Source organism: Bubalus bubalis, chromosome 20 (genome assembly GCF_019923935.1).
Source record: "Bubalus bubalis isolate 160015118507 breed Murrah chromosome 20, NDDB_SH_1, whole genome shotgun sequence".
Classification (NCBI taxonomy): domain Eukaryota; kingdom Metazoa; phylum Chordata; class Mammalia; order Artiodactyla; family Bovidae; genus Bubalus; species Bubalus bubalis.
In genome coordinates, this window is record NC_059176.1 from 24,406,930 (window position 1) to 24,474,192 (window position 67,263).

Sequence of the window (67,263 nt, forward strand, 5' to 3'; positions counted from 1 at the left end):
CTAGTCAAAGCTATGGTTTTTCCAGTAGTCATGTATGGTTGTTAGAGTTGGACTATAAACAAAGCTGAAGAATTGATGCTTTTGAACTGTGGTGTTGGAGAAGACTCTTGAGAGTCCCTTGGACTCCAAGGAGATCCAACCAGACGATCTTGAAGGAAATCAGTCCTAAATAGTCACTGGAAAGACTGATGCTGAAGCTGAAACTCCAGTAATTAGGCCACCTGATGCGAAGAACCGATTCACTGGAAAAGACCCTGATGCTGAGAAAGATTGAAGGTGGGAGAAGGGGACAACAGAGGATGAGATGGTTGGATAGCATCACCGATGTGATGGACATGAGTTTGAGGAGGCTCCGGGAGCTGGTGATGGACAGGGAAACCTGGAGTGCTGTAGTCCATGGGGTCACAAACAGTTGGACATGACTGAGTGACAGAACTGAAATGAACTTCTCAAGTGCACATAGAACATTCTCCAGGATAGACCACATCTTGGGTCACAAATCTAACATCAGTAAATTTAAGAAAACCGAAATCATATCAAGCATCTTCTCTGCCCCACAATGAGACTAGATATCAATTACAAGAAAAAAACTGTAAGAAACACAAACACATGGAGATTAAACAACACATTTCTAAATAACCAAGATTACTGAAGAAAGCAAAAGGGAAATCAAAAAATTTCTAGAAACAAATGATAATGAAAACATGACAACTCAAAACCTATGGAATGCAGCAAAAGCTGTTTTAAGAAGGAAGTTTATAGCAATACAATCCTACCTTAAGAAACAAGAAAAACATCGAATAGATGACCTAACTTTACACATAAAACAACTGGAAAAAGAAGAACAAAAAAACCCCCAAAATTAGTATAAGCAAAGAAATCATAAAGATCCAAGCAGAAATAAATGAAAAAGAAATGAAAGAAAAAATAGTAAAGATTAATAAAACTAAAAGCTGGTTCTATGAGAAGATAAACAAAATTGACAAACCTTTAGCCAGACTCATCAAGAAAAAAAGAGAAGAATCAAATCAACAAAATTAGAAATGAAAAAGGAGTGGTTACAACAGACAATGCAGAAATACAAAGGATTATAACAGACTATTATGAACAATTATATGGCAATAAAATGGATAACCTGGAAGAAATGGACAGATTCTTAGAAAAGTTCAATCTTCCAAGACTGAACCAGGAAGAAATAGAAATTATGAACAATCCATTACAAGCACTGAAATTGAAGCTGTGATCAAAAATCTCCCAAAAAACAAAAGCCCAGAACCAGATGGCTTCACAGGAGAATTCTATCAAACATTTAGAGAAGAGCTAATGCCTATCCTTCTAAAATTCTTTCAAAAAATTACAGAGGAAGGAACACTTCCAAACTTATTCTGCGAGGCCACCATCACCCTCATACCAAAATCACACAAAGACAACACGAAAAAAAGAAAACTACAGGCCAATATCACTGATGAACATAGATGCAAAAATCCTCAACAGAATTTTAGCAAACAGAATTCAGCAACACATCAAAAAGCTCATATACCATGATCAAGTTGGGTTTATTCCAGGGATGCATGCAAGGATTCTTCAATATACAAAAATCAATGTGAAAAAAATAAAAAATAAATAAATAAAAGGTCAATTAGCATTAAAAAAAAATCAATGTGATATACCATATTAACAAATTGAAAGATAAAAACCATATGATAATCTCAACAGATGCAAAAAAGCCTTTGATAAAACTCATCACCCATTTATGATTCAGTCAGCTCAGTTCAGTTGCTTGGTCATGTCTGACTCTTTGCAACCCCATGGACTGCAGCACACCAGGCCTCTCTGTGCATCACCAACTCCTGGAACCTACTCAAATTCATGTCCATTGAGTTGGTGATGCCATCCAACCATCTCATCCTCTGTCATCCCCTTCTCCTCCTACCTTCAATCTTTCCCAGCATCAGGGTATTTTCAAATGAGTCAGTTCTTTGCATCAGGTGGCCAAAGTATTGCAGTTTCAGCTTCAACATCAGTCCTTCCAATGAATATTTAGGACTGATCTCCTTTAGGATGGACTGGTTGGATCTCCTTGCAGTCCAAGGGACTCTCAAGAATCTTCTTCAACACCACAGTTCAAAAGCATCAATTATGATTAAAACTCTTCAAAGACGGGCATAGAAGGAACCTACCTCAACAGAGTAAAGGCCATATATGATAAGCCTACAGCAAACTTTATTCTCAATGGTGAAAAACTGAAACCATTCCCCCTGAGATCAGGAACAAGACAAGGGTGCCCACTTTCACCACTATTATTCAACATAGTTCTAGAAGTCCTAGCTACAGCAATCAGAGAATAAAAAGAAATAAAAGGAATCCAGATCAGAAAAGAAGAAGTAAAGCTCTCACTGTTTGCAGATGACAAGATGCTGGACACAGAAAACCCTAAAGATAGTATCAGAAAACTACTAAAGCTAATCAGTGAATTTAGCAAAGTTGCAGGATACAAAATCAATACACAGAAATCACTTGCATTTCTACATACTAACAATGAAAAATCAGAAATAGAAATTCAGGAATCACCCTCATTCACCATTACAACAAAAAAATTAAATATCTAGGAATAAATTTACCTAAGGAGATGAAAGAACTGTACACAGAAAATTATAAGACACTAATGAAAGAAATCAAAGATGACATAAACAGATGGAGAGATATTCCATGTTCTTGGGTAGTTAGAGTCAACATTGTGAAAATGACTATACTACCAAATGCAATCTACAGATTTAATGTGATCTGTATCAAATTACCAGTAGCACTTTTCACAGAACTAGAACAAAAAAATTCACAATTCATATGGAAACACAAAAGACCCCAAATAGCCAAAACAGTCTTGAGAAAGAAGAATGGAGCTGGAGGAATCAACATTCCTGACTTCAGATTAAACCACAAAGCTACAGTCATCAAGACAGTATGGTACTGGCACAAAAACAGAAACAGACCAATGGAACAAGATAGAAAACCCAGAAAGAAACCCATGCACCTATGGGTACCTTATTTTTGACAAAGGAGGCAAGAATATACAATGGGGCAAAGACAGCCACTTCAATAAATGGTGCTGGGAAAACTGGACAGCTACATGCAAAAGAGTGAAATTAGAACACTTCCTAACACCATACACAAAGATAAACTCAAAATGGATTAAAGACCTAAATGTAAGATGAGAAACTATAAAACTTATAGAGAAAAACATAGGCAGAACACTTAAAGACACAAATCAAAGCAAGATCCTCTATGACCCACCTCCTAGAATAACAGAAATAAAAACAAAAGTAAACAAGTGGGACCTAATTAAACTTAAAAGCTTTTGCACAGCAAAGGAAACTATAAGCAAGGTGAAAAGACAACCCTCAAAATGGAAGAAAATAATAGCAAATGAAATAACGGACAAAGGATTAATTTCCAAAATATACAAGCAGCTCATACAACTCAATACCACAAAAACAAACAACCTAATCACAAAGTGGGAAAACACCTAAATAGACATTTTTCCAAAGACATACAGAGGTCTAACAAACACATGAAAAGATGCTCAACATAGCTCATTATTAGAGAAATGCAAATCAAAACCACAATGAGATATTACTTCACATGGGTGAGAATGGCCCTCATCAAAAAGGCTACAAACAATAAATGCTGGAGAGGGTGTGGAGAAAAGGGAACACTCTTGCACTGTTGGTGGGAATGTAAATTGATATAGCCACTATGAAGACGGTATGGAGATTTCTTAAAAAAACTAGGAGTAAAACCAGAATAAAACCAACATATGACCCAGCAATCCCACTCCTAGGCATATACCCTGAGGAAACCAAAATTGAAACAGACACATGTATCCCACTGTTCATTGCAGCACTATTTACAATAGCTAGAACATGGAACAACCTAGATGTCCATTGACAGATGAATGGAAAAAGAAGTTGTGGTACATATACACAATGGAATATTACTCAGCCATAAAAAGGAATGCATTTGAGGCAGCTCTAATGAGGGGATGAACCTAGAACCTAATATACAGAGTAAACTGAGTCAGAAAGAGATAGATAATGCACACATAATGTATTCTAATGCACATATACGGAATTAGAAAAATAGTACTGAAGAACTTATTTACAGGGCAACAGTGGAGAAACAGACATAGAGAACAGACATATGGACCTGGGAAGAGGGTGAGATGTATGGAAAGAGTAACATGGAAACTTACATTACCATATGTAAAATAGAGAGCCAACGGGAATTGCTGTATGGCTCAGGAAACTCAAACAGGCTCTATATCAACCTAGAGGGGTGGGGTGGGGAGGGAGATGGGAGGGAGGGTCAAAAGGGAGGGGATATATGTATACCTATGGCTGATTCATGTTGAGGTTTGACAGAAAACAACAAAATTCTGTAAAGTAATTATCCTTCAATAACAAATAAATTAATTTAAAAAAAGTTCCCGGCACATGGCAGGCATTCAAATTACAAGCATTATTATTGTTGGCTGTCATGAGCCAGGGATCACACTGGGCCAATAAACAGGGCAAAGTGGCAAAGTACACAGTATAGAAAGAACTTGGAGGGGGGCTGTGCACCTGGCCTTCACAGTGAGATCCCAGTAGGCAGCGCACCAAGAAAAACCAAATCAAAAGCTAAAAACAGAGTTGCCATGATTCAGAAATCCCGCTCTTGGGCATATATCCAGACAAAATTGTAATTAAAAAAGATACATGCACCTCTATGTTATGTTCATAGCAGCAGTATTTTACAATAGCTAAGATATAAAAAGACATTGTACAGGAAACAGGAATCAAGACCATCCCCAAGAAAAAGAAATGCAAAAAAGCAAAATGGCTGTCTGAGGAGGCCTTACAAATAGCTATGAAAAGAAGGGAAGCAAAAAGCAAAGGAGAAAAGGAAAGATAAGCCCACTTGAATGCAGAGTTCTAAAGAATAGCAAGGAGAGATAAGAAAGCCTTCCTCAGCCATCAATGCAAAGAAATAGAGGAAAACAATCGAATGGGAAAGACCAGAGATCTCTTCAAGAAAATTAGAGATACCAAGGGAACATTTCATGCAAAGATGGGCTCGATAAAGGACAGAAATGGTAGGGACCTAACAGAAGCAGATGATATTAAGAATAGGTGGCAAGAATACCCAGAAGAACTGTACAAGAAAGAACTGTATGCAGGTCAGGAAGTAACAGTTAGAACTGGACATGGAACAACAGACTGGTTCCAAATAGGAAAAGGAGTACGTCAAGGCTGTATATTGTCACCCTGCTTATTTAACTTACATGCAGAGTACATCATGAGAAATGCTGGGCTGGAAAAAGCACAAGCTGGAATCAAGAGCGCCAGGAGAAATCTCAATAACCTCAGATATGCAGATGACACCACCCTTATGGCAGAAAGTGAAGAGGAACTAAAGAGCCTCTTGATGAAAGTGAAAGTGGAGAGTGAAAAAGTTGGCTTAAAGCTCAACATTCAGAAAACAAAGATCATGGCATCTGGTCCCATCACTTCATGGGAAATAGATGGGGAAACAGTGGAAACAGTGTCAGACTTTATTTTTTTGGGCTCCAAAATCACTGCAGATGGTGATTGCAGCCATGAAATTAAAAGACGCTTACTCCTTGGAAGGAAAGTTTTGACCAACCTAGATAGCATATTAAAAAGCAGAGACATTACTTTGCCAACAAAGGTCCGTCTAGTCAAGACTATGGTTTTTCCAGTGGTCATGTATGGATGTGAGAGTTGGACTGTGAAGAAAGCTGAGTGCTGAAGAATTGTTGCTTTTGAACTGTGTTGTTGGAGAAGACTTTTGAGAGTCCCTTGGACTGCAAGGAGATCCAACCAGTCCATCCTAAAGGAGATCAGTCCTGGGTGTTGCACTGGAAGGAATGATGTTGAAAATGAAACTCCAATCCTTTGGCCACCTGATGCAAAGAGCTGACTCATTTGAAAAGACCCTGATGCTGGCAAAGATTGAGGGCAGGAGGAGAGGAGGAAGACAGAGGATGAGATGGTTGGATGGTATCACCGACTCATTTGAAAAGACCCTGATGCTGGCAAAGATTGAGGGCAGGAGGAGAGGAGGAACACAGAGGATGAGATGGTTGGATGGTATCACCAACTCGATGGACATGGGTTTGGGTGGACTCTGTGAGTTGGTGATGGACAGGGAGGCCTGGCATGCTGCGGTTCATGGGATCACAAAGAGTCGGACATGAGTGAGCGACTGAACTGAACTGAAGACATAAAAACAACCCACATATTCATCAATAAATGAATGGAAAAAGAAGATGTGGTGTTGGGACTTGCATGGTGATGCAGTGGTTAAGACTCTGCACTTCTAATGCACAGGGCCTGGGTTCAATCTCTGGTGGGGGAACTAAGATCACATATGTCTCAACATGAGTTCAGATGCTGCAACTAAGACCCAGTACAGCCAAGTAAGTAAAAATACACATTAAAAAAAAAAAATATGTGGTGTATGTGTACAATGGATACTAACCATAAAAAGAATGGACATAAGAGATTAACGTACTAAACGAGGTAAGAAAGAGAAAAACAAATACCGTATCATATCACTTATATGTGGAATCTAAAATAAACCATAAATGAACATATATAAAAAACAGAAATAGATTTCCAGGCATAGGAAACAGATTTGCAGTTGCTAAAGGGGAAGCAGCATTGGGGAAACATGGATTCGAAGTTTGGGACTAGCAGATACAAACTATACAAGATGGATAAATGACAAGATCCTAATGTATAGCTCAGGGAACTATATTCAATATCCTTTGATAAATCATAATGGAAAATAATATGAATTAGAATATATATGTGTACTAGAATCACTTTGCTGTAGAAGAGAAATTAACATAACATTGTAAATCAATTATACTTCAATAGAATTTTTTAAAAATCAGATTATAACAATGTGTCCAGCATAATGAGAGGACAGGTGGACTCCCTAAGGTTTCAACAAAACTATCTTTGGATTCCAAGTTTGATTTCACACAGATTTTCCTAGAAGGAAACAATATGCCAAGTAGTTGACTTGAGTCAGGTCTCCTTCTCAGTTATATTTCCCAATGTAAATTATTATTTTTTTTTTCCAATGTAAATTATTAAATCGACACTCAGCTGTCACTTCAATCCACCGTGAGTGAGTTGGTCTAACTTTCCCTGAGTGGTCAACTCAGGGCGTGTTACTAGTTTGACAGACTCACCGTAACAAATACCAGACTGGGTGGCTTAGACAACAGAAATGCATTTTCTCACAGTTCTAGAGGTTAGAAGTCCGAGATCAAAGTGTCAGCACGTTTGGTTTCTCCTGAAGCCTCTCTCCTTGGCTTGCAGGTGGTGGACTCCTGTCTTCATGTGGTCTTTCCTCTGCATGCACACATCTGCTATCCAAATTTTTCTGTGTCCAAATTTCCTCAAAAGAAATTTTGAAAATAAAAAATATAAGGACACTGGTCAGACTGGATGAGGGCCTAATGTAAACACCCTTTTTAACTTAATCACCTGTTCAAAGGCCCCATCTCCAAATACAGTCACATCCTGAGGTAATGGGTATGAGGGCTTTAATGTATGAATTTAGGGGGAGGGGCAGACACAATTCAGCCCACAAAAGGGCATATGGATAAAGTTTAAGTTTGGGGCCTATGAAGGTAAAGGACAAGACTCTGAGCCACAGTGACCAATGACGGAAATGCCTCAATTAATCCCACCTGATGTATCTGGCATCCTTCTGGCAGTTCATCCATGAAGACAACGTAAGGAACATGCGTTTTCCCTAACTCCATTCTGAGCTTGCATGTTCTTTTAAAAATACTTCAGATTTCCTCATCTTTAGCAATTAAAATAGTTTATATTCCAACTCGGCAAGAAACTACATAAATCCTAACTAGTGTATTCATTCATCCTACATCCATTTTCCTTATCTTATAAATTCATTTTAAATCAATTTTAGTGTACTGGACTTAGTGCATCCAAAATCAAAATCAGAAATAACAGAAAACATTCTTGTTCTTCTTTTAAAGTAATTATCAATTATTTAAGATTGAATATGTTTCTGTCCAGGGGTGTCTGAGTACTGAGTAACAATACATATATCAAAACAACTTTTATGTGAAAGTTTGCAATGAAAAGTACTCAGTGGCCAGTGAAGAAGGGACAGAAAGGAGTGTGCATTTACCATTTGCTAACTAATTTTAGTGATGAACCAGATTAGTAATGATTAGATTCATTTAATGGGAAATGCTGGGGAGGGATACTAAACATGAAATCCTGAAGGTTGAGACAGGAAAAGTCCACATACTGATCCTAAGACAGAGGCTGATTGTAAGGTTACCAGCAGCTGCTACATCACATTTTGCAGATTCTAACAATTCCCCTAGACAGCATATTAAAAAGCAGAAACATTACTTTGCCAACAAAGGTCTGTCTAGTCAAGGTTATGGTTTTTCAGTGGTCATGTATGGATATGAGAGTTGGACTATAAAGAAAACTGAGCACCGAAGAATTGATGCTTTTGAACTGTGGAGTTGAAGAAGACTTGAGAGTCCCTTGGACTGCAAGGAGATCCAACCAGTCCATCCTAAAGGAAATCAGTCCTGAATATTCATTGGAAGGACTGATGCTGAAGCTGAAACGCCAATACTTTGGCCACCTGATGTGAAGAACTGACTCATTTGAAAAGACCCTGATGCTGGAAAAGATTGAAGGAAGGAGGAGAAGGGTATGAGAGAGGATGAGATGGCTGGATGGCATCACTGACTCAATGGACATGAGTTTGAGTAAACTCTGGGAGTTGGTGATGGACAGGGAGGCCTGGCGTGCTGCGGTCCACAGGGTCACAAAGAGTCGGACATGACTGAGCAACTGAACTGAACTGAACAGTTCCCCTAAACTATTTGACCAGAAGTCAAATGGCAAACTGACAACAATGAAATCTGTTTTATAGTACTTCAATCACAGACAAGCATATGCTTACCTGAATCAGAATCAATATTATGAATTTGTTTTATTTGATATAAACATTGAAGTTCTGAAAGTAAATGTGCTAAATCATTGTTTTTAAAATAAAGACTTTTACTTAAAATTTCAGAACTTATACAATATATTTTTATTAAAGTAGAACATATGCACATATATTTAAATTAAGTATAACTTCAGTTCAGTTCAGTTGCTCAGTCATGTCCGACTCTTTGTGACCCCATGAATCACGGCACGCCAGGCCTCCCTGTCCATCACCAACTTCCAGAGTTCACTCAAACTCACGCCCATCGAGTCAGTGATGCCATCCAGCCATCTCATCCTCTGTCATCCCCTTTTCCTCCTGCCCCCAATCCCTCCCAGCATCAGAGTCTTTTCCAATGAGTCAGCTCTTCTTAGCTGTCTTAAATATCTGCAACAGAGGTTGAAACAGAGAAGCAGAAACATTTGTTCAATACTCTATATCTATTAAATTGGCTCAAATCCTTCTCAGAAGTAGACAGGTTATAAATAATAAAAGAACTCATGCACAAGTCATTCAAGACACTACGAATGACACTCAAACACATCTTTTTATTATATACTAAATTTAAAAATACAAATCTTATTAAAAATGCTTATGAAACATCGTATACATAAGTACTGTCAAATACTATCAGATTATGACATTATGTACACTTGCTAAGGTTAATTAGAAACAGAACAACATTCATAACTTTGCTGATAATGAATTTCAGAAGTCAATATTTTAATTAACATTTGGCAACTTTGAAGTAGTGATCTGCACAGGAAGATGTCTGCAGAGGTAAAACAGTGAGAAAACAAACGGAAAAATGCAGATATTCCTGCCCTAAGTGTTAATAAGTAGATCTCTTCTTCATCCTCTTAAGTCTCAATATTACAGAAATTAAAGTGCATAAGACCACCAGGAATACCTGATTCGGTTGTACCCTAATACAGACTACAGCCAATTATGCTGCCATACTGAGGGCTTCGATCTCTGTACTGTTCCTGAGGTTTTCGAAGTTAATTTTGAAGGTGACTAGGGGAAGAGAGGCCAATACTTTCTAAATTGCACGAAGTGGCCTTAAAGTGTAGAAACACCAAAGATAAAAATATTAATTTGGGAATAGATTCAAGGAGATCATCCCTGTCTATTTTGCCCTAGAAATAAAATTAGGATATGAACCTAGTTTTACCTCTGGAAAATGCTTACTAAAAATCTGTTTCAAAAGATCAGACATGTACAGCAAGTACCACAATACTGTCAGTTACTGTCCACCCACTTACATACTGTATCATAAATACCAGGCATCAATACCTGCCCTCCAAAGATTCACAAGAAACACAGGAAGAAGCATGTTATTACTTGACACTAATTTTGCTAATCAACATAAAGTATGATCTGTAAAAATAGATCACCACCATATAATCAAGGAAGAGGAGAAGGAAAGCTGCTAGTCTACAAAAGTGCTCCTTTTCGCTTTCAAGCCCAATAGCTTAATTTGGGGTAAAATAAGATTGTAAAGTAAGGCCATCAGTTCTAAATAAGCTGATGAAGCCATCTATACATACTCATGTATATACGTTTAAATTTCAGTTCTGATTTAACATGAATGTGCTATTACAAACCATTTATAGGAAACATTTTATCAGGCTTATTTACAAATATATGATCAGAGAAAAGATCTTGAAAATCAAGAAAACTGCAGATAAATGTAGCCATTGCTAAAACAGTTCACTAAAGGTAAGGCAGATTTACATAAAAACCAAAGGAAAAAGTTTAGTAAGAAACCCCTACCATATACACCTATTGGTCATTGGATCAAAAAGGCAAATAAATGTAATGATCATGACTAAACTTTTATTACTGTCTCTTTTAATAACATATCAACATGAGGTTTACTTAGAGTACTACCTATAAATACACAGTCTCTCATGATTCAATGAGAATATTAAGTTATTGAATACATTTTTTTATTCCCATGGCACATCATACTTGGTAACACTAATAAGGTAGATTTAGATAACACTTAAATCATGATTACGAATGTTTAATTGAGTATTTTCCTTTCTGTAGCTGTGAAATGTAAAGCTTAGATTTGCTTCCATCAGGCCTCTTAAACCAAACTTCATCATGGTTAATTGTTGTAATTACAGCACTAAAAAGAAAAAAAAAAATATGAATGAATGAATGACAATATGCCTCCTCTACTCATTTTAGAGCACTAGCTATAAAACCAAAATAGCTGGACTGTAAGGGTAGACTCAGGTATGTAACTGTCATTTATCAGAATGCTACTAGCAGGGCATGCTGCCAAAAATACCACATTCAGCAACACAATTATCTTTCTTTTCTTAATAGAGTTGGTAAAATTTACTCTTGGAACTATTAAAAGCACATTGTCCATTTCCAACCCACCTCCAAAAGACAAAAAAATGAAGCTAAAACCACTCCTTATATGGTATTACAGCTCCAACTCATATCAATATGATTGTAGGATATGTTCTAAATACAAATCTTAATTCCCAGTGTCAAGCATTTTTGGTACTCATACATATTTTTTTTAACAGTATTAATCTTTATATATTAGGTTGGTGCAAAGGTAATTGCAGTTTTGCATTGTTGAACTTTGCCATTTGATATTGGAATACATTCTTAAATAAATGCGGTTATGTTATACATCATTTTTTAACGTACACTTCTCACTTTATGCTTTTTTGCTAATGACTTATTACTTGCTGTGTATTTTGTATTTATTTTAGACAAGGGAAATGATGTTAGATAAAAAGCAGATTTGGGTAATTTTTCTTATTCAAGTTCAAAATGGGTCGTAAAGCAGCACAGATACCTCACAACATCGATGCACCTGACCCAGGAACTGCTAACAAACCTACAGTGCAGTAGTGGCTCAAGATGTTTTGCAAAAGAGCTGAGAGCTTGAAGATGAGGCATGCAGTGGCCAGTCATCAGACTGACAATGAAATTGAAAGCCATCATCGAAGCTGATCCTATTACAACTACATGAGAAGTTGTTGAAGAACTCAACATTGATCATTGAGTTCAAATTGCCAACATCCGCTGGATCATCGAAAAAGCAAGAGAGTTCCAGAAAAACATCTATTTCTGCTTTATTGACTATGCCAAGCCTTTGAGTGTGTGGATCACAATAAACTGTGGAAAATTCTGAAAGAGATGGGAATACCAGACCACCTGACCTGCCTCTCAAGAAACCTGGATGCAGGTCAGGAAGCAACAGTTAGAACTGGACATGGAACAACAGACTGGTTCCAAATAGGAAAAGGAGTACATCAAGGCTGTATATTGTCACCCTGCTTATTTCACTTATATGCAGAGTACATCATGAGAAACGCTGGACTGGAAGAAGCACAGGCTGGAATCAAGATTGCCGGGAGAAATATCAATAACCTCAGATATGCAGATGACACCACCCTTATGGCAGAAAGTGAAGAGGAACTAAAGAGCCTCTTGATGAAAGTGAAAGAGGAGAGTGAAAAAGCTGGCTTAAAGCTCAACATTCAGAAAACTAAGATCATGGCATCCGGTCCCATCACTTCATGGGAAATAGATGGGGAAACAGTGGAAACAGTGTCAGACTTTATTTTTGGGGGCTCCAAAATCACTGCAGATGGTGATTGCAGCCATGAAATCAAAAGCTGCTTACTCCTTAGAAGGAAAGTTATGACCAATCTAGATAGCATATTAAAAAGCAGAGACATTACTTTGCCAACAAAGGTTCATCTAGTCAAGGCTATGGTTTTTCCAGTGGTCATGTATGGATGTCAGAGTTGGACTATAAAGAAAGCTGAGCACCGAAGAATTGATGCTTTTGAACTGCGGTGTTGGATAAGACTCTTGAAAGCCCCTTGGACTGCAAGGAGATCCAACCAGTGCATCCTAAAGGAGATCAGTCCTGGGTGTTCATTGGAAGGACTGATGTTGAAGCTAAGACTCCAATACTTAGGCCACCTGATGCGAAGAGCTGACTCATTTGAAAAGACCCTGATGCTGGGAAAGATTGAGGGCAGGAGGAGAAGGGGACGACAGAGGATGAGATGGTTGGATGGCATCACTGACTCAATGGACATGAGTTTGGGTGAACTCCGGGAGTTGGTGATAGACACGGCGGCCTGGCATGCTGCCGTCCATGGGGTTGCAAAGAGTCGGACATGACTGAGCAACTGAACTGAACTGATGGTCATTTGGCATTTGAAGCAAACTGGAAAGGTGAAAAAGCTCAGTAAGTGAGTGCCGCATGAGCTGACCGAAAATCACAACACTCGTTGTTTTGAAGTGATGTCTTCTCTTACTCTATGCAACAATGAACCATTTCTCAATTGGATTGTGACATGCAACAGAAAGTGGATTTTATACAACAACCGGTGATGACCAGCTCAGTGGCTGGACCAAGAAGAAGCTTCAAAGCACTTCCCAAGGCCAAATTTACACCAAAAAAAGGTCCCGGTCACTGTTTGGTGGTCTGCTGCCCATCTGATCCACTATAGCTTTCTGAATCCTGACAAAACCATTAGATCTAAGAAGTATGCTCAGGAAATTGATGAGATGCATTGAAAACTGCAAGGCCTGAATCCAGCATGGGTCAACAGAAAGGGTCCAACTCTTCTCCACGAAAACCCCCAAACACACGTCGCACCACCACCATTTCAAAGTTGAACAAATTGGGATACGAAGTTTTGCCTCATCTGCCATATTCACCTAACCTCATGCCAACTGACAACCACTTCTTTAGGCATCTTGACAACTTCTTGCAGGGAAAATGCTTCTACAACCAGCAGGGTGCAGAAAATGTTTTCCAAGAAATAGTTCATCACATCTCGAAGCATAGATTTTTATGCTTCAGAAATAAACTCATTTCTTGTTGGCAAAAATGTGTTGATTGTAATGGTTCCTATTTTGATTAATAAAGATGTGTTTGAACCTCGTAACAGTGATTTAAAATCCACAGTCCAAAAATAAATAAATAAATAAAATAAAATCCACAGTCCAAAACCACAATTATGTTTGCACCAACCTAACAGAAGTCTTTCTAAAACTATGTTTGTATTTAATCCTCTTTTATGCTATTTTATCTTCTTTTTAGTGCTATCCTGGTGGCTCAATAGTAAAGAATCCACCTGCTAATACAGGAGACACAGGTTTGATCTATGGTGCAGGAAGATCCCCTGGAGCCTTCCCCTGGAGAATGAAAGGGCAACTCACTCCAGTATTCTTGCCTGGGAAGTCCCATGGATAGAGGAGTCTGGCCAGCTACAGTCCATGGGGTCGCAAAGAGTCAGACACAACTTTGTGACTGAGCACAAGCATTTCCTTTTTAACCACATTTATGTTACACAGTAGTTATATGTCTCAAAAGCAATAAGATACGGCAAAGAAGCTAGGGGTACTTTATATATATAAAAGTATATATATATATATATACACACCCCGAAGCATATATATATATATATATATATATATATATATGCTTCCCAGGTGGTGTTAGTGGTAAAAAAAAAAAACCCACCTGCCAATATTGGATATCTAAGAGACATGGATTCAATCCCTGGGTCAGGAACATCCCTTGGAGGAGGGCATGGCAACCTACTCCAGTATTTTGCCTGGAGAATCCCATGGACAGAGGAGCCTGGCAGGCTACAGTCCATGGGATCACAAAGAATCTGACACAACTGAAGCAACTAGCATGCATACACACAGATTCTAAGTAGTAGTAGTTATATGACTCAAAAGCAATAAGATAAAGCAAAAAATCCAGGAGTATTATATATATAACCTAGTAATTAATTAGCTCAATGGACTTTTATGAGAAAAGTTTGCTCCTGAAATGAGTATTCAACATTAAATGCAAATACCTTATTTACTATTACTACCTAGAAAAAGTTATTTTCTTACTGTAGAGGATTAAAAAACTCTGAGGATTAAATAATAAACTATAAAGGAACTAAAGAAGTGATGCACATTAATATTTTCCAAAGGCCACACCAAAGAAAACTTAGAAGGCTCTATAAATAATTATACAAACTTTATTTAAGCTCAGACAGGTTGAATCCTTTAAAAGGCAATTTTCAGTTTTCAAGTTATACTTTAATTACCATCACTCTAAATTTTCATTAATTTTCAATTCCTTTCCCATTCTGATGCAACTTTTTTTATACAAAATACTAAAATATACCCCTAAAAGTTAACATTAACACTGGTGTTCAAACATGCTAATCAAATCATACATCACGAAAAGAAATCCATAGGCAATTATTAAGGTATTATGAATGCACTATACAAGCAGCAAAAATTTACTGACAACCTCACAGTACACTCTCATACTGAGCAGCATTGAAACAATAAAGGCTTTTTACCTTGTAGGACATTCATCTTTTTTGTCAATACATATTGTCTGTCCACGTATATACCATTCACCGTCATAGTACAACCTTCCCTCTTCGGATCTAGCACTGTGCAGGTGTTTTTCCAGTTTCACAGGTGCTAAAGGGATCAGTTCAAAAACTGTTATATTAATAAGACATTGTCAGAAGAACAAAAGTGCAGAACACTTAAGCATTAATACCAATCCACCCATATATGTGAAAATACACTAAAAATATTTTTTTAGATAAGAAACCTATATCTAATAAAAACAAAGAGAATTACATTTCCTACATTTTTTATAATTCACTGTTTTTAATAGAGCTATTTAATAAAGCTAAAAAATATATAATAAATTAATTAACTAGACAAGTGCAAGAGAGCAGATATATTATCCACTATTAATGCCAATTTTAAGTAAGATTTAAAATCTGAGTTGTCATATTTCCACTGAAAATTCCCTGATGGCTCAGGTGGTAAAGAATCTGCCTGCAAAGCGGGAGACTCAGGTTCAATCCCTGGGTGGGGAAGATTCCCTGGAGAAGGGAATAGCAACCCAGTATTCTTGCCTGGAGAAATTCCATGGAAAGAGGAGCCTGGAGGGCTACAGTCCATGGGGTGCAAAGAGTCGGACACAACTGAATGACTAACACACACACAAATAATATATAATAAATCAATAACTAGACAAGTGTAAGGAGAAAAGATGATGCATTTTGCTTTACTAGTGCCAATTTTAAATAAGATTTAAAATCTGAGTTATCATATTTCCACTGAAAATTATATTTTTTCATATTGTCTCGCCTGACACTTTTTATTGTCTCAACTGACACTTCAAAAAAGCAAAGTTTAACATATATTCCAAGAATTTCCCAGGCCTTTGATTCTAAAAAGCAAATGTACTCAGTAGAATTTTCATTTTGAAATTCTAGAAATGGTTTGAGATTCATCAGATAAACTCATGCATAAAAAAAAAAAAAAATTCTTTATGGAAGCACACTGTCAAAAGCACACCATGGAATATACCCCTCTGCATCATTCAAATGTCACCACCTCAGAAAGGTCTTCCCCAACCACTCTACCCACTCCCCAGTTAATCTTCACCACAGCTTTATATTTCCTTCATAGCAATTATTACAATTTGTCATTATCTAGTTAGTTATCTATTTACATATACATTATCATTCTGCCTCCCTCAAGGAAGTTCCAGGAGATTCAACTCTTGCACCACTGCATTCACTGACCTCAAAAAGTGCCTGGTATGTAAAAGGTTTTCAGTAAGTATTCACTCATTCATTCATTCAACAAATGTTTTCTGAGCACTGTGACTGAAACAGACAGATTTCTGACCTTTGTGGAGCTTACGATTCTCTCAGGAGACAGGTAAACATGTAAACAATCAAAAAATTACAAATTGTGGTAAGTGCCATGAAGAAAACACAGAATACACATGCTAAAGATAACAGGGGCTGGGGAGGAGACCCACTCAACAGTGTAGCCAGACTCTTAAAGGAATCCATGGCTCAAATCTATATAGTGAAAGAAGGTAGAAACAGAGAAATTATTCTAGACAGTAATGTCCATCACTACTTCAGCAGGATTTTTGATGAATCCTACTGCCAGCATTCTAATCTCTCTCATAGAAAATATAGGTACAGAAGTAATTTTGCGCACAATTCCAGAGGAATTCCTATTCTCAGGCTCTCTGAAGGCCATCCACGGACTCCAGACACCTCCCCTATAGAATTATTGAGCCCATTAAAAAACACTAAATAAATACTTTTAAGATTACTGATCCATTATTAGCAATTGTAATGCAGTTGAAGCACTAAAGAAATACATTCCATTCATAAATCTTGAAACTTTTACATGAGGCAAAGACTCCAGAAGAATTTTTCACAGTTCTGCATATAGTGTTCACTGATGAAATGAAACCAGTGAGGGGGGAGTGGTTTAGTGTGTAGATGACTTAAAAAGTCTCCAAAGAGAAGATCTGAACTCAGACAAAATGACTTACGTTCTGTTTTCACTCTATGTGGACCAAGTGTAGCCATTGCCTTAATTAAAAAAAGAAGAAAGATGTCTGAGTTCAAAATCAAAGTATATTTCAATATCCATTTAATATATAATACTTACAAGCTTAAAAACAAACACAGTGAAATATGATCTGCTTCAATAAGTTGGTAATGTCTAAAACCATGGGAATATAAAAAGAATAAAAATTTCTTCTCGAGGTGTTATCAATATCTAATCTCAAATTCTCAACTAAGAAGCTTCTGAGAACGGAAAATTTTAATAGGAAAACAAGTCTCCACTTTCAAACAAGCACAGAAAATCTTCTAACATTTCAATGTTTAATGACAAAATGCAAAAATGTATAACAAAGGTTCAAATATTCACTCACTCTCATTCATTCAAAAAATACATCTGAATGCCTTCTGTGAGCCAGTACCAGGCTAAGAACTAGGCACAGAATGGTAATCCATTACTATTTTGGGGCAACCTAAATACTTTTGCATACTTTTGCATAAACTGTTAATTACATTATCACAGGAAAAAATATAATCAAACTGCTAACATGCCTCTCATAAAATACTCTTGCAATCCACAGTTATCTGTATTAGTAATGACTGCCTAGAGAGACTGTTGCAAAGTAAAGCATATTTACAACAATATTTTGATGTATTAGTGAAAAATTATATACTCTTAAAAAGTAGACTACAAAAAATATACTTGAATTCCATTGCTCTTTAAGCATACCTTTCTTATTGTTGTCCAGTCTTCAAGAATATCAAGATCTTGTAACATATAAACTATATACGGACGTTGAAAAGTCAAGGTCAGTTTAGCTGTAAGAATTTCAGTTTTAAACTATACTTCCAAATTTCTGTTTTTCAGAGACTGGAACAATGACTTCAGACAGAAACCATCAGCATGCTGAATTCTGACTCCAAATTGCTTTTCAAAAAACTTACTATCAGCATAAGTATGTTCTAGTACTTCAGATGTTATAACCATATTCTCTTAATCCTATGGTGTCTCTGACAGTAAGATACACCAACAACCTAATCACTGTTTTGAGGTGGGCGAGGGGGAAAGCAGGAGCCAAGGGAGGGTACCATCGGGAATGCCAAGATTGAATGTATATATTAATTTAATTTAAAAACATACCAGTTTCAGAGACATTAAAAATGTCAAAAAGTACACATGAGAATTTAGCAATCACGCTATATAATAAACAGCTGCTTCATTTCAAAGCCCTTGTGATCTACAAAGCCATATTAATTTTCAGTGTTGGAATCATGGCTAAATTTCTTATCCACTCTACCTCACTTAATCTAAACTATACCCTTCTGCTTTCAATCATTTTTAAAAAATCATCTGTTCTTGTTATAGGATCATGCAAATAAAGATAAAGTATACTAATAAAAACTACAAAGATATGCACAGTGCAAAAACATATATTAAAACAACTAAAAAAAAAATTTAAAAACCCAGAAAATTTGAAAAAGGATATCTGACACAACAACTGGCTTCTTTTTGTCAGGACTGAAAGGATCCTTCCTCTTTTTTCTTGACTGAAGCTCATCGTTCCACAGCTCTGGCAAGTAAATAAAAATTAAGTATTATCTGATTTATTGAGATCAAAGAAAAAAAAGACTGTAATTTCATAGTTGCAAAACTGCATTGGTGGCTATGTTTATATGCTATAAATATGGGTATATACTGTAATATATATGACTATATATAATTTAATGAGCAGCTATATATTTATGAATTTTCCTCTTCATTAGAGCAAAATTCAATTTGGCACTTTATGCCTAATAACTGATGAACATATATGTCAGGCACTTAAATATTCATCACGTGAATGGTCTCAACTAATCTTCGAAGCTACCTCTCAGGCAGACAGTCTCATGACTTCAATTATACAAAGAGACTGACTTAGAAAAGCTAAAACTGTCACCCATGGTCAGCCAACTAGTCGAACAATGGCAGGAGAGCTCAGCTCGTCTGCTCTGCCTATTCTATACTGGAGAAACAGAATTTATAACAAGTAACACAATACACATGCAAGAACCATAGGATAACCCAGTAAATCTTCCAAGGTGTAGAAAGTCTTTCCCTGAAAAAGCCAATTTCACTTTGGCCTAATCTAATTATTAATAAGTATTTCCTTTTTTAGAGACAAAAACCTGCCTCCTTATAATACCCATCTTTTTGTCCTAGTTTGTGCAGGACCAAGTGAAAAGGCTTCTACTCCTTCTTCCACATGACAATCTTTCAAGACTTAGAGGAAAGAATATATACTGTAGCTGTCTTCCAATACTACTCTTATGTTGTAATAATATTCTTAACTATTCTTACAGTACATTATTATTATGCCTGTTGTTCCGGTCACACTTCTATTTTATTCCTTTTCATGTGCTTCATTTTCTACATCTTTCTGAAGTATGAGTCCAAATAAAAGCAACAATCATGGCAAATTCTTTAGCAGTCTTCCTCCTTGCCCTCTCATTCAGTTCAGTTCCGTTCAGTCGCTCAGTCGTGTCCGACTCTTTGCGAACCCATGAATCGCAGCACGCCAGGCCTCCCTGTCCATCACCAACTCCCAGAGTTCACTCAGACTCACGTCCATCGAGTCAGTGATGCCATCCAGCCATCTCATCCTCTGTCGTCCCCTTCTCCTCCTGCCCCCAGTCCCTCCCAGCATCAGAGTCTTTTCCAATGAGTCAACTCTTCGCATGAGGTGGCCAAAGTACTGGAGTTTCAGCTTCAGCATCATTCCCTCCAAAGAAATCCCAGGGCTGATCTCCTTCAGAATGGACTGGTTGGATCTCCTTGCAGTCCAAGGGACTCTCAAGAGTCTTCTCCAACACCACAGTTCAAAAGCATCAATTCTTCCGTGCTCAGCCTTCTTCACAGTCCAAATCTCACATCTATACGTGACCATAGGAAAAATCATAGCCTTGACTAGACGGACCTTTGTTGACAATGTCTCTGCTTTTGAATATGCTATCTAGGTTGGTCATAACTTTCCTTCCAAGGAGTAAGCGTCTTTTAATTTCATGGCTGCAGTCACCATCTGCAGTGATTTTGGAGCCCAGAAAAATAAAGTCTGACACTGTTGCCACTGTTTCCCCATCTATTTCCCATGAAGTGATGGGACCAGATGCCATGATCTTCGTTTTCTGAATGTTGAGCTTTAAGCCAACTTTTTCACTCTCCACTTTCACTTTCATCAAGAGGCTTTTTAGTTCCTCTTCACTTTCTGCCATAAGGGTGGTGTCATCTGCATATCTGAGGTTTTTGATATTTCCCCCGGCAATCTTGATTCCAGCTTGTGTTTCTTCCAGTCCAGCGTTTCTCATGATGTACTCTGAATAGAAGTTAAATAAGCAGGGTGACAATATACAGCCTTGACGTACTCCTTTTCCTATTTGGAACCAGTCTGTTGTTCCATGTCCAGTTCTAACTGTTGCTTCCTGACCTGCATACAGATTTCTCAAGAGGCAGGTCAGGTGGTCTGGTATTCCCATCTCTTTCAGAATTTTCCACAGTTTATTGTGATCCACACAGTCAAAGGCTTTGGCATAGTCAAGAAAGCAGAAATAGATGTTTTTCTGGAACTCTCTGGCTTTTTCCATGATCCAGCGGATGCTGGCAATTTCATCTCTGGTTCCTCTGCCTTTTCTAAAACCAGCTTGAACATCAGGAAGTTCACGGTTCACATATTGCTGAAGCCTGGCTTGGAGAATTTTGAGCATTACTTTACTAGCATGTGAGATGAGAAGAGTGCAATTGTGCGATAGTTTGAGCATTCTTTGGCATTGCCTTTCTTTGGGATTGGAATGAAAACTGACCTTTTCCAGTCCTGTGGCCACTGCTGAGTTGTCCAAATTAGCTGGCATATTGAGTGCAGCACTTTCACTGCATCATCTTTCAGGATTTGAAATAGCTCAACTGGAACGCCATCACCTCCACTAGCTTTGTTCGTAGTGATGCTTTCTAAGGCCCACTTGACTTCACATTCCAGGATGTCTGGCTCTAGATGAGTGATCATACCATTGTGATTACCTGGGTCGTGAAGATCTACACTTCATTTATATACCATCTGTATAGGAGACTAGATATGAGGAGACACCTCAGTAAACCAAAGGCTTAGTGTCACTTAAACATGACAGTCACAGCATTCCCCTCACCTGAGGTAATATCAATGCTGTGCCGGTCCTCTTCAAGCCTTCGTATCTTCTCCTCTAACTCACTCTGTACTGTATCATATAACAAAAGCTTTTCACTCTGAAAAAAAAAATAGATCACACATAAGTAGGAAGGAAATAATTGTTCCATATTTAACTAACAGTACCAAATAACTCACTGTTAGAAGTATTTTAACATATGGTGCTTTTGTTTAAATTCAACTTAAAAATTTTAATGATGAAATGTCAAATATATGAATGAACTAAAACTAGAAACTATGGAATCTAAGTATACAGAGAATTACATACAATTAAATTGTTTAAGAATATCTAAATCTGTATGTGATAAAGAGGCAAATATTTACTTCATAAAAAACTCATAGTGAGCTCCTGTAGCCCCTTTTAAATACAGGCAGGTCCCCTGTCAGCACAATGGAGAGCCTGTCCTGTAAAATGTATCATTGTAAAACAAACTATTTTTTCTCATATCAGAACAATTCCTCACTAATATGTCAATCATATTAAAAGAGACTAATATATCATCAAGAGAAAAAGTCAAGTATAAATTTTATAATTATTTCAAACAATTCAATTAAAGATAAAATAATATTACAGACTAATTATATCCCAATCTTGGGATATATAATTATATCCCAATTATATAGAAAGACTGAGCCACTGGCTAAGAGACAAGACAATTTACTAGTAAATCAGACTAGAATCCGGGTCCACTTGTTCTATCCCATAGTTTTTATTATAAAATACTGTATCCTTTATTTTAAAAGCCAGAGGATGAGCATCAGTGTGAGAATGAGCAATGTGTGTGTGTGTGTGTGTGTGCACACGCGTGTGCACACGTGTGCACTCAGTAGTGTCCGACTCTTTGTGACCCCATGGACTGTAGTCCATCAGGCTCCTGTGTTCATGGAATTTTCTAGGCAAGAATACTGGCGTGGGTTGCCATTTCCCACTATAATTTTATATGAAAAATAAAATCACATAGACTTATCATATAAAAGGCTGTGACAGATTGCCACCCACCTACCACATGTGTATCTCTAGTAAAGACAATAGCCTACTGGGATATAGCTAGATATGACTGTCTCATAGTAGCTACTGCTGCTGCTGCTGCTGCTAAGTCGCTTCAGTCGTGTCTGACTCTGTGCGACCCCATAGACGGCAGCCCATCAGGCTCCACCGTCCCTGGGATTCTCCAGGCAAGAACACTGGAGTGGGTTGCCATTTCCTTCTCCAATGCATGAAAGTGAAAAGTGAAAGTGAAGTTGTTCAGTCGTGTCCGACTGTTAGCGACCCCATGGACTGCAGCCTACCAGGCTCCTCCATCCATGGGATTTTCCAGGCAAGAGTACTAGAGTGGGATAGTAGCTACTAGAATACAGTTAGTTATGATTTCTTGTGGAAGGCATAAGCCATGCCCATTTTCAGCATTCCCAGTGTCAATCATGAAGTCTTCTCTTTTGGGTTTGAAATTTAGAGTCTACATATGCTTGAAGGTTCTCCCAAGTGGTAGAGAAAAGATGGTTTTTGTAAATTTGAAGCAATCCCGGAGGTAGAGAGAAAGCAAAGCAGAAGAAAGTTAAAACTAGATCCCCTTTGAAAAATTATCTCATTACATGTTACTCTCTATGCTTACTTCCTTTTACTTTCTCCTCTGCTTTTGGTAAAATTTTATTGAATAGTCTAGCATTATCTACATTGTACTACAAGAACTGGGAACTGTTACATAGCAGATAAGAAGGGAGAACAGGCTGCAGCTACAGTCAAGATCGTGTGATGGCTAAGAATAGAGCCAGATTCTCAAACCAAAGAGGACTCTGAAAGCTAAGCAGGAGTGATAAAGCCTTTGCTTTTAAGAATATTTCAATGAAAAAATGTTTTTTAAAAATTACCATTAAAAAAAGAATATGGACTTTTAACTGGTGAATTCTCTTTGTATTCCATTGATATATTTGCCCTAGGCCAAGCAGAAATTCTGAAATAAACCTACCAGTCATTGTTTACAATTGAAAAAAAAAGGTACAATGGGACTGAAATGTTTGAAGTTTTGAAGGCATCTCTAAAAAATATTACAGGTATACTTTAAATTACACAAATAGAATTGCCTTGACTCCCCATTATTCCTTGTTCTTCTCTCCCTTATCCCCAGCCCCTCAACAGCCTTCCATGAGAAGGAAAGAAAGTCATAAATGAAGCAGGTAAAAAGACATCAGAAAAGAAAGAGACATTCAAACTCCCTTGCTTTGGTGCCTGTACAGGCTTCTATACTCAATAGGTAATTTAGCTTTTTTAAAGTATTATTAATTATAACTACATATTTGACTTCAAAATCCCACACCCCTCCAATCTTCACACGTATACTTAGCGAACCTGCTCACGGACCCCTTTCACCAACTGAGACCATACTCCTCATCAGGGACATGTTAGGGAATGCAAGCAAAGTGGCTCCAAGGTTCCACGTTTGCACTGGTCTCCCTCTGGCCTGGGTTCAGAATCAACTGCCTGTTGGCAGTTCCCTGACTAAGGCATCTCACAGTTTTGAACCTGGATAGCATCTTGGGAGATTTTCAAGGACTAGCATTACCAGAGAAAGAACAAAACATATTAAAAGGCTACAGTCTTTTTTTTTTTTTTTAAAGTATGCTGCATTGGAATAAAAAGATAAGCAGAATAGGATTTAAAAGCCAAGAAACAGACTCTGGTTGTGGGAAATGTTACAAAAAAGGTGACTTCAAATTATTTGAAAACCAGATGACAATAAATGACAAGAGAAAAATGAGTTTAACTGTACAGAGAAAAAAAGTTGGCTTAAAACTCAACATTCAGAAAACTAAGATCATGGCATCCAGTCCCATCACTTCATGGCAAATAGATGGTAAAACAATGGAAACAGTGAGAGACTTTACTTTTCAGGGCTCAAAAATCACTGCTGGTAACTGCAGCCATAAAATTAAAGGACACTTGCTCCTTGGAAGAAAAGTTATGACCAACCTAGACAGCTTATTAAAAAGCAGAGACATTACTTTGCCAATAAAGGTCCATCTAGTCAAAGCTATAGTTTTTCCAGTAGTCATGTATGGATGTGAGAGCTGGACCATAAAGAAAAGTGAGCACCGAAGAATTGATGCTTTTGAACTGTGGTGTTGGAGAAGACTCTTGAGAGTCCCTTGGAAATCCAACCAGTCCATCCTACAGGAAATCAGTCCTGAATATTCACTGGAAGGACTGATGTTGAAGCTGAAACTCCAATATTTTGGCCACCTGATGCAAAGAGCTGACTCACTGGAAAAGACCCTGATGCTGGGAAAGATTGAAGGCAGGAGAAGGGGACAATAGAGGATGAGATGGTTGGATGGCATCATGTTGATGGACATGAGTTTGAGCAAGCACTGGGAGTTGGTGATGGACAGGGAACACTGGCACACTGCAGTCCATGGAGTCACATAGAGTCAGACACGACTGAGTGACTGAACTGAACTGATACAGAGAAAAAATTCTATAACATGAGGTTCTTTGCATTATGTTATACAAAACAATTAATGGACTAAACAGTTAAATTTACAAAATGAAATTTAAAGAAAGTAAGGAAAGATAGTGAATGATATTGGGATGAAGAAAGCTTTTCTTTTCTTTTTTTTTTTGAAGAAAGCTTTTCAAAGCATAAAAATCCAAAGGACAAGTTATGTTTTAAAAAACTATTTGTGCACACATAAATTAAAGATACATTAAAAAGCAAACAAAGGTAAGAAGAAAGCAATAAAAAATACCTGCAACATGACAAAGCCTTAAAACCATCAGATGAAATTAAACAAGCATGGATAAATCAGTAAGAAAATCTAAATACTGTCCATGCTGCTGCTACTGCTAAGTCGCTTCAGTCGTGTACGACTCTGTGCGACCCCATAGATGGCAGCTCACCAGGCTCCCCCGTCCCTGGGATTCTCCAGGCAAGAACACTGGGGTGGGTTGCCATTTCCTTCTCTAATGCGTGAAAGTGAAAAGTGAAAGTTAAGTCGCTCAGTCGTGTCCGACTCTTAGCAACCCCATGGACCGCAGCCTACCAGGCTCCTCCGTCCATGGGATTTTCCAGGCAAGAGTACTGGAGTGGGGTGCCATTGCCTTCTCCGAAATACTGTCCATACTCACTACCAAAAACAGCCAAAAGAAGAGACAGAGAGACAAATACAAGTACAAATTAAAATGTACAGTATGTAATACTATTCTTCACTTGGCAAAGTTGTTTTATTCTTTTCAATTATAATAAACAATGCCTACCAGAAAAATAAATGACCCAATCAAAAAATGGGCCAAAGAACTAAATAGACATTTCTCTAAAGAAGACATACAGATGGCTAACAAACACATGAAAAGATGCTCAACATCACTCGTTATCAGAGAAATGCAAATCAAAACCACAATGAGGTACCATCTCACGTCGGTCAGAATGGCTGCTATCAAAATGTCTACAAACAATAAATGCTGGAGAGGGTGTGGAGAAAAGGGAACCCTCTTACACTGTTGGTGGGAATGCAAACTAGTACAGCCACTATGGAGAACAGTGTGGAGATTCCTTAAAAAACTGAAAATAGAACTGCCATATGACCCAGCAATCCCACTGCTGGGCATACACGCTGAGGAAACCAGAACTGAAAGAGACACGTGTACCCCATTGTTCATCACAGCACTGCTTACAATAGCCAGGACATGGAAGCAACCTAGATGTCCATCAGCAGATGAATGGAAAGAAAGGTGTGGTACATATACACAATGGAATATTACTCAGCTGTTAAAATGAACGCATTTGAATCAGTTCTAATGAGGTGGATGAAACTGGAGCCAATTATACAGAGTGAAGTAAGTCAGAAAGAAAAACACCAATACAGTATATTAACACATATATATGGAATTTAGAAAGATGGTAACAATAACCCTATATGTGAGACAGCAAAAGAGACACAGATACACAGAACAGACTTTTGGACTCTGTGGGAGAAGATGAGGGTGGGATGATTTGAGAGAATAGCACTGAAACATGTATATTACCATATGTGAAACAGATCACCAGTCCAAGTTCAATGCATGAAACAGGGCACTCAAAGCCGGTGCACTGGGACAACCCAGAGGGATGGGATGGGGAGGGAGGTGGGTGGGGGGTTCAGGATGTGGGACACAGGTATACCCATAGCTGATTCATGTCAATGTATGGCAAAACCACCACAATACTGTAAAGTAATTAGCCTCCAATTAAAATTAATAAATTAATTTAAAATAAATAAACAATGCCAACTGATACAGAGAATATAAACCAACTCAACAATTTAGAAAGTAACTTACAAATATGTTTTAAGGACTTCACTGACTTCATCCTTTGATCTAGTAATTACGCTGAGGATTCCATCCTAAAGAAATAACAACCTTGGCCAATATTGCATGGAAAAGGATGTCCACAACAGCAATACTTGTAATGCATAAAACCAGGAACAAAGTAAAATCCAATAACAGAGTATTGGCTACAGAAATTATTATACATCCATACCACTACTCTGCAGATAACAAACATTCAGAATTCAAAAAGTAGGGGAAAATTCAAAAAGCTACAGTAAAATGACAAATGAATCCAGATCATAAACTCTCTCTTGCCGAAGACATAATGAAGAAAACAGAAAACAAGTACAAAATAAATCAACAAACACAGTTATCAAACAAAGGAAGGAGCACAATGCCATGCCATAACCCCTGAACATGATAACTAAACTAAGACAGAACCCCAAGATCTGCATTATGTACACTATACACACGCAGGCACTCTGTAAAGAAAGAAGTTGAGAGGGGCAAATATTCGAAAAGTCTGAGTCATACTTCCAAATCTACAAAGAAATGAAGAAGGGTCTGGATAGGGGAAAATACATGGGAAGCCTTAAAGAGAGAAAGGCTCACCAGTGAGAAGAAAACTTCTAGAGCTCAGCAGCTGACAAGCTCTGCACACAGGCAGATTATATTGACTCACTCCTAGATACGAATGATGGCCAAAGGTGGCTAGTTATTTGTGAAAAGCATCAAAATGAAATACAGAGAGACAAATGAACAGAAAAGAAGTATAAAGAAACAGGAACAAGTCAAGATACAGAAAAAAAAGTTTAAAACAACTGCATTTAATACCCATAAAGGGATGAGATTACACCCATGAGAAAAGAATAGGAGTTGGAAAAAATATAAAAAATGGGTAATCAGAGGACATAAGGGCTCTTGGAAATTAAATACAGAATGGAAATAAAACATTTAGTAAAAGGATTGGAAAAGAAAGTTGAATACACTCTTAAAAAGAATAAAATAAGAATGAAGGGAAGAGATGGAGGGAAGTACAATAAAAATATAATATATAAGATCTAAATACTATGTAATAATATAATATATATATGAAATATAAGAAAATTCAAAGATCAATCTTGGGGCTTCAGCAGCTAACCAAGAAGAGTTCCAAAATGAGAAAACAGAAAATAATGGAGAAGAAATAATATAAGAAACTTCTCAGAGCAAAAGATATGTTTCCTGATATAAATGTTCCTCTGAGTATTCACATGAATGAAAAGAGAAGCACATATCACCTTGCTGTTCCATAGCATCAAGGATAAAGAAAACATCTTACAGCTATTTAGGAAGAAAACAGGTCATGTACAGAGGATCAGGATTCACAATGGTAACAGGCTTCTCAAAGCAATACTAGAGGCTAGAAGACAATGGAAAAATGCCTTCAAAATTCTGAGGAAACATCATTACTTACATCTAGAATTCCATACTCTGAAGGGTGAGTTAAAAGATGGTTCCAGACATGAAAGATGTAAGGGTTTTAAAACATGTCCAATAAATCTTTGACATGCCTCCCTTCAAAAGGTAGACCCTAATTCCTGTCTCCCTGAAAGTGGGCAGGACTTAATGACTCATCTGTAAGGAACAGAATGTGGCAGAAATCTAGGTTATTAAAAACACTGTCACTTCTGTCTTGCTCTTGTAAACCATTCACTCCCGGAGAAGCTAGTCACAAGGTCATGGGGGCCCTCAGTAAGCCTGTGGAGAGGCCTATGGGAATAAGGCTTCCAACCAACAACCAGCAACAACCTGCCAGTCTTTAAGTCAGTCACCGTAGAAGCAGTTCCTGCAGTCCCAGTCAAGCCTTCAAAGAGCTGCTTCCCTGGCTGACCTCTTTACTGCAATTTCATGTGATTCCCTGAGCCAGAACCACCCAGCTAATTTGCTCCCAAGTTCCCGACCATAAAGACTGAAAAATAAAATGCTGATTACTGTTTCAAGTGACTAAATTTTGGAGTAATTTATTATAAAGCAATAGATAACCAATACAAGAAGTCTCAAACAACTAACTTCTATACACTTTTTCCCAAGAAGCTACTCAACAAAACTGAAAAAAGAAAACAAGACTAGCAGGGAAAGAAGTAAAGGGAATTACTTTACTTGTGAAGAGATACCCATGAAGACAGAGATGCAGCTGGCATAGAAAGTATCTGAAGGATGGAGCAGAAAGGAACGGGGTCCAAGGATGGAAGACTTGCTCCCAGGATGGAGAACTCCAGAAGGAAATGGGTCTCATGGATTACCTGACGCATCTGACCATGTGGAAAATGGCACTGGGGGTTTTCATAAATCTGCTCGAGTCTCTGGGGAGAACTGATAAACAAGAGAAAACTAACAAACAATAAATGAAGCAATTAATTCCAAGGTTAAAAAAACACAGTTGTACAAGAAGGGACGTTTAAGCAAAGCATAACTCTGGGATCAGTAAAAAATAATTATTGTTACAACAAAAACAAAAATTATGACATAACAATATCAGAAGAATAAGATAAGGGGAACTATTATGGAATCCTCAGCTTTCAAAAGGTACTATCCAAAACTGGTATTATTTAGAAATGAGGCTGAACTCCAGAAGCAGTAGATAAAAGATTTACATAGACAATTGCTGCTTGCATGTAGAACACAGAGATGGGAGAGAGACTGCTGTTTTGCATTACAAGCCTGTGCTTTCAGAAATATGTACACACATTACCCAGTAAAAGCAGATTTTTAAGAGTATTTAGGGAGGGGGAAACTGGTTGAAGGCCATCCAAAGGTACAAACTTCCAGTTATAAAATAAACAAGTACAACATGATTAATTAACACCACTGTGTGTTATATACAAAAGTTGTTAAGAGTAAATCCTAAAAGTTTTCATCACAAGGAAAAATTTATTTTTCTATTTTTTAATTTTGTATCTATATGAGATGATGGCTGCCCATTAAACTTATGATATCATGATGCTTATAAATTAAATCACTATGATGCACACTTTAAACTTACACAGTGCTATATGTCAATTACATCTTCATAAAACTAGAAGAAAAAATTTTTTTTATTTTTTTATTGACGGATAATTGCTTTACAGAATTTTACTGTTTTCTGTCAAACCTCAACATGAGTCAGCCACAGGTATACATATATCCCCTCCCTTTTGAACCTCCCTCCCATCTCCCTCCCCACCCCATCCCTCTAGGTTAATACAGAGCCGCTGTTTGAGTTTCCTGAGCCATACAGCAAAATCCTGTTGGCTATCTATTTTACATATAGTAATGTAAGTTTCCATGTTATTCTTTCCATACATCTCACCCTCTCCTGCCCTCTCCCAATGTCCATAAGTCCATTCTCTATGTCTGTTTCTCCACTGCTGCTCTGTAAATAAATTCTTCAGTACTATTTTTCTACATTCCATATGTGCATTAGAATCCGATATTTATCTTCCTCTCTCTGACTCACTTCACTCTATATAATAGGTTCTTGGTTCATCCACCTCATCAGAAGTGACTCACATGCATTCCTTTTTATGGCTGAGTAATATTCCATTGTGTGTATGTACCACAACTTCTTTTTCCATTCATCTGTCAATGGACGTCTAGGTTGTTTCCATGTTCTAGCTATTACAAATGTACTGCTATAAACAATGGGATACATGTGTCTATTTCAGTTTTGGATATGCCTAGGAGTGGGATTGCTGGGTCATATGTTGGTTTTATTCCTAGTTTTTTAAGGAATGTCCATACCGTCTTCCATAGTGGCTGTATCAATTTACATTCCCACCAACAGTGCAAGAGCATTTCCTTTTCTCCACACCCTCTCCAGCATTTATTGTCTGTAGACTATTTGATAGCAGCCATTCTGACCAGTGTGAGGTGGTACCTTATTGCAGTTTTGATTTGCATTTCTCTAATAATAAGCCTTTGACTGTGTGGATCACAATAAACTGTGGAAAATTCTTCAAGAGATGGGAATACCAGACCACCTGATCTGCCTCTTGAGAAATTTGTATGCAGGTCAGGAAGCAACAGTTAGAACTGGACATGGAACAACAGACTGGTTCCAAAAGGGAAAAGGAGTACGTCAAGGCTGTATATTGTCACCCTGCTTATTTAACTTCTATGCAGAGTACATCATGAGAAACGCTGGGCTGGATGAAGCACAAGCTGGAATCAAGATTGCCGGGAGAAATATCAATAACCTCAGATATGCAGATGACACCACCCTTATGGCAGAAAGTGAAGAGGAACTAAAAAGCCTCTTGATGAAAGTGAAAGTGGAGAGTGAAAAAGTTGTCTTAAAGCTCAACATTCAGAAAACGAAGATCATGGCATCTGGTCCCATCACTTCATGGCAAGTAGATGGGGAAACAGTGGCAACAGTGTCAGACTTTATTTTTCTGGGCTCCAAAATCACTGCAGATGGTGACTGCAGCCATGAAATTAAAAGATGCTTACTCCTTGGAAGAAAAGTTATGACCAACCTACATAGCATATTGAAAAGCAGAGACATTACACTGCCAACAAAGGTCCGTCCAGTCAAGGCTATAGTTTTTCCAGTGGTCATGTATAGATGTGAGAGTTGGACTGTGAAGAAAGCTGAGCGCCGAAGAATTGATGCTTTTGAACTGTGGTGTTGGAGAAGACTCTGAGAGTCCCTTGGACTGCAAGGAGATCCAACCAGTTCATTCTGAAGGAGATCAGCCCTGGGATTTCTTTGGAAGGAATGATGCTAAAGCTGAAACTCCCGTACTTTGGCCACCTCATGCGAAGAGTTGACTCATTGGAAAAGACTCTGATGCTGGGAGGGATTGGGGGCAGGAGGAGAAGGGGACGACAGAGGATGAGATGGCTGGATCTCATCACTGACTCGATGGACCTGAGTCTGAGTGAACTCCGGGAGTTGGTGATGGACAGAGAGGCCTGGCGTGCTGCGATTCATGGGGTCGTAAAGAGTAGAACACGACTGAGCGACTGAACTGAACTGAACTGAATAATGAGCGATGTTGAGCATCTTTTCATGTGTCTGTATGTCTTCTTTGGAGAAATGCCTGTTTAGGCCTTTTTCCCACTTTGTGATTGGGTTGTTTGTTTTTCTGGCATTGAGTTGTATGAGCTGCTTGTATATTTTGGAAATTAATCCTTTGTCCGTTGTTTCATTTGCTATTATTTTCTCCCATTCTGAGGGTTGTCTTTTCACCTTGCTTATAATTTCCTTTGCTGTGCAAAAGCTTTTAAGTTTAATTAGATCCCACTTGTTTACTTTTGTTTTATTTCCATTACTCTAGGAGGTGGGTCATAGAGGATCTTGCTTTATGTCGAGTTTTCTGCCTATGTTTTCTTCTAAAAGTTTTATAGTTTCTTGTCTTACATTTAGGTCTTTAATCCATTTTGAGTTTATCTTTGTATATGGTGTTAAGAAGTGTTCTAATTTCACTCTTTTGCATGCAGCTGTCCAGTTTTCCCAGCACCATTTATCGAAGAGGCTGTCTTTGCCCCATTGTATATTCTTGCCTCCTTTGTCAAAAATAAGGTACCCATAGGTTCATGGGTTTCTTTCTGGGTTTTCTATCTTGTTCCATTGGTCTATATTTCTGTTTTTGTGCCAGTACCATACAGTCTTGATGACTGGAGCTTTGAAGTATAATCTGAAGTCAGAAAGGTTGATTCCTCCAGCTCCATTCTTCTTTCTCAAGACTGCTTTGGCTATTCATGGTCTGTTGTGTTTCCATTTGAATTGTGAAATTTTTTATTCTAGCTCTGTGAAAAATGCTACCGGTAATTTGATAGGGATCCACACTGAATCTGTAGATTGCATTTGGTAGTAGAGTCACTTTGATAATATTGATTCTTCCTATGCAGGAACATGGAATATCTCTCCATCTGTTTATGTCATCTTTGATTTCTTTCATTAGTGTCTTATAATTATCTGTGTACAGTTCTTTTTTCTCCTTAAGTAAGTTTATTCCTAGATATTTAATTCTTTTTGTTGCAATGGTGAATGGGATTGATTCTTTAATTTCTCTGATTTTCATTGGTAGTATATAGAAATGCAGGTGATTTTGGCATATTGATTTTGTATCCTGCAACTTTGAGAAATTCACTGATTAGCTCTAGTAATTTTCTGATACTATCTTCAGGGTTATCTATGTACAGTATCATGTCATCTGCAAACAGTCAGAGGTTTACTCCTTTATTTTTTTTTTATTTTTAACTTTACAATATTGTATTGGTTTTGCCACACATCAAAATGAATCCGCCACAGGTATACATGTGTTCCCCATCCTGAACCCTCCTCCCTCCTCGCTCCCCATATTTTCTGATTTCTGTAGCTAGGACTTCCAGAACTATGTTGAATAATAGTTGAGAAAGTGGACACCCTTACCTTGTTGTTCCTGATCTCAGGGGGAATGCTTTCCGTTTTTCACCATTGAGAATAATGTTTGCCGTAGGCTTATCATATATGGCTTTTACTATGTTGAGGTAGGTTCCTTCTGTGCCCACTCTTTGAAGAGTTTTAATCATAAATGGGTGCTGAGTTTTGTCAAAGGCTTTTTCTGCATCTATTGAGATGATCATATGGTTTTTATCTTTCAAATTGTTTATATGGTGTATCACATTGATTGATTTTCATATATTGAAGAATCCTTGCATCCCTGGAATAAACCCAACTTGATCATAGTATATAAGCTTTTTGATGTGTTGCTGAATTCTGTTTGCTAAAATTCTGTTGAGGATTTTTGAATCTATGTGAATCAGTGATATTGGCCTGTAGTTTTCTTTTTTTGTGTTGTCTTTGTCTGGTTTTGGTATCAGGTGATGGTGGCCTCGTAGAATGAGTTTGGAAGTGTTCTTTCCTCTGCAATTTTTTGAAAGAATTTTAGAAGGATAGGCATTAGTTCTTCTCTAAATGTTTGACAGAATTCTCCCATGAAGCCATCGGGTCCTGGGCTTTTGTTTTTTGGGAGATTTTTGATCACAGCTTCAATTTCAGTGCTTGTAATTGGGTCGTTCATAATTTCTTTCTGGTTCAGTCTTGGCAAATTGAACTTTTTTAAGAATCCATCCATTTCTTCCAGGTTATCCATTTTAGTGCCATATAGTTGCTCATAATAGTCTCTTATAATCCTTTGTATTCCTCTACTGTTTGTTATAATGTTTCCTTTTTCATTTCTAATTTTGTTGATTTGATTCTTCTTTTTTTCTTGATGAGTCTGGCTAAAGGTTTGTCAATTTTGTTTATCTTCTCAAAGAACCAGCTTTTAGTTTTATTAATCTTTACTACTGTTTCTTTCATTTCTTTTTCATTTATTTCTGCTTGGATCTTTATTTCTTTGCTTCTACTAATTTGGGGGGTTTTTTGTACTTCTTTTTCCAGTTGTTTTAGGTGTAAAGTTAGGTTGTCTATTCAATGTTCTTCTTGTTTATTAAGGTAGGATTGTATTGCTATAAACTTCCCTCTTAGAATGGCTTTTGCTGCATCCCATAGGTTTTGAGTTGTGTTTTGTCATTTGTTTCTAGAAATTTTTTGATTTCCCTTTTGATTTCTTCAGTAATCTGTTGGTTATTTAGAAACATGTTGTTTAATCTCCATGTGTTTGTGTTTCTTACAGTTTTTTTCTTGTAACTGATATCTAGCATCACAGCATTGTGGTGCTCCTCTGTTGGGTGCATAGATATTTACAATTGTTATGTCTTTCTCTTGAATTGATTCTTTGATCATTATGTAGTGTCCTTCCTTATCTCTTGTAGTCTTCTTTAAGGTCTATTTTGTCTGACATGAGGACTGCTACTCCAGCTTTGCTTTCCATTTGCATGTAATATACTTTTTCATCCTCTCACTTTCAGTCTATATGTGTCTTGAGATCTGAAGTGGGTTTCTTGTAGACAGCATATATACGGGTCTTGCTTTTGTATCCATTCAGCCAGTCTGTGTGTTTTGGTTGGAGCATTTAATTCATTTACATTTAAAGTAATTATTGATATAAATGTTCCTATTGCCATTTTCTTAATTGTTTGGGGTTGATTTTGTAGGTCATTTTTCTTCTTCATTTTATTTCTTGTATTTCTTGACTATATAAGTCCCTTTAACATTTGTTGTAAAGCTGGTTTGGTGGTACTGAATTCCCTTAACTTTTTCTTGTCTGAAAAGCATTTTATTCCTCCATCAATTCTGAATGAGATCCTTGTTGGGTACAGTAATCTTGGTTGTAGATTTTTCCCTTTCAGTACGTTAAATATATCTTACCATTCCCTTCTGGCCTGCGGAGTTTCTGCTGAAAGATCAGCTGTTAAGCATATAGGGTTTCCCTTGTATGTTACCTGTTGCTTCTCCCTTGCTGCTTTCAGTATTCTTTCTTTGTGTTTAGTCTTTGTTAGTTTGATCAGTATGTGTCTTAGCATGCTTCTCCTTGGGTTTATCCTGTATGGGACTCTTTGTGCCTCTTACACTTGATTGACTATTTCCTTTTCCATGTTGGGGAAATTTCCAACTATAATCTCTTCAAAAATTTTCTCATACCCTTTCTTTTTTTATTCTTCTTCTGGGACCTCTATAATTCGAATGTTGGTGCATTTGACATGGTCCCAGAGGTCTCTGCGACTATCCTCAGTTCTTTTCATTCTTTTTACTTTATTCTGCTCTTCACAAGTTATTTCCACCATTTTATCTTCCAGCTCACTGATTCGTCCTTCTGCTTCAGATATTCTGCTATTAATTCTTTGAAGAAAAGTTATGACCAACCTAGATAGCATATTGAAAAGCAGAGGCATTACTTTGCCAACAAAGGTTCATCTAGTCAAGGCTATAGCTTTTCCAGTGGTCATGTATGGATGAGAGAGTTGGACTGTGAAGAAAGCTGAGTGCCGAAGAATTGATGCTTTTGAACTGTGGTGTTGGAGAAGACTCTTGAGAGTCCCTTGGACTGCAAGGAGATCCAACCAGTCCATTCTGAAGGAGATCAGACCTGGGATTTCTTTGGAAGGAATGATGCTAAAGCTGAAACTCCCGTACTTTGGCCACCTCATGCGAAGAGTTGACTCATTGGAAAAGACTCTGATGCTGGGAGGGATTGGGGGCAGGAGGAGAAGGGGACGACAAAGGATGAGATGGCTGGATGGCATCACTGACTCGATGGACGTTGAGTTTGAGTGAACTCCGGGAGATGGTTATGGACAGGGAGGCCTGGCGTGCTGCGATTCTTGGGGTCACAAACAGTCGGACACGACTGAGCGACTGAACTGAACTGAACTGAATTCCTTATAGAGTATTTTTCATTTCAGTAATTTTGTTGTTTGTCTCTGCATGTTTATTCTTTAATTCTTCTAGGTCTTTGTTAATTGATTCTTGCATTTTCTCCATCTTGTTTTCAAGGTTTTTGATCATCTTTACTATCATTATTCTGAATTCTTTTTCAGGTAGTTTGCCTGTTTCCTCTTCATTTATTTGGACTTCTTTGCTTCTAGTTTGTTCCTTCATTTGTGTGGTATTTCTCTGCCTTTTCATTTTTTCTTTTTTAACTTACTGTGCTTGAGGTCTTCTTTTTCCAGGCTTCAAGGTTGAATTCTTCCTTCCTTTTGGTTTCTGCCCACCTAAGGTTGGTCCCAGTGGTTTGTGTAAGCTTCATATAGGGTGAGATTTGTGCTGCGTGTTTGTTTATTTGTTTGTTTTTCCTCGGATGGGCAAGGCTAGATGAGGCGGTACTCCTGTCTGCTGATGATTTGGTTTGTATTTTTTGTTTTGTTTGTTGTTTAGATGAGGCGTCCTGCACAGGGTGCTACTGGTGGTTGGGTGATGCAGGGTCTTGTATTCCAGAGGCTTCCTTTGTGTGAGTTCTCACTATTTGATTCCACCTAGGGTTAGTTCTCTGGTAGCCTAGGGTCTTGGAGCCAGTGCTCCCACTCCAAAGGCTCATGGCTTGAACTCTTAAAGTGCTAAGGAGCGTGGCTTGATCTTGCACATACTGTTCTGCATCCTTTTCTGAGCTTTAAGTGCATAACTCTGTATTGTTCTGGGTTCCGGGTTCATCAGAGCAGTGAATGAGCCAGTGGTTTCCTGGATGCTCACTCAATTTTGAACTGAGGTGGAAGATGTCAAGTTTCTGAAGAGATTATAGACCTATCTCACGCAGGGCTGGGTTTGTCGTTAATGAAACCCTACAAACAAAATTCCAGTCTGTCAACTAGTAGAAGTTTGTCTGTTCCTTTTCTCAACTGCCAAGCACTGGGGGCAGCCAGGCCACTGCAGGGAATCTTGAAGGAAGGAACCTCAGGACAAATGGTCCCAGCAGCTGCTAGGGTCTTGCCCCAATATTCCTTGATTAGGATCAGCTAGCCACAAGCAGCAGGATCCTGGCTGGCTAAGCCAAATTGATACTGAGTCCAAGCTTGATCTGCTCACTGCACAATAGGCCAATGAATCTGAGAGATAAGGGGCTGAGGCAAGAAAGAGACCTTTAGAGGGGGCCAGCTGATCAAGAAGATGGCAGGCTAGCGCCTTATAAGAACCATCTTCTAATTTTTAAAAATAAACAAAAAACACAAAATGACCCTTTAAAAAAAAGTATTTAGAGCAATAAAGATATGCTTATGAAATGCTGCTTATAAAAAAGTTAGAATACAAATAGTATACATAGAGTCACGCCAGCTATGTGAAAAACAGTTATACAAACATACGCACAATTAGGGCTTCCCAGGTGGCTCAGTGATAAAGAATCTGCCTGCATGCAAGAGATTCAGGTTTAATCCCTGGGTTGGGAAGATCCCCTGAAGAAGGAAATGACAACCCACTTCAGTATTCTTGCCTGGGAAATCCCATGGACAGAGGAACCTGGTGGGCTACAGTTCATGGGGTCACAAAAAGTTGGATATGACTGAGCAACTGAGAATGCATGCACACGTATTAACAGTAATTACTTCTGCTTAGTAAATTATGGTTGCTTTTATTCTCTTCTTTAGACTTATTTCTCAAGTTTTCTCATCAAACACTTATTAATGTTATAATCAGAAAGAAAATAATCAAATGAATTGAAAACCAAAAAAAATCAGAGCTCTGAGGAGCTCTCACCAATTTTTAAAAATAGGAATGCTAACCCTGAACCCTAAGGGCCTGGCTGAAACCTTGCTACCACCTGCCATCACATCTTAAAACTCATTTCCAGCTCTATGGGGAGGCTTAAATGAGATAACCTAAATAAAGCATCTCTACCCATCTTAGTGTTTCAGGCACATTACAGTATTCTATAAATATGATTTTCTTCCTTAATTTGACACAAACCATCTGCTGCCTTGATTGCCTCTGTGGTTTTTGGAACACTCTCTGTGTGCATACCTGCGTGAACCTGTCTAGTCTCTGGCCCTGGCCCCTCTTTTCTATCTGCTGCTAATCAATCTTTTATTCTGACAACTAGCAGTGTGTCTTCTTTCTTCCCACTTCCCTCGTCCCTCGGGTTGTTTCCATTATTAATAAATGAGTCAAATGAAGAACTAAGGAATAAGCAGATACAAAGCCTTGTATGAGAAAGTTCAGATTTAACACTAAACCACATAAATAACTAGAAAACTCAACAAAGGATTTCAATCCTTGTTCTGCTGCTTACGAACTGTGTGACTCCCAAGCAAATTATTTAACCTCTCTGAGTCTTTGTTAACCCATTCATAACAATCAAGACAATTCCTATTCTATAAAATTGTTGTAAGCATTAAAATGAGAGTGAATGTAAAACATATAACACTCTAAATATTTAAAGCTCCTATTCACCTTCTATTTCCTATCTAAAAATGCCCTTGAACTACTGGTGAGTATTTTCAGATTAGTTATATAATTAAACAGATTAATTATAATAGTAATTATATATTAAACATTTAAAACATCAAACCATAACTAAACCAGAAGAAATTGAGGTAAATATTCAGCATGTCTATGAAGAAGTGAGGACTTTCAAAGCTGAAACACGATGGAAGAGAAAGAATATCAATACAATTGCCTAAGAAAAAACATTACTTAAATGTATCTTGTTGACTTTTATCTATGGCAATGTAGTGCACTAGATATTCACAAAAAACAAAACTAAATAAAACTCCCAACACGTCTAGACATTCTAGCTAGAATACCACAAAATCTTTTTAAAAATATAGCTAATCTCTCAAGAAAATAAGAGATATCCCCAAGGATCAAACATAAACAAGGAGCTAGAAACCAGCACGCTAACCTGATACTGAAACTGTGGTTTCCTTGAGGGTATTTGCTGGTTATTGAACAGAGGAGGCATGGTTTTTAGTGGCTGTTTGGTTAAAAGAGAAAGATCTTGGAGGTAACTGAGATCCTTGTACAGTTCTGAAGGGTTACTACATTTTATGAAAAGGCTGACTTAAACGATCCACCTGAGGGAAATCTGTCTCAGCACAGAGCATAAGTGGAGAAAAAAGTTTTCCTTAAACATACATCATCTCAGGTCTGATTTCTACATATCTGAGATTTAAACACAGAAAATCCCAAGCCAAAAAACTAAAGCAGTCACGTGCCGGTGATAGATGAGGATACCTGGCTAAAACAATTCAGCAGAAAAAAAAGCAGATACTGTTTAAAGGGGGCTTCCCAGGTGGCACTGTGGTCAAGAACCTGCCTGCCAATGCAGAAGATGCAAGAGACAGGGTTCGATCCCTGGGTTGGGAAGATCCCCTGGAGGAGGAAATGGCAACCCACTCCAGTATTCTTGCCTGGAGAATCCTGGACAGAGCAGCCTGGAGGGCTACCGTCCACAGGGTTGCAAAGAGTCAGACGTGACTGAGCATATGCACACACACACATACACACAACCTGAAGAGCCACGTCTTCTGTCCAAGGCTCACAGAATTCCTAGCAATAAAGCCTCCAGAATCATGAAATAAGCAAACAAACTGTGAGGTTTGGCAGAAATAAGAAACAGCAGAATTAGGCTTTGAAGAATGTCTGATAATGACTTACTGAATAAAAATATGAATTAACTATTAAGCAGTATGAAAGACAGAATGAGGACTTACATATGACTTATTAGAGTTCCAGAAGACGGAAATAAAGACAATGGAAGAGAGGCAATACCAGAAAAGTTAACAGCTGAGAAATTTTCAGAATTAATGGAGGGACTTCCCTGCCGGTCCAGTGGTTAAGACTTCGCCTTGCAATGCAGGCGGTGCAGGTTTGATCCCTGGTCAAGGAACTAAGATCCCACATGCCTCATGGCCAAACAAAAAAAAAACATAAAGAGAATTAATGGAAAACAAATTCTGAGATGCAAAAGTCACAACAAATCCAAGTCAAGAGAGAAAAATAATCCCGTGGAGACACACAGTACAGAAACTGAAGAACAACAAAGAGAAGAGTTTTTGCAGCCAGTGAGGGAAAGGGAAAAAAAATATCTACAAATGACTGTAGGCTTCTAGCACAGACTGTGGAAAGCAAGATCCTAAAAATATTAACAGGAAATAATTGTCATCCTAGAGTGTTATAACCCCCTAAACTGTTATTCCACAATGTTTACAAATAAAGCTAGTTTTGAACAAATAAAAACTGAACTAAAAGACTTTCAGGGAAGGAGTGCCTAGGATATTCTTCAAAAGCAAAACATAAACCTGCAGGGAAGGGTTGCAACTCAAAAACAATGAACAAGGGGCTGCACTGGTGGTCCAATGGTTAAGAATCCACCTTCCAATGCAGGGGATACGGGTTCAATCCCTGGTTGGGGAATTAAGATCCCATGTGCCTCCCGGCAACTAAGCCTGCATGTGGCAACTACTGATCCTACGCTCTCTAGTGCCTGCACACCACAGAGAAAGATCCTTCATGCAGCAGTGAAGATTCCGCATGCCACAACTAAGATCTGATACAGACAAATTAATTAATTTAATAATTAAAAAACAGTGAACAAGTAACTAGTATTAATAAAATATGGATAAACTTAAACACAACTAAATCTATGAGATCAAAGTAACGTCTCATCTAAAGTATGAAAGGTAAGAAATTGTGAACTATAACTTGTAATTTGGGAGGGAGTAACTGCAGTTAGAGTTCTAAGGTCCTTTATATAGGAATTTTATCGAGGAGAACAGAGCTATTGATTGGTATTTAGATTCTACTAATGGAGGTATGTATACTGAAAATTTAAGATAATCTTTAAAATATAGAAATGGAAAATGTGGAGGTAATCAATAAAATAGAAATAGAGGATATAAATTTCTGATGTAATTTTAAAACTCAATAAATCACACATACTTACCAAAAAAAGATCAGGAGAGAATTTTAAAAAAGGATAAAGAAGAAAAAATTAAAAACACAGAATAGGTTGGACTTAAATACCAAAATAATTGGACTAAATTTATCAGTTAAAAGACAAAAATTGTTAGAATAGTTTTACTTTAAATCAAGGTATATGTTATTTATAAGTAATACACCTAAAATACAAGGCCAGAAAAAAGTGAAGAGATGAAAAAAAAAAAAGAATGAAAAAACCTCTTATCAGGCAGATGCCACACCAAATAAAACTAGGGTACCTGCTTTAACTGTCAAGACAAAATAGACTTTAAGGCAAAAATCACTGTTACAGAGACAGAAGGGTATAAAAAAAGGATAAAATGTTACACTCATTAATAATACAAAATTTTTAATATGTGTGTGCTAATACAGACTCTCTGTCTCTCTCTCCCTCTCCCTCTCTGTCGCTCAGTCATGTCCGACTCTTTGCGACCCCATAGACTGTAGCCTACCAGGCTCCTCTGTCCATGGGATTTTTCAGGCAATAGTACTGGAGTGGATTGCCTTTTCCTGCTCCAGGGGATCTTCCCAACGCAGGGCTCGAACCCGGGTCTCCTGCATTGTAGACAGACGCTTTACTGTCTGAGCCACCAGGGAAGTCCTCTCTCTCTATATATATATACACACACATATATGAAGTAAAAACTGATAGAATTAAGGAGATATGGGAAATTAAATATCTCATTTACAAGAGTATCTAAAATAATAAAATACTTAGGAATAAAGTGAAAGACTTGTATACTGACAATATAAAACACTGATGAAAGAAATTAAGGAAAATACAAATAAGTGGAAAGAAAGCCCATGTTCATGGACTGGAAGACTTATTATTGTTAATATGTCCATACTACCCAAAGCAATTTAAAAAAATCAATGTAACCTCTATCAAAATTCCAATGACTTTTTAACAGCAATAAAAAAAACAATCCTAAAATTCATATGGAAATACAAAGGACCCCAAGTAGCCAAAACAATTTTGAGAAAGAAGAACAAATGTGAGGAGGCCTCACATATCCTAATTTTAAAACATATTATAAAACTACAGTAATTATAACAATATGGTACCAGAATAAAACTTAGACCAATGGAACAGAAATAGAGAGCCTTGAAAATAAACCCATGCATGTATGGTCAACTAAACTTCACCAAGGGTGCAAAGAATATATACATCACTTTCACTGCAGCATTATTCACAAATCACATTATTACTTATATGATGATTTATTTATATTATTCACACTCTAAATTAAGAAAGAGTAACAACAAATTTTCTATGCAGCAGCAGAAAATAAAAAGTAAAAAAGGTAATTTTTAAAAAGCTGTTACTAAACAACAAATAAAATTAGTAATAATAACAACTGTAAGAAGGAAAAGAGCAAGGTAAAATTATTAGGCTACTGAGTCATCAACTTACTAGAATGAAAGCTGCAAAAAGAGAAATTGTGATACTGATGCAAGAGGAGCTAAACACACCACTGGAATAGATGAAAAAAATGCTAAAAACAAGCAAGCACATACATGGATATTTGGTATAAAAAAGAGATGGAATTGCTGATTAGTGGGGAAACAATGAAGTATGTAATAAACAGTGAGATCACTTATCCATAAGCAAAGAAGTAAAATTAGATCCATACTTTAATCACACACAAAAATGAATTAAAGATAGTTTAGCAACAAAAAGCAAAATTTCAAATTTTAAAAGAAAACATATCCTTTTACTCAAAGTGGGGAAAACACAAGAAACATATACAGTATTATAAAGGAAAGATAATAAATTCAACCACATTAAAATGTGAAATTTTGTTTAAAAGGTCATTAAAAAGGGTGAAAAAGATTCCCCATTGCCTGGGTAAAAATATTTGCAAAGCTTATAACCAGCAGTGCATTTGTATCCAGAATATATGAAGAATCTCTACAGTCAATGAGGAAAAGACTAAAAGTTCAACATAAAGGTAAAAGATATGTACAGGTACTTCTTAGAAAAGAAAATCCAAACAGCCAGTAAACATCGAAAGATGTTTCATCTCAGTTATAACCAAGAAAATGACACAAGCTCCATCATTTTTATATCTATCTACTCCCAGTACTTTAATGGTTTATAAAGATATGGTACATTAAGATAAGAATCATCATAGAACTTGTTCTTATTTTCACTAGTTATTTATGATCTTGTCTAGGTCTTATGAAAAGTAATCTGCAAAATCAACACTATGTTTTCCAGTGCTAGAGAATCCATTTTTCCCCCATAGAGAATCCATTTTTCCCCCATAGAGAATCCATTTTTCCCCCATAGAGAATTTTGCCCTAAGATGTGGAGACAGATCAAAAAATTGAGAAATTAATACAACTACCAGTTATACATTTTTTGAGTCTTTAACATTCTCCTAATTATACTACTTTTGGTGATGCCAGATGACATAATCATTACAAAGTCTTTTTAAGGCAACAGCTGCAAAACTTCTAAAATTATATCACTTAGTTCTTTTGTATGATTCTTTCTTTGTGTCCTATTTCCAATATAGCTTCCAGTGAAACTGTATTAAAAAAAAAATTGCATAAGTGGGCTGAACTAAAGTACTATTCAATTTTGTTTCATTTATTTTACTTTTTTAACTGCTGCACTCAGAAGAAGACTTGAAGAACTGAAATCAGCTTAAAAGTTAAGCAAAATAACAGTACCTCACAATGCTGGCGAGAAGCTTGAATTTCACATTCATATTTGTTCTTTACAGATTCTAAGCAGAGCTCTCTATAGATTCCTGCAACCAAACACAATTACTCTGATTATGTTAGCAATAAGGAGTTTCATTATCACTTCCCTGTAAGAATTCTGTCCTATTTTATAAAATGAATCAAGAAGAAATTGGCAGGTCTAACTTTACCTTTAAAAACTAGAAATAACAAGGCTCAGTCAAAATATATGTCAAAGAAGACTACAAAACTAAGAGCTAGAGAGAAACTACACTGCAAATTTTAGTTCTTACCCATTTTTCTAAAAAATATTTCTAAATGCTTGTTAGAGAATGATTAAAACAAAAATAAAACTCTTCACCTATGAAAAACAATGTCTCAGGATTCATAAGGAAACAGAGTCAAAAAACTCTGGTTTCTCAATCATATATACTCAAACTACAACTGGATACCATAACCATGGAAACCACTATTTTTTAACTATTACTTATATTCAGAGTCCGAAGCTTCCAAGAAGACTAAATGTATAAACTAATATAACGAAATTTATAAATTAACACCATGTTTGAGTGCTCCTCACAGAGCTTTACCTAGAGAATAGATGTTCAAGAAAGTTTAACTTAGAAATACCGAGACAACCGCATAAAATAGGCACCCTAAAAAAACCACATAAAATAGGCCATGCAAATACGCCATCACAAAAATGGCAAAGAGGTCTAGATGTACATACTTAACTCTATGCCATAGCTGCCTCTAGAACTGCAATACTCTTTCTTGTACAGTAAAGGCAAGGAAGAGATATCTGGAACTATGCCATCAGCAACACAATCACACACACTACTCTGTATAATCAAAAAGTACAGGAGGCCACCTAGTAGCGAAGTGAATAACTGACTCAAGGAATATTTTCAAAACATTAGGAAGTCTCACTTAGCTCTTTTCAAATGTCAAAGAAAAGTAAGGACATGTTTACTTTTAAGGATGTGCTAAGTCAATATGCAAAGATAGCAGATTAAACATCACATTATCTATATACTTTATGTTAAGCACTCAAGACTAAAATTCAGTTTAAGGAGGATTCAGTATAAGAAGAACCTATTATCAACAATGCCGTAGGTATTATTAAGATATAACAGGTGTATGAGGATCAATTATTGTTCCCCAAAAAGAAAACAATCAGCATCTCCAGTAAATTTCAGTTTTCTGTTTGACTATGAAAAATCATTAAATGATCTTCAAATAGATATATCCTTTGTTAGGCATGGTAGGACACAATTCTGAGGCCAGATCCCAGTTACAAACAGAAGACTGAAATTTAACCATACAAATAAAATACGTCTCCATTTATTCATAATCACAAATGCATCATCAAACTTTTCAAAATAAAAACTTATAACTGAACTACAGATTTGAAGGTTAATTCCCTGTTCTGTAACATCCTGATCAAATTTTTTTTAATGTTTTTATAAATAAGAACTCTTTATCACTCTTGAAGATGAAAAATACTAAGAGGACTTAAATTGAACATTAAAAGAAAAATAAACTATGGTAGTAACAGTATCTCTTAATGAAAATATCCTGGTTTCTAATTGTTTCACATGTGGAAATACCTTTTCAACAACACTGTGAGCAATTTGAGGGCTTTTTTTTTTTTTAACCCTCCACAGCAGCAGAGAAAAGCAGGAGGCATTTAATAAATTAAAATAACTGTGGGCTGATTGATAGTATAATGTTCTGTTCAACGTAAATACATTTGTACTTCTATTAACAACAACCACTCATTTGACAAACACTTTTTAAATCTATTGAAGAATTCATATTCTACTATATGGAAAAGATGTTTCACTTTCCTACCTGCTACCTTTGTACGAATTTGCATATTTTCTTGTAAAGTTGCCAGTGGTTCCAAATATTCTGGTGCTTTTCCAGCTATGACTTCTTGTAGTTTTGCATCCACCTGACTTAATCGTTCTTTATAAAGTCTTAACAAAGCAAAAATTAAGATATTAATTTTAAAAGCCCAGCAAAGACTAACAATTTATCATTTCTATACATTATCTCTTAATATCATTCATATTCTGATAGCCTACCAAATGTATCTTTTCCTTGATCTCAGGTGACAAGAACACAGTTACATCATTTGACTTAAATGCAAATCATCACAAAGAAATGTTTTTCTATTTTTTAGATATATCACTTTTTAATGGTTAATTTACAAATCAAAAAAATACAACCAAAATAACTACCTCTGGACACTGTAGATGTTTTTAACTGCAGAATAAATCAATTCTAAGAGAAAAGGTCAAATAAACACTGAGTTTAAAAGAAACAAATCATTTTGATTAATTTAGATACAGGCATTACTGTCAAAAATAAATAATTCCCTGTCTCCTCTCCAAATCTCCTGAAAAGGAGTCAGTATAACAATATTCAGCCTACTAATTTTTAAGAGAACAAAGAAGCAGCAGAGTGATGAAGGTAAAACCAAAGGCTAGGGAACTTAAGACCCAGCATATTCAGCTCATCTAGACTGCGAATGAAGAAGCTATAACAACATGAGTTGCTTGGCAGATGGGGAAGTGAAAAGTGGGGCAAAGAATCCCCGCCGCTCATTTTATGAGTCTACATGCAAACAGGCCTAATGTAACAGCTGTCACATCAATACCTTCAGCTCGATTATCAAAGATCGTATATGAGGCAACTCAATGTTTATTTTTACCAATAGTCCTTCAGGATAGAACTTTTTTAACAAGAAAATGTTGAAACTGTCATTCTTTGTGAGAAGCACTTCTAACCCTGGTTTTGTAGCATTTCAAAGGTATCCTAAAATTTCAAAGCAGATTAACAATTTAAGATCATTATGTAAAAAAAATTTTTGCCATTTATTACTGCATCATAAGTGACTATGTCACAATACATCACAAGGATGGCATATAGTAACTCCTAGAAGAAACCACTGATTATGCTTATAGTTGTTTGTATAAATAGCAGTTGACTATTGAAAACATGATGATACTTGGCGTTCATGTAATATTCTACTCTTTCCCCTTGAAAATACCAACTAATATAACTAAGACAACTAATATTGTCTATTATTGATCATTATATTTAGCATAGCAATTTATATAATGATTTTAAAGGAATAAAGCAAGTTGAGTGTTCATACTAGTTAATATTCTTTTTTTAAAACCAGAAAGGAAAAATTATCTGAATCAACTTCCAAAATAATACATTATCACGTCTGAGTTAAATTTTTCTAAAACTCAACATACAATGTATGAAATCCAAAAAGTATAACACGATACTAATAGTTTTTGAAATTATAAATACACTTCAGACAAAATGCTAAAAAACTAATACAAAACATGACTGCACCTGAAAAACATCAAACTCATACAAAATATGGATAATAAGGTATCCTGTATAGGTGAACATCCTGAATGAAGAGGATATGTGAATTAACAGTATTCAATTAACTCACTTTTAAAAGAATAGATTCCTCAAAAATCAGTATAATTTCTACAACCTTGGAATCAAGTATAAACTCATCAAAGGCAAGGATCATGAGTCCGTCAGCAGCAACCACAATACTATTCACAGAAGAGAAGTTAATTAATGTTTGTTGGATGCTGAATACTGAAATGAATGGACACTTGGGTGGTTCAAGTCCCTCTTTCTTTTTAAGAAGGTGGAAGAACTCACCTTCCACCACTTTACAAACTGCAAATTGTGGATTTTCTGCCTTAGGAAAGGAGTGCTATATGTGCCCTATAGTGCTAGAACAGGCAAAAGCAGGATATTTATTATTATTATTAATATATCTCCCACCTCTTCCAAAGAGGATTTGAGACAGCTTAAAGAGATACACAGTATGAGAAGACAAAAATAAAAAACAAAGCAACAGGGCAAGACAAAAAAATAATTATAAACCTTGTGCCAAGATCTTTTTTTCAAAAACATTTATAGATACCAATTCCTTGAGAAAGAATCCTATTAAATACTGTTAATGAGTCTACTTTTAATACTTTCAGAAATTAATAATGCTGATAGGGGGAACTGGCTAGTGATCATGGTGAGCCATGAGAAAGCAAAAACCAAGGCAACTGCCTGCCCCAAGGGGAACAAGATTAGACCAAATGACTCACTAGATGCAACCTTCTCCTATGTAATATATTATACTAGAGCTTTACAACAATTTTCATTTCTTGGACAACCAAAAAAGGCTCTATAAAAGCTCAATATGTATATCTTAAATAACTGTTTAAGAATCACTCGTTCATGGATTTCTTATGCTAAAATACAAATTTGCTTCCTCTTTTCCAGAATGACCCCAAATGAACTGAATGAACTCTCTGTGTTGCCCAAATAATGGATTCCTGGGAATCCAAACTAATTTTAACTTCAAATTAATAATGTAAATCTTTAGCATTAGAAAGTATCATGCTTTTTAAAGGCAAAATTTTACACTATGGATTATTTTGGATTGCTTGTATCAATTTGTCACACTAGCATAGAACATTATCTATATATTCATCACTAATACCAATGAAAGTTAACACCAGAAATGGCATAAACAGCAGGATTCGTCTGGTAATGAAATCTGTCTTATTTCAGGCTGGCAATTCCAGATATTAAATGGGCTTTCATCTCTTCTTTGGGCCTCTCTAGGGAAGAAGTAGGAGAAAGAGAATAAGCAGCAAAATCACAAAGAATCCATAAACTGAAGAGGCAGCTTCTGAATAAGTTAAGCTATCTATGGTCTCAAAGGTTTCTCCCTTTCATCTACGTTTCCTAAAGTATGCCCCATAACCTTGCCAGCAAGTTCAAACTGAATGTTCACCTTTAAGATGTCTAAAATCTGCATCTATTCTATTCTCTCCAGTCACTGGAGCCCCTTCGTGCATTACCAACTTTACATAAGAGTTCTGGCATTACAAAGAGGGGGAAAAAACAGTATCTATAAACACACTCTACATGTCAGACAAATGGCTGAGAACTTTATATACTGCTCATTCAATCTTTACAGTAGATAATAAAGCATCTATTATTATATTTTTAAAATCTGTCAAGAAAGCCTGGATTCAGGGCCTGTGATTCCACTACGATTCCTCCAAAGTAATGTGCCTTAGTGGAAGGAACACGATAGCACCTAAGAGGCAAAGCCTAGCTTAATTTATCACCTTCTGATAAACTATGAACAAATCACTAAACCTCTGTGAGCATCAATCTTCTCAAGAGTAAATGAGAGATAAAACTATCTTCCAACCTTACAGAGAAGCAAACTAAACAATGCATGTGAAAACATGCAATGTATACATTATCCAATGTTAAGATATAAATAAAAATCACCATGCCATCTCTGGGAAATAACTCTTATTCTCAATTTTTTTTTTAAATGTTATCTTTATCAAGTTATTTAACAAAGGAATGAATGAAGCATATTAGAACCAAGGGTGCAGCAATCCAAGGAAAACACTTTCATAACCAATACCCACATAAAAATCTTATTAAATCCCCCCCAAAACCAGCCTCAAAACCCTTGATTAGTTAATGAGACCTTCAACAGGAAAACAATAGTTGAAGCCTTTTTCAGGTCAGTCAGTCCCATAAAAAACAAAAAGGAAAATAGTTTAGAATGAATATAATTTCTCTCATGCTAGTATGCATGTGACAAGGTTGAGATCCACTGACAGTGACCTTCAGAAGTTACTACTTACTGATCCTTGAGATCGGTAAACTGTTTTTCAAGATTGGACATTTCATCTAAACATTCCATTCTTCTTCTTTCACAGTCTTCATCATCCATTTCTGTTAATAAAATGCAAATATCAAAGATAAAACGAATGTTATGTTCCAAATACATCTGAATGTTAATTCAAATGGTTAAAGAAAAAAAAAAAAAAAAACCAGAAAAACTACATTAGGACTTAAATATTTATCAAAAATAATTTCCACTGTAGATTTAATGTAAAATATAGATAAAAGTTAAAACAGTCGCTAGTGTAATAGTGTAGTGTTAGTCGCTCAGTCGTGCCCGACTCTTTGCGACCCCATGGACTGCAGCCCACCAGGCCCCTATGTCCATGGGATTCTCCAGGCAAGGATGCTGGAGTGGGTTACCATTTCCTTCTCCAGGGGATCTATCGAACACAGGGATTGAACCCAGGTCTACCTGCATTGCAGGCAGATTCTTTACCAACTGAGTCATCAGTAAACAGTAAACAGCCATTTACTGATGAAAACATCAGTAAAACAGTTGCTAGACCTTCTTAATTTTACCCGTTTTTTTAAATAATTTTATTTATTTATTTTTGGCTGTGCTGGGTCTTTGTTGCTGTGTGGGCCTTTCTCTAGTTGCAATGACTGGAGACTACTCTCTAGTTGAGGCACATGGGCTTTTCATTGTGGCAGCTTCTCTTGTTTCAGAGAAGCTTGTTTCAGGCTCCATGGCGCCCAGCCTTCAATAGTTGCAGCACTCAGGCTACGGCTACGTAGTTATGGTTCCTGGGCTCTAGAGCATAGTCTCAATACTGGTGGTGCGTAGGTAGGCTCAGTTGCTTCATAGCATGTGGGATCTTCCCAGATCAGGGATCAAACCTGTCTCCTGCATTGGCAGGCAGATTCTTTATCACTGAGTCACCAGGGAAACCTCTTTATTCACTCTTAAATCATTTTATTAAAGGGCTGATGGGCAGGGGTCCAGTGGTTAAGACTGTGCTCCCACTTGTAAGGGGCAACAGCTTCGATCACTGGTCAAGGAACTAAGTTCCCACATGCTATAGCACAGCCAAAAAGAGAAAGGTTGACCTTAAACTATGACTATAAAGTAATTAATCCACTTTCAACTTGTTTTCCACCAACTCACCAGAACTTAAGCAGCAAAATGATTATGTCCTTTAAAGGTTAATATTGCTCAAGAATACTTATGGAATTCCACTTATGGAATTCCACTTATGGAATGCTCACATAGATAATTTGCAAGTCAAATAAAAAAAGAAAATTAATCTCATTATGTTTACCACAGAGTATCTTGGTTTCCTACTCCTAGGCTACCACTGTTCCCTCTCCCCAAATTTCTGTCAGTCAGTGAGAAAGAGGAAAGAGGAAAACAAGCAAACTTTTCAAGGAAAACAACTGATAGCTACCAGCTCTCTCCTATATTTCACATTGTCTGTTTTTATCAATACATCACATATAGTTGACAACATCAGAATAACTTAAGCACAAAATGATATTCATATTGATCATCATCAAATAAAGGTCAAACTATGAGAAAAAATTAAATTATATTCAGTTACTTTCTACAGCAAGAGAGTATGATTTTTTTTTAATTTTTCTGAAACAGATTAAAATTATTTCTGGCTCTTAAGAGCTTATTCCTTGACTCTTTAAAATGTGGTCCCTCAAGATGACTCACTCCCCAATATCTCTGGATGGAGTTTTTCTGTAGCCTTAAGACTGGCCCAGTACCAAGGTTGGAGAGGAATAAACCTGTGGGAGTTTAACATGCAAGATAAATGGTAGAAAAGAGATGCAAAAGCAACATGCAACTGGAAAATTTATTAATTTCTTTGTACTTAAAAAATCTGACTTGTGCTTCAAATTATTATCATAGTCTCCATAAATTAATGTGTCCATTATTTGGGGGGATAGAACAAAAAACAGTTAAAAAACAAAAGCCCACAAGAATCAACATAAAAATTAGAGAGGCAGAATTTTAGTAAATAGATGTCATTTTGAGAGATCCTGACTCCCATAAAAACAAAAACAAAGAACATGTGAAGATAAAATGTTTTACAGATCCAGAAAACGTACTCATATATAGTAGAGATGTTCTCTGTATTCTTCACTTTTGAAATCTCACCTATTTTCATGACTAAGCAGATGAGTTCCAAATTATGCTTCCCATCCCAGGCAGGTTCCAATGCCACTTTACCACCTGTCAGTTGGGCACTCTGACTCAAATATACCATCAGGACCTCAAAAAGAACATGTCTGTAATGCTTTATCTTCTATCTTCATCTCAAATCTTTTTTTTTTTTTTCTATTTCTGTTCAAACTACCACCATTCTCCTTGTATTTGGGTTTTTCTTCTTACATTGACTCCTAAACTTGTAGTCATCAATCCCACTTTCTGCTTTTTCTGAAGTCTCTCACACCTGTATCTTTTCCTTTTCTAGCTCAAATCCTTCTCCCAACCAAACTGGTTTTCTCACTCTTAAATAAGGCTTAAGCGCTGGCCTTGCACTTTTTCTTATATTCCTTCTTCTACAGAAACACCTGAACTTTAACCACTCCAATCCAAATTCCGCCCATTCTTCAAGATAATTTAGGTAATCCCCCTAGCTTTTGCTGACCACCCTGTACTGAAAAGATTTCCTCTACCTCTGAATTTCTACAGTATTGTTTATAAAGAAGCGTTCATTTGGCAATTGATTCAAGTGGTGACCTATGACAGCTCTTTAATTGTGGTCAGATCATAACTATTTATACCGTCCACTAGTAGAACCCAATACTGCAAAAGGAAGTCACTCAGAAACACTTATTCGGGGTGGCTGATTTATTGACTGAAATTACATACTTCCATGGACTTTTCTTTGAAAGGGAAGCCTAAAAAAGGAGAGTGTCATGGTGATGATAGGCTGTCGTTAACCTGTCATCAATCCTTGCTTCACATGGCCAAAATCAGGCCAAAGCAAAGAAATAAGTCTCGTCTTCGTCGTATGGATAGAAGGAAAAGAACCCAGGTAATCATAAATTTCATTTCTTTTTAAAATAACCGTTCCTAAAAGATTGCAAAAATTGATTTATGGTGTTAACCTGCCCCCCTCCACTCTACCCCATGCCACTCCCTTCAAAACAGAAAACAAAAACAAATAAACAAAAAAATCTGAAACAGCACAAAGTTAGAAAAGACTGCAGGGAAGAAAAGATTTGGAGAACTTCAAAGCTGCCAAAAATCAGCTAGTTATTTATAAGCATATGAAGATCTCCAATCAATCCTGATGTTGGGCTCTTCTTCTCAGTCTTGAAAAGTTCACAGAAATGATGCAGATGACCCAGCTCCCACGTCAGTCCCCCGAAAGAGGACGAATGTCAACTACTGACTGACACGCTGACTTGGAAGCTGACATTAATAAATTCTAAACCAGCCAAGAGCGAGTACCCTCAGCTCCTGACAACCCACACACGCTGAGAAGGGCTGCAAAGGTGCAATATAAGAAGTCGGCGGTGTGGGGAGAGGAGGCATTTCCAGCGTCTCCCAGATAAGATGCGGGACATTTTCCGCTCCGGATAGCCCGAGGCACTACCCAGAGGTCCCAAGGGCGGGGCGGATCGAGAACAGAACCGAGCAGCGTCCGTGAGCTGGACGAGTCCAGGCCCGCACCCTGCTCCGCTCCGCCCCGCCAACTGGGACCGGCCAGGAGCTGGGCAGCGCCCCGCGAACAGTTTGGGTGCCACGGAGGGCCGGGAGCCAGTCTCCGCCCCTTCCCTCTCTCCCCGCCCCGCTCTCCCAGCAGGACGCAGCTGCCGGCGTGTGGAGAGCGGCCTTTCGCTAGCCTGGCGCGAGGACTCGGGGTCCCAGCCCGCTGGGTCTCGTACCTGAGCTATCTCCATCCTCAGAGACCGACGAGCTCTCGGTGTCTTCGTCCTCGGAGCTGCTCCCCTCGTTTTCGGCGTAGTCCACCTCCATCTCATCGTGATGGTTCGTCTCTTTCTTATCCCCTCGGGAATGGACTGGCATTTTCCAGCCGCGCCGTCGCTTCCCACTCCCGGCGCCCAGCCCGGCCACCGCCGCTTCAATGAAGGGCGCGCCGAACGCCCCGACCCACCCAGCCGCCGAGCTCGTTCAGAACCCCCTCGGCTCCTCCCCGCCCCCGCCGGAGCCTCACAACCTAACCCGCAGGCTCAGCACTGAGAGCTCTGCCATTGGTGGAGGCAGTCCTCCCGAGCCGGGGGATGGAGCTAATCCTGCTCCGGTCCGGTTGGTTGCCTGTAATTACGGCGCGGCCTCGCGGTGTGTGTGTCGGGAATTGTAGTCCTTACTGTTCAGACTTGCAGGGGCCGCCGGCTTCGAAGCTTCAACTACCCTGATTGCTTCTCCCCTCTGGACTTCAAGTCCCACAAGGCACGAAAGCTGCCAGACTCGGTCGCAGTTTATAAACTAAACAGAAACAGATTGTGAGATTTTGGTCTGTATTTATTCTTTTCCCGCCAAGTGCTTGTCTGAGCTTCCAAGCCATCCAGGATGTTACTGTCAGATGTGAGAAGGTCTTTTGCCTGAGGGTTTTTCCTCCTCTTTAAGCCTACAGGAACTGGAGAAATGTCTCTTTACCTAAGCACTTTTATTACCACTATTAAACTATTGTTGAATTAGTTTCTGCAGACAACTTGCACTCTCTATGTTGAACAAAAATCTTTAAATTATTCTTGAAACTTTTGCAATATAAAAGGAAAGGAAGCTTTATCTTGGCACTTTTCTCTAGTACGTTTTACATTTGTTTTTTTTACCATATGCGGGTTTCCCTGGTGGCTCAGACGGTAAAGAATCTGCCTGCAATGCAGGAGACCAGGTTCGATCTCTGGGTCGGGAAGATCCCCTGGAGAAGGGAATGGCTATCAACTCCAGTATTCTTGCCTGGAGCATTCCGTGGACAGGGCAGCCTGGTGGGCTACAGTCCATGGAGTGAAAAAGAGTCGGACACAGCTAAGCGACTAACACATTTCCAGTTTGCCATACGCAGCCTGAATATGCCTCCAGTCTTAACTGAAGTTTTCAATGAAAAATACATATTTGACTTAATGAAATGTTTTATTATTTCAATGGAGGGATGATAGACAAGGAAAACTCATTATGTATCTTAATCATAATAACATACTAATTGACCACTTTTCAGTTCAGATCAGTCGCTCAGTCGTGTCCGACTCTTTGCGACCCCATGAATCTCAGCACGCCAGGCCTCCCTGTCCGTCACCAACTCCCGGAGTTCACTCAGACTCATGTCCATCGAGTCAGTGATGCCATCCAGCCATCTCATCCTCTGTCATCCCCTTCTCCTCCTGCCCCCAATCCCTCCCAGCATCAGAGTCTTTTCCAATGAGTCAACTCTTCGCATGAGGTGGCCAAAGTACTGGAGTTTCAGCTTTAGCATCATTCCTTCCAAAGAAATCCCAGGGTTGATCTCCTTCAGAATGGACTGGGTGGATCTCTTTGCAGTCCAAGGGACTCTCAAGAGTCTTCTCCAACACCACAGTTCAAAAGCATCAATTCTCCTGTGCTCAGCTTTCTTCACAGTCCAACTCTCACATCCATACATGACCACTGGAAAAACCATAGCCTTGATTAGACAGACCTTTGTTGGCAAAGTAATGCCTCTGCTTTTCAATATGCTATCTAGGTTGGTCATAACTTTCCTTCCAAGAAGTAAGCATCTTTTACTCTGTATCAAATACCCTAGTAAGTTCTTTACATCACTTACATTGAGTTGAATTCCCAATTTATTAGCCCTGAGTTAGGTGCTATTATACCCATTTTACAGATAAGGAAACTACTTGCAGACAAACCTAAAAACTGTATTTTATCAATTATAAAGACAAAGCTTCTTCCTGAAGTGGCAATTTGCTATTGAAAGAGATTTCATAGAATATTGTGGGTTTTAAATTATTTCTTTCTCAAATACAAGGTCCAAAGACATTTGACAGAGAATGGTAAGAGTATCCAAGAATAAATGCATTAAAGTTAGATTTAGAATTTAATGACAGAAAACATCTCAAGGGCTATCCATCTCTTGGCCGAAATCCAGATTAAGGGGCTTTTATTATCCAGTGTCAGCCTATTTGTCCTTTTCTCACTGTAGTCTCCAAAACTGGACTCATCAGCTGAGAAACAGACAAACTGCTGGCCATTTCAATGTTCTTTGAGTATCCTATTTCTCTGCAACCCTCTTGCACTCCTTTTTTTCAAAGCCACTTTCTTGACAACATTCGTCACCAGCAACCCCTCCACCATTCAGTACATGCCCCTGTTCCTTCAGATTAGTGCTTGGCAACGTTGTACTTGTTTCTGTCGCACTGTATTGTGGATTGTTTAGCAGATGCATCTCGCCTATTGGATTGTGAATTCCTTGAGAACAGGGATTGTCTTAGCCTGGGATGCAGTTTCAGAGGCAAGCATGTGAATACATAATGTGAATGGTGTGGACTAAAGCTGGGTAGCTGCTTTTAGCTCCAGCCAGCTGTTGCTACATCTGAATTTGGGACTAGATTCAGACCTTCTGATTTTCAAGAGAAACTGGAAATTTAGAACTTTACGTGAAATAACCAGATTTGTAAACATTATTTCAAGTGCATTTTTTGCTGTTACTTTGGTTTGGTTTGGTTTGGTTTATTAAACTCCAGACCAAACAAAAGCAGCTGTGAATAATATCCCTGGCCTCTGTTAATCTCTGTTATATCAGCAGCTAGCAGAGTGTGTGCTAAATAGTAACACTAACTTGAATTTCTGGTCGCTCTTCATGTTCCAAGCACTGTATGTGCTTTAAGGACATTAATTCATTTAATCATTATAACAACTCTATGAAGTAGATATAATTATGCTTTCCATTTTGTAGATGGAGGAACTGAAGCACAAAGCAGTTAGGTTGCTTGGCCAAGGTCACACAGCCAATAAGTAGCAGATTTAAGATCTGAACTTCAGTAGTCTGACCTCAGAGCCTGCAGTCAACTATCGGTACACAGTGTCCCTGTAGCAGATGATTTCTGTATTTCTGCTGTTTAGAGAAAAACAGAAGGAAGTTGGAGAGGAGGCGTGGATTCTAGCCCTGGTTCTGCTAGTAACCAGGCAAGACAATTTGGCAAATCATATACTCTCTGGTCAGTTGTAAAATGAGAAGGTTGCATTATGTTATCTTTAAGTTCTCGTCAAGCTCTAAAATTCCGGTCATCGATGTATTTATGTTTAAGGCAGACAAAATAATGGGAGATTAAGCAATTAGAGTTGCACGAAGATGTATTGCTTAAAAGGAGTTTCTTTATCCTCTCCCCAAACAGATTTTAGAAAAGATACATAGGAAATGTAAGAGGAACCATAAGGGGAAAAATGAATAAGGCTGGAAAAGAATATTGTCACTTATAGAAAATACAAATTAATGTTAAAAAAAAAAAACATGAAAGCAGAATGAAGTTGTCTCAGTTGAGGCATTTTAAAAGGTAGGCATAATGCAATCATTGGAGAAGGCAATGGCACCCCACTCCAGTACTCTTGCCTGGAAAATCCCATGGGCGGAGGAGCCTGGTAGGCTGCAGTCCATGCGGTCTCTAAGAGTCAGACACGACTGAAGCGACTTAGCAGCAGCAGCAGCAGCAAATAGGCCTATACCACCCCATTTCCTACTGGGTTTGCTCTGGTTTGTGAAAGTCACTCAGTCATATCTGACTCTTTGTGACTCCATGGACTATATAGTCCATGGAATTCTCTAGGCCAGAATACTAGAGTGGGTAGCCTTTCCCTACTCCAGGGGATCTTCCCAACCCAGGGATCAAACCCAGGTCTCCTGCATTGCAGGCGGATTCTTTACCAGCTGAGCCGCAAGGGAAGCCCACTCTGGCATAGAGTAGACATAAAATAATTCTGGCTTTTTCTTTCTAGTTTTTCTCCTATACCTTCTTTGGTATAACTTTTCAATCTGCCTTATTAAAATTTTAATATTGACATGATAATTTAAACACATAGAAAGGTAATTCAGAATATTATATATACAACAACAGAATGTCCTCTAAGCTTTGTCAGATCTTATCATTTTATTGCATTTGCTCCACATCCCTCTTCATTCCCAATTTTCTCCTTCCCTCTCCAGAATAACCATTATTCTGACTTCAGTGTTTTGCTTGCCATGCATGTGTACATTTCATTTTTTCTGTATTTAGAAATGATTATGTGTACATTTCATTTCTTGTATATTATAGAAATGATTATTTAACATGTTTTAAACAATCATGTAGTAGTGTAATGTTAGTCACTCAGTCATGTCTGATGTTTTGTGACCCCATGAACCATAACCTCCAGGCTCCTCGGTCCATGGGATTGTCCAGGCAAGAATACTGGAGTGGGTTGCCATTTCCTTCTCCAGGGGATATTCCTGACCCAGGGTTCAAACCTGTGTCTCTTGCATTGCCAGCGAATTCTTTATCATCTGAGGCACAGGGAAGGCCTAAACAATTATATCATGCTACATGTAATATTACAACTTCCTTTATCCTCAACAATGTTTTTGAGACATATCTATTATAATACAGGTAGCTCTAATCCAGGTGATGTACTCTAAGGTAGTCCCTTGAGTACACATATTCCATTGAATAAATATTAAAAGTTTCGCTCACACACAAAAAAATTTCACTCACCTGTTAATGGACAGGTAGGTTGCTTCCAATTTTTTCATTACTAAAAATGGTTGCCTCTATGAATATTCCTGTTTTTATCTTTTGGGGCCTGTGTGTGAGGATTTCTCTAGGTCAGTGGTCTCCAAAGTACAGTGTGTGTATTCAGGGAGTATAGCCTAGGGGATAGGAAGAAAGATTAAAACTTCTGTGTATAAAATTTTCAATTTCATTTTTATTTGGAATAAAGTAGATATAGGGTAGAAACAGTGCCAGACTTTATTTTGGGGGGCTCCAAAATCACTGCAGATGGTGATTGCAGCCATGAAATTAAAAGACACTTATTCCTTGGAAGGAAACTTATGACCAACCTAGATAGCATATTGAAAAGCAGAGGCATTACTTTGCCAACAAAGGTCCGTCTAGTCAAGGCTATGGTTTTTCCAGTGGTCATGTATGGATGTGAAAGTTGGACTGGGAAGAAAGCTAAGCGCCAAAGAATTGATGCTTTTGAACTGTGGTGTTGGAGAAGACTCTTGAGAGTTCGTTGGACTGCAAGGAGATCCAACCAGTCCATTCTAAAGGAGATCAGTCCTGGGTGTTCTTTGGAAGGACTGATGCTAAAGCTGAAACTCCAATACTTTGGCCACCTCATGCGAAGAGTTGACTCATTGGAAAAGATTCTGATTCTGGGAGGGATTGGGGGCAAGAGGAGAAGGGGACGACAGAGGATGAGATGGCTGGATGGCATCACCGACTCGATGAACATGAGTTTGAGTGAACTCCTGGGAATTAATGATGGACAGGGAGGCCTGGCGTGCTGCAGTTCATGGGGTCGCAAAGAATCGGACATGACTGAGTGACTGAACTGAACTGAGGGAGGAAGCTACAAGCCCATTTTTTTTAACTCTGATTTATCCTCATTATGGTTTCCCTGGTGGGTCAGGGGTGAAGAATCCACCTGCCAATGCAAGAGATGCAGGTTTGATCCCTGTGTCAGAAAGATCCGCTGGAGAAGGAAATGGCAACCTGCTCTAGTATTCTTGCCTGAAAAATTCCATGGACAGAGGAGTCTGATGGGCTAAAGTACACAGGGTTGCAAAGAGTCAGACGCAACTGAGCAGCACACACAAACTTAATTCCAAACACTACCACATGGTGGAGCTGAGACATCAACTGTACATCCACAAACCTTGTCACAACTGACGGACCCAGGCCAGATGCCAGTAGCTAGAAAAACAAAGGCAGGAGGCAGTAACTAATGGCTAATACTCAAATCAGGGTAAACATTTTAATCATTCAAACTAAATCTAGGTCTTCAGAGATCCACATTGACAAGTAAATAAGACCAATTTATTATCAATTATATGAGACCGTGATAAAGAACCTGCCTGCCAATGCAGGAGACATAAGAGATGCGGGTTCAATCCCTGGGTCAGGAAGATCCTGGAGGAAGGTATGGAAACCCATTCCAGTATTCTTACCTGGAGAATCCCACAGACAGAGGAGCCTGGTGAGCTACAGTACATAGGGTTACAAAGATCAGACACAAGTAAAGCACATTAGCATGCACTATGATTTCAGTTGCTTAAGAAAGAAACTTTTTTTTAATGTTAATCATTTTATTGTTATAATAAGACAGATGAAAGTTTTTCATATCACCATTGCACTTATGCTAGGGATAACAATGCTTCCTCTGCTAATAATGCTACTTGATCTTTTTAAGACATGTTATTTACTAAGCTTGGACTATCTGGGCATGCTTAATGAACTAAAAAATTATAAAACATTCCAAATTGTTCTTTTACTTAAGCAAAATACTAATTTTATTCAATTTACACACAACTTTTCAATTAGAAAGAATGAAACTATTTCACTTCTGACATTTAACAATTATTAGTATAAGATGATTAACAATTATTTTTAATAAAAAGCCATTCCCTTCTCCAGGGGATCTTCCCCACCCAGGGACTGAACCCAGGTCTCCAGCATTGCAGGCAGATTCTTTACCATCTGAGCCACCAGGGAAGTCCAAGAATCCCTTCTCCAGGGGATCTTCCCAACCCAGGAATCAAACTAGGGTCTCCTGCATTGCAGGCAGCTTCTTTACCAGTTGAGAAACCAGGGAAGCCTAATATAAAATTATTATAATTATTATTAATATAAGAATAGATTCTGGAAAAAAAAGAATAGATTCTGTCATCAATATGATGGCCTTGGCATCTTACATATTATGTTTGCACTTAAATTAAATCCTTTTTACCAAGCCAAGATAATGAACATGCGTGCATGCTAAGTCGCTTCAGTTGTGTCCAACTCCCTGTGAACCAATGGTCTTATAGCTGGAGGACTCCTCTCTCCATAGGGTTCTCCAGGTAGGAATATAGGAGTGGGTTGCCATGCCCTTCTCCTGGGAAGAATGAAACTATTTAAAAGTCTTGAAATAGCCTGTTGACAGTACAGGGCCCATCCCTGTATTAACTGTCTATTTGCAGAAATTAGTTCTTGGATTAGTTCAACTATAAACCTGATAATATTCTATTAGCATATTTATGTTTTTATTATTCCACTATCTCATAGCTCATATTATGTTCTTTTCTGTTGCCAATAACTGATTTTTTAAAGTAGAGAAAATTTTCTTTTCTCTTTTAAGATGTTTCTCAATAACAAATATTTTACATACAGTTTTATTTTTAATCTGTATTTTTACTCTAAAGATAATTTTTCTGTATTTACAGTGGGAATCTTCTAGCCTCCTCAGTATCTATCCCCTTTTGAAGCAATAGCTCCTTGATTTTCCCTTCAGTAACTCCCTCTGCTTTATTCTTCCCATGTGGTTCAAGTGGCCAATCAGAATATTATATTCTCTTGGTCCAGGGATGGACACGTGGACCAACCTAGGCCATGATGGACATTGACAGAATTTTTATTGGATCTATTGAGAAGGAGTTTTTGTCTTTAGAAGTTAAAAGTTCCATGCAGCCTATGAACCTAGCTTTGCTGGGGCCATTTCTCCTCTACATGCAACTTGGAGAAGCAGGGAGGCAGGCATGGAAGCAATAGATGAGCAGAGAGAAAAAGCAAAGATTCCTGATGACTTTTTAAGTACCTGGATCCACATGTGTTCAGTGTTAAGCCTTAGACTTTCAGTTACATGAACTAATGAGCTGCTCTTCTTATTGAAGTGGTTTTTCAGCTTATTCTTACTCTCAGCTGAAAGAGTTCTGAGTACTACAGACAGCTAATTATTTTTTCTTTAAAATGTGTTTTGAAAAGCAAGTAAAATATTTTAAAATCTCCTATCATACTTTCTTCTCTGTTTTTACCAAAAGTTCCCTCTCATGTTCACTTATATATTAGCTATTTATTGTGTATTGTGTGTCCGCTAGTGCAGTGGCTTCAGGAGATTCATTGATGAACACAACAGACACAGCGTCTGCTTGCACAGAGCTCAGAGAAAAGTAAAGCAGTAAATATTAAACAGCTAACTCTGCAAATTAAGGGATGTTCTCTACTGGTGTTACAAGAGTATAGCACAGAGACCTGTGGAAGTGGGCATCAGGTAAGACCTCTCTAAAGTAGTAATCTTTCAGCTAATATCTGACAGTTTGGCATTAGGCCAGCTTGGATGGAAAGGAGGAATATCGTAAACGGAAAGAACAGGGTATGTAAAGGTCCTGATGTAGAAAAGAGCTTTCTCACGTTCATGTTTGAGGAATTAAGAGATCACTATGGACAGTCACTATTTAAGGGTAAAAGGGGCACAAGGTGAGGTAAGTTAGAGAAAGGCCACATCTCTCAGGGACTAGTAGATTATAAGGATATTTTATTTTTTTCTAAATCCTAAATGCAGTGGGTTGCCATTAGGAAGTTTGTATGCAGGGATGCCATTAGATTAGTGGTAAGATTATACTATCTTAAAATCAGATCTTTAAAAAAAAAAAAAGATCACTGGTTGCTTAGTAGAAAATAAATTGAGTAATAAAGGAAGAAATCAATCAGATATTGAGGTAAGATAATGGTGGCTTGGACAGGAGTAGAGGCTGTATGGCAAAAAGAAATGGACAAATTTGAGATAATGGGAGATAAAAATCAACAAAACTTACTAATGGATTAAATATGGGGCATGAGAGAAAGGATATACAATATAGTTTACTTATCTATCTTCTCTTTGAATTAATTTCCTGATGCTGTTAAATAATGTTAGCAGCCTTTGCATCAACACATCTCATTAAAAATATATTTCGCTTAAGAACTTCTATATTCATTGTGATACTATTTTCAGCACTTTCTGACCTTAACCAATCATAAAGTTTCTTCCAATGCTTTTTTTTTCTTCCAGTTTTACTGAGATATCCTTGTTCAGTTCAGTTCAATCGCTCAGTTGTGTCCGACTCTTTGGAACCCCATGAACTGCAGCACACCAGGCTTTCTTGTCCATCACCAACTCCCGGAGCTTGCTCAAACTCCTGTCCATCGAGTTAGTGATGCCATCCAACCATCTCATCCTCTGTTGTCTGCTCCTCCTCCTGCCTTCAATCTTTCCCAGCATCAGGGTCTTTTCCAAGGAGTCAGTTCTTCGCATCAGGTGGCCAAAGTATTAGAGTTTCAGCTTCAGCAGCAGTCCGAATGAATATTCAGGACTGATTTCCTTTAGGATTGACTGGTTTGATCTCCTGGCAGTCCAAGGGATATCCTTGACAGCACTGCAAAATTTAAGGTATGCAACATAAAGATTTGATTTACATACATTAAATTGATTATCACAAGTTGAGGGTAGACCCATCATCTCATATAGTTACAAAAATTTTAAAAATAGAGAAACAAATTTCTTGTGATGAGAACTCAGGATTTACACTCTTATTAACTTTCATACATAACATACATCAGTTAATTATATTTACCATGTTGTGTATTACATTCCTAATTCTCCTACTCCTTTTTGACTTGTACATAAATGCTACCTGTTTTCCCAAAAAATTAAATCATAATTTATAAAATTCCAACAGAAAGAAATTACAAAATTTATTGACATTGGAAGTGAAGGTACAAAAGCAGTGATAAGTAAAATGGTTGGCACATTAGCATGAAGGCATTGGTACCAAAAGATACCAACATTCATTGTATTCTTCATCACCAATTTCACTTATGAACATCCTAGATGAATCAGGAGAGATTATTCTTTATGTGATCCCAAGCATTGAGTGGGCTTCCCTGGTGGCTCAGTGATACAGAATCCTCCTATCAATGCAGGAGGCATGGGTCAAGATCTCTGAGTCAGGAAGATCTCCTGGAGAAGGAAGTGGCAACTCACTCCAGTATTCTTGCCCGGGAAATCCCATGGACAGAGGAGCCTGGTGGGCTACAGTCCATAGGGTTGCAAAAGAGTTGGACACAACTTAGCACCTAATCAACCAAAGCACTGAGTACATCATTTTTAATATTTTCTGTGGCAAATCCTACATACTAAAGTACAATGGTGGTCTTCAGGAAAAATACTTGCACAGTTGAGTTGTAAGCTAACCTAGCAACTTGATTCAAGGAATGACATTTTTATTTGAAAGAACTGACAAGCTATAGTTTTTCAGGCTTGGATATTTGGCAAGTATTTTCACAAAATATCAAATAAACAAAGTGGGCCTGTCACTTTTAGTAAAACAATTGACAGTATTTGTTACTAAAGGTTAAATTCAAGCTTCCAAATGATAATTAGGAATTCGGAAAACTTTTATTCACCATGGTGAGCATGACACCTTTCTAATACTTAAAGGATTTTCTGATGTATTTGATTTTTTAAATATTTATATTGTTTAGTGAAATGTATTAACATTTGGAATATCTGTATATCTCAGTGAACAATTATTTTCCAAATGGAAAGTGTATAATGCTACAAAATTATGCATGAGTGAAAGTTCCATTTAAAGTGAAAGATTTTAATGTAAGGAATACAAAAAGTTTATTGATATGCTTTCATAAATCCATGCTACAACTAATATTTAAGAAACTACCCTTCATTGAGTTTAGTTTTAGTAGAGTGGCCACAATTATCTGAAAAAATTTATTAAAATATTCCCCCTTTCCAATTATATATTTGTTCTCACAAAACATTTGTCTTTTAAAAAAGATATTTCATTTTTTCATAAATATGTCAGTTCAAAATACATTTTTCAAAAAATTATGAATGTTATCTTGTAATGGCATGTCATTGTTATTTATGCATATTAAAATAGCCTCACAATTTCTCAGGTTTAATGATTTTAGAGACTTTATTTTTAGAACAGTTTCAAATTTATACAAAAAATTGAACTAATACACGGAGAGTTTCCATTTGCCCTGCATCCAGTTTTCTTTTCTTACAAATGATATGGTACATTTGTTACAATTAATGAACCAACAATGATACATCATTAACTAAACTACATAGATTATCAGGTTTCCTTGGTTTTTACCTAATGTCCTTTTTGTATCTCAAAATCTCATCAGAATTCCTTATTACCTTTAGTTTTCATTTCTCCTTAGGCTCCTCTTGACTATGATAGTTTCTCAGACTTTCCTTGGTTTTGACCTTAACAGTTTTGAGGAGCACTGGTCAACTGGGATTTGCCTAATGTTTTTCTCATGATTAGACTGAGGTTATAGGTTTTAAATAGGAACCACGGAAGCGCCATTTTCATTATATTATACCAAGGGTACATACTGTCAGTGTGATACCTCACTGCTGATTTTAACCTTGATCACCTGGCTGAGTGTGTGTCATTTCTCCACCATAAGGTTACTCCCTCTGCCCCTTCTGTACTGCACTCTTTGGAAGAAACTCTTAATATGCAGACCACACTTAAGAACTAGGGAGTTACTCTCCATCTCCTTGAGTATCTATTTAAATTCTTTGAAAATCTTCTTGAATGGGAGATTTGTCTCTTCTCCCCCATTTACCTTTTATTCAATTATTATTTATATCTATATGGACTCATGGACGTTTATATTTGTGGTTATAATCTAAGATTACCTTATTTATTTTGTTGTTCACATTATCTTAACTTTTGCTATTGAGTGCTCTTTCAGTTGAATATTCCTGTCATTTTTTTGTGTGTGTGATGGATTTCCTTATTTCTGGCACTACAAAATGCTCCAGGCTCATCCTGTATATGAAACCTAGAATCAGCTTCAGTCCTAGAACCAGACATTATTCCAAAGAGCTTTGTTGTTGTTTTTTAATTGGAAAATGGTATTAAAGCCAACTCTGGCTATAGGTGTGCTTGCTGCTACTAGGGTGTCATTGCTTCTAAGTCCTCTCAGCTGACAGAGCAAGGAAATACACATGTGTTTACTAATCCATCCACATATACCTATCTGTAAATATTTCTACATGTAACTGCCTGTATCTATATTAAGATAAACAAGTTCCTGGTGATCTCCTTAACTCAAATCCACTACCAAATGGATTATTCTACCCACCTCCCTGTGCTTATCTGAAAAACTCCCACTCTAACAGGAAGAAACTTGAGTCCTGCCATCTGCTATCCACTTACATAGTTATTTAATTTCAGTATACATGTATACCAGTATCAGAATTAAGCCATACCCTCATGAAAAAGACTTAATCAACTAGAGTACAGTGTTCACATACATTTTCTTTAGTCTTTAGTCTTACAGATTTCTTTCATTTTCAAATGAGTATGTTTTCCCTACCTTCTTCAGTGAAGCTGGCTCATACATATAATAGTGTTAAATTATTTTGTCACATTCTGTGTTCCAACTTGGGATCCTATAGCCTTCTAAATGATTTCTTTTAATTTGCATGTATTAAGGTTCACTAGATGTTCTGTTGCCTGGAGAATCCCATGGATGGAGGAGCCTGGTGGGCTGTAGTCCATGAGGTCTCGAAGAGTTGGACACGACTGAGCGACTTCACTTTCACTTTTCACTTTCATGCATTGGAGAAGGAAATGACAACCCACTCCAGTGTTTTTGCCTGGAGAATCCCAGGGATGGCGGAGCCTGGTGGGCTGCCGTCTATGGGTCGCACAGAGTTGGACACGACTAAAGCGACTTAGCAGCAGCAGCAGCAGATATTCTGTAAGTTTCTATGAATATTGATAAACGCACAGAGTCAAGTATCCACAATTAAAATGTCATATAGGATAATTTTACCCCCTGAAAAACTGCCTGTCCTTTACCTATTCTACCCTCTCTCCCTCCTCTCCAAGCTCCTAACAACCATTAATTTTTACTGTTGCTATCATATCGTCTTTTCCAGAATGTTACATAATTAAAATCATAAAGTATGTGGCCTTTTCAGACTTATTCTTTTACTTAGTAATACGCATTTAAGATTCACTCCTATGTTTTCTTGGCTTGCTTTTTTTTCCCACTGATGAATAGTATCCCATTGTATGGATGTAACACAGTGTTTTATTCACTCACCTATTGAGAACATCTTGGTTCTTCCAAATTTTGGAGTTATGAATAAAGATAATACAAATATTTGTGTGTAGATATGGCTTGGTGAAGCCATATTTTCAAATCAGTCATATTTTCACTTTAAAATACCTTGGAGTGTAACCGCTGGGTCATATTGTAAGAATATGCTTAACTTTATAAGAAACTGCCAAACTGCCTTTCAAAGCAGGCTGTACCATTTTACAGTCCCACTAGCAATGAATACTTTCCCACCAGCATATAGTGCATCATTGTTTTGAATTTTAGTCATTCTAATATGTGTGCAGTAGTATCTTACTGTTGTTTGAATCTGTAATTCTCTAATGGTCAATGATATTGAGCATCTTTTCATTTGCTTCTTTGCCATTTGTATATCTTCTTTGGCAAGGTGTCTATTCAGTCTTTTCACCATTTTTTAACTGGGTCACTTGTTTTCTTAAGAGTTCTTTGTGTATTTCAAACAAGTCCTTTATCACATAT

At 37.5% G+C, this 67,263-nt stretch overlaps 1 protein-coding gene across 2 annotated transcripts; it reads right to left on the minus strand.

Annotated features, from left to right (window-relative positions):
* Window positions 1-9,585: 9,585 nt before the first annotated feature.
* Window positions 9,586-53,935, minus strand: BRMS1L (BRMS1 like transcriptional repressor). 2 transcript variants are annotated; one of them, XM_025270961.3, is made up of 10 exons: window positions 53,572-53,935; window positions 49,686-49,776; window positions 45,823-45,950; window positions 43,957-44,036; window positions 21,636-21,732; window positions 18,950-19,033; window positions 18,193-18,257; window positions 17,450-17,489; window positions 15,426-15,573; window positions 9,586-11,194 (listed from the first exon to the last, which is right to left on the minus strand). In XM_025270961.3, exons 1-10 carry the CDS (start codon window positions 53,711-53,713, stop codon window positions 11,077-11,079), a joined length of 993 nt encoding a protein of 330 aa, XP_025126746.3. In that variant the 5' UTR covers window positions 53,714-53,935; the 3' UTR covers window positions 9,586-11,076. The 2 variants fall into 2 exon arrangements, with proteins under 2 accessions (XP_025126746.3, XP_025126747.1); XM_025270962.3 differs by having other exon boundaries at window positions 15,426-15,552; window positions 53,572-53,930.
* Window positions 53,936-67,263: the final 13,328 nt, after the last annotated feature.

What these genes read in the sequence shown, in the direction of transcription:
- BRMS1L (XM_025270961.3), bottom strand. Translation starts at nt 53,713, where the DNA reads ATGCCAGTCCATTCCCGAGGGGATAAGAAAGAGACGAACCATCACGAT. An exon ending in CTTCTCGCCAGCATTGTGAG is followed by an intron (nt 21,733 to 43,956) that starts GTACTGTTATTT and finishes TTTTTTTTTCAG; the next exon opens with AGTGAAAAGCTTTTGTTATA. An exon ending in AAAGATGAATGTCCTACAAG is followed by an intron (nt 11,195 to 15,425) that starts GTAAAAAGCCTT and finishes TTTTCTTTTTAG; the next exon opens with TGCTGTAATTACAACAATTA.